General features: G+C 47.5%; 1 protein-coding gene, 1 long non-coding RNA gene and 1 pseudogene across 2 annotated transcripts in view; all 3 read right to left on the bottom strand.

The window, feature by feature from the left end:
- The window catches only part of LOC129381355 (uncharacterized), an 8,347-nt gene extending 7,489 nt beyond the window's left edge, over positions 1-858 (bottom strand). The window contains exon 1 of the long non-coding RNA XR_008609551.2: positions 749-858. This is a non-coding gene — a long non-coding RNA (uncharacterized lncRNA). The remainder of the gene's footprint in view (positions 1-748) is intronic.
- A 29,798-nt stretch (positions 859-30,656) lies between these two features.
- LOC140213983 (chitinase-like protein 3) lies at positions 30,657-47,160 on the bottom strand. Its single transcript, XM_072285189.1, has 6 exons — positions 47,146-47,160; positions 44,478-44,605; positions 40,170-40,281; positions 36,113-36,277; positions 33,320-33,433; positions 30,657-30,824 (listed from the first exon to the last, which is right to left on the bottom strand). The coding sequence occupies exons 1-6, from the start codon at positions 47,158-47,160 to the stop codon at positions 30,657-30,659; spliced, it is 702 nt and encodes a 233-aa protein (XP_072141290.1).
- A 2,706-nt stretch (positions 47,161-49,866) lies between these two features.
- Positions 49,867-50,038, bottom strand: LOC126518441 (U2 spliceosomal RNA; annotated as a pseudogene).
- Positions 50,039-58,811: the final 8,773 nt, after the last annotated feature.

Genomic DNA, 58,811 nt, shown 5'->3' with positions numbered 1-58,811 from the left:
ACTTAGTCAATAAGGGAAAGAATCCGCGCCGTTACAACACTCGGGCACACTTTGTGTCAAACTGAAACAACGAAAAACTATGTTGTTAGCTGCACTGTGATTCTGCTGTCATCGCCCCTTATCACTTATGTTGAGCGCACCTTTCTACTGTTTTCCCGAAACCTTGCAGAGCCGTAGAACTTGAAGCGGGTAAAGGTTCTAAAGCTTGGTTTCTCAGAAAACTTAAGATGGCTTACAGCTTCACGAGAGCAATATGTCCGTTATTTCGACAAGAAATTGCACGTCTGTCAGAACGATAAGCAACCTGGCTCGAAGTCCACCTTATACCATGTGGTGCTCTCGTGTCGCCTTGCCCTGTAATCGATGAATTTTTTTTCCTTCCCCACAAATTTTGGGATCGGCGGAATAGAATATTCAGCTGATAGCGCTGTGTCACGTATTCAGAGAGCTGACCCCTAAAAGCGGTGATGCCTCCGACTCAAAAATAGGTTTTCAGTACAGTCTAATATGAGCTTACGGGGAACGCCGGTAAAAAAAAACCTTACTGGAAATAAGAACAAAGTATTGCACAGATAACGTGGTTACATCGTGATACAGAGTTCTTGAATCTAAATTTTCGCAATAGAAAAGATTTTAAGGAGGCCGAAAACTCCCTATGTACGGTTTTACTATATTTTGACACTTTACAAAAAGAATTCAGAAGGACATGCATTAGGGCACGAAAATTCGGAACTGTGGTGAGACTCACCTACTCGCTACACCGTGTGTATAACAGCATTCAAATGGCTCGATATCTCGGTCGCCGCTGAAGAGTGAATTAATGAATGATACAACAGCTGAAAGCACCTGCTGCAGGTTTCTCCTCCCACCAACAGCTGAATGCAATCCCTTCAAATCTCAAGCGAAAGGACTGTATTGATGACCAGTTGGTGCGGTTTTCGGCGTGGAAAGAGCGCGTGGTCGCTTACAATTAAAGGCATCTGTGGCGTATTCTTTTGACGTGAAACGTGTTTCAGTTCGATCAGCGCAGGGGAAGGGGGGCGGGGGGGGGGGGGGGTTCACCCGTTAAGTCCACGTGTAATGAAAAACGCGTAATACTGTTACAGCATATGTCGTTTTAACCGTACTACACCGACGCACTTGGCTTTGGCATGGTTTTGCGGAGGAAAGCAGCCACTGCTTGGTCAGGCATGGGCCTCGCGCGACCAGATATGACCCCGTTGTCGGCACTTTGTGCGGCGCAATGGGAGCCAAATTCAGCCTCTCGCTCGGCGTTCAGGGAGGCCCATCTCGAATTTGCGTTCGTCGATCCGAACAGGAGTGGACGCGCTTGAGAGGACTATAGCCTATACTATAACCCACCATAATCCACCATAATCCACTATAATCCGCACTATAATCAAACAAATTCGATGTTACGCTCACGAGGCGTTACAAGAAGGGTGCGATTTGCTGCTGAAGTTTCACGGTTGCTCGGTTACGCCGCCCCCGTGCTCGACACGTGGTGTCTGGAAAGGGTGTTGAACGACTCGGCCAGCAAGACAGAAGGAATCGTATTCGCACTCACCGCCTTTGACCACGACGGGACCACTGTACGAATGGGGAGCGAGCACGAGTGCATGATTAGAACGTAGGTGTCCCCGACTAGCTGCGTCATAAGTTAACCGTGTATAGGCTTTGTAACGCGGAAATAAATGTCGTTTGTGGATTTGGTAACGTCCTTTCTGTACCGCAGTGACCACATACACCACCAGCAACGCGCGCAAGATGTGGCCCTCGCAAAAGTCGTCGCCCCAAACACTATTGTCAAGATTTTGCAAGTTTTTCTTCGTGAAATAAATTTGAACAACTTACGCAAACACATATGCAAGATGATGCTGAATTGGCGGAAGTGGGGAGAATGTAAAGAAATGGAACAGAAGAAACAAAGCGCAAAAAGAATCAACGTCTCTTGCCATTTGTCTCCATGCACGAAGAACTTCCAAGAAATTGAAATTGCTTCGCCAACCCTCTCTTGCATAGAGGCACAGAGTTCAGAGAACATATAGAATTATGGCACACAGTTTTCTACAAAAATTACTAATGAGAGTTCTGGCGCTGCAAATTGGTCAGCTAATGCGTGAATTTGTCTAATCTTCGTACGTATGGCTTCAAACGATCTTGTGACGTAATGTGTTACCTTTTATCTTTCAATTAGGTGCTGACATCTTAAATAGCGCAGGGAAAGGCGTGCGTAATAATTGAATACTGTGGATACTGTGGCAGTTGGAATGTAATATGTCGTTGAAGATAATCCTAATTGCAATGTCACCAAGCCGTTTAAAACCAGAAGGATAAAGTTCAGGCAATTCCGTGTTGTACTACTCGTCCTTTTCATGCCTAATGAACCGCTGTTTCCATAGGGCTAGGGTTACTTCTAATGGTATTTGTGAGAAACTCTGTGCATGTGGGACCGTGGCCCTGTGAAGGCGTTAAGGCCCGAATCGTAGCGATTATTGCACCTGAACTAGCCCGAAATATCCGCAAATATCGGCGATGTTCTGGCACTGGGCACACCAGAGCGTTGCAGAAACGTAGTTTGCTGGACCAGGTGGCGTGGAAGCATGTCGAAAACTTGGCATTAAAAGTGAGACGCGGAAAAAAAAGCATCAGCCAAATATTTACTAAAAAGTAAATATTACGGCAGAACTCATCTCACGATGACTCTCGATGGTAATGCGGTAAGCATGCGAGTCACTTAGCGACACACCGTATTCAAGTTGTTCTGGCTACATGCCACATACTCCAGTATCGTCCCGCTTTGCTGCCAAGGTTCCTCTATCAGCACAGCGGAATCACGACGACTGTATGACGCCGGCGCATTGATCACGATGGACTGAAGAAAAAAAAAAAGGAATGACGTTGCCGGAACGACTAAAGGCGGTATGGCGATGAAGGCACGACGACAGTAAGATGACCATTCGTAATTCGAGTTAAGACAGGCACACAATATGAAGGTGAGCACAGACGATTTCTACTGTCTGTCTGTCTGTCTGTCTGTCTGTCTGTCTGTCTGTCTGTCTGTCTGTCTGTCTGTCTGTCTGCCCGTCTGCCCGTCTGTCCGTCTGCCCGTCTGTCCGTCTGTCCGTCTGTCCGTCTGCCCGTCCGTCCGTCCGTCCGTCCGTCCGTCCGTCCGTCCGTCTGTCCGTCCGTCTGTCTGTCTGTCTGTCTGTCTGTCTGTCTGTCTGTCTGTCTGTCTGTCTGTCTGTCTGTCTTAACTACACGGCTGTATTTTATTTTACGCTATTCCAGCTGGCTCCAACGCAAGTCTTAATCGACTGTTCTAAAATGATGACAATGGTATAACAATATACGACAGCGCGACGGCTATAACATGAAAACAGTGGTAATGACGACGAGTGTACGACGACGATGGCATGACGGCGACTGTATCACGAAGCCTGTATGACGACGACGGCTTGACGAGAGGCGGACGACGAAGGGGGAGTGAAGACAACGCAACGTGCTCGACGACCGGTGACGATAACGAGCACTCGCACTGTGGCCCAAGCTTATTAGACACTGGGTCGGCGAAGGGGCGACATGGCGAGGGTCGAATCGCCATTTTTATTTATTTTATTTATTTATTTATTGAATACTGCGAACACGTGGTCCAAGCAGGGAGGGCGACATGTGGTACATACAAAGAAAATCAGATTGACAAAACAAACAGTCTGTCTGTCTTACGTGACAGACAGACTGTTCAGAACTTACGTGACAAGATTGTGAAAAAAGTACACGAGAGACAGGACGATGGTTGCGAAATTCTTCATGTGGGGAACATTCGGTAGCCGAAAACGTACCCTAATGTGAATCATAGCTTCCGGCTGAAATTTTTCCTGTCCGTGAGCAAACAACCAAAATTAAGCCAAATCACCTCTTTTGTTTTCACAATCAGAGTAGACCGGCAGTTCTGGTGTCCGGCAGCAAAGGCAAAGACAAGCATACGGCTACAATGAAAAGTGCTAAGTGCGTGGACGCAAAGACCCTTTTTCGTGTTCGTATTGCTTATTACCGCTGCTAAATTAATGAAGTTACTGTTTACCAGACTTTCTGCCCGCGAAAACGCACGACATTCACTTTACGCCAGGACCATTCATTTTGAGAAGCTAAGGAAACCACAAGGCACACTTCCACCCACAAATGAAATTACGCGAAACGGGTCGTATTTTTTCCGCTATATCACGTCCACTTGCAGTAAAAATCAAAATACTATTTCATGAATTCATAGACCATATGCCTTAAATTCACTGGGAGCATATTGGAAAAGAAGTGGTTTTCTTTCGTACAATTTTTTGAAATTTCCATTTAGCGATAGACATGGTTTATTGGGCACCCATTTTGTACATGCAAAAAAAAAACACGATTGGAAGGAAAAGCTTCAGCAGCAATTAAAGTAACAGTTCGCTTGAGGTGTGCAAAAAATGTCAGCACCCTGGGCTTGCATTTGATGTAAAAGAAAGGGTGCAAACGTGAGCCAAACTGAGGTTTGTGCTATATGTTTGTAATGTTCTTGTTCCACATATGAAGCTCCCAACAAGATTACGTTTATTTTTGCCAGAAGAACTATCGGTTAATATCAGTCAGCAAAAAAAAAAAATATTTCGGTTGCACTGTGAACACTAGCCCCGTAATATTTTGGGACAGCGTCAATAATTCGTTGTTCGCGGATGATGGCCTGAGGCATTAGAAATATTGCAAGGTTTTTTTTCCTGCTGAAACAATCTTTTTTGTCGATAAAGTAAGCTTGGATTCGACTTTGCTGCCACATGAACTATAACATACATTTATTGTCACGTAATCTTAAGCTATCGACCGGAAATGGTTGGTCGATCTTAACTGAAACCAGCCCACTATGAATCTCCTCTGCCGTAAGGAACCGTACACATCAATGTCACCTACACAGTCACGGTGTAGGGCATCTAGTGCTGAAAGCGTGCGGTGAGATCAGCGTTCCCAAGAGTTCCCGGCAAAGAAACGCAAAAGGTATTCGGGAGCTAGTCTATAGGCACCGAGCGGCCGTAGAAAGGCACCATGTATGGATGGATGCTATGAGCGTCCCCTTTGGAACGGGGCGGTGGGTTGGCCACCAAGCTCTTGTTATTATATGGCTAATGTCCTACCTATGTTTAAAAAAAAAGAGATTAGAAGAAAAGGAAAAAAAAACACGAAGAATTTCCATCACCAAACTTTCTGAATCATGATTGGGAAATTCGTTTTTCTTTGCATCCGTTGTTGATCGTTTCCCTACTTTTCTTCTGTCAATCTTTCAATCGCCTCTTTCACTTTTCCCCTGCTCTCGCTGAACCCAAGGGCTTCAAGGAGGCCAGAGGTGCCTAAATCGACCGCTGGGCAGCTATCATCACTTTCTAATAAAACATGCTCCATCGTTTCCTTAGCTTTACCACAGCAAGCACATGCATCTTCTTTCTTGGTGTATATCGCTTTATAGGTGCGTGTTCTAAAGGATCCTGAGCTCGCTTCGGAAAGTAATGAGCTTTCCTTTGAGTTGACACTTGGAAGAACGCCAAGAAGTGCGTAACGAAAGTCCTTGTTCTGTGGTTCTTCAAACTTGTGCGGCTTCTGGATATCAGGAGCTTCCCCGAAGACGTCGTCCTCCGGAATGGGGGACGGAGGACCTCCGCGCCCTCCTGACAAGGCGAGTCCCGCGGCGGTAGCCCTCTCCGTGGGAAACCGCGACATTACAGACTATGGGCTTCCTGATTGATCTGACAGCTCAACAGCGGCAGAGATAAAATCGGACAGGGATTATACGCTACTCCAATCGCGCCACTTGAAGCGCAAGCTTCGCCGGACGTCAGCAGGCAGGGACTCTACTCATAAAAGCAGATGTGACGAACGGGTCTTCTGCGTGGGCTACGCCTCAACTGCGGCAGCTGACCAAACACTTCGCTGACCAAACACTTCGATCGAATAGCCTCAGGACATGTGAGAGAGATCCGCATTAATGCTCGGAAGAACATTCTGGCGGTGGACGTGAGTTCTCAGGCAGTATTGGAGGCTTTGAAAGTCATTCAAGTGGTTGGCAACATCCCAGTTTGCTCATTCCTAGCGTATGGCAACGATACCTGCACTGGTATTGCATCAGATGTGGACATTGACATCAAGGATGAAGACCTCCGATTTCTTCTATCGTCGACAGTGCGAATCCTCGACATCAACCGATTCGGCCGCTCCCGGTGCATCAAGTTGGTGTTCGAGTCAGACCCTTTGCCAGCATCGATCAAAGTAGGTTATGTGAGGCACTCAGTGCGTTCATATGTGCCACGACCGTTACAGTGTTACAAGTGTTTCAAACTGGGCCAATTAACCAGGCGTCGTCACCCGAAAGGGAAACAGCGTCAACAGGGACACCATACCGGACCTGTCGTGCATGGCGGGCTCCCTATAAGTGGCCTGGCGGAACGAAGACGTAGACTTGGGCTCCGACCACAGCATTATAAGTATAACGATCAAGAGACCAAGGTACCGGGCGACCCTCGGCAAAGCCCGGATCACCAACTGGGACCGAATGCGCAAGTACACGGACGAAGAAAACGAGACCTCCGGAGAAAACGCGGAGGACGGCAGACCTCAAACGTACGCAGAATGGGCGCGAGAACAAAAGGTCGCGCTCGACAGATTTACTCAAGAAGAAGTGACAACGATGCTGACGCCCTTCGTCGATGCCAAGCTAGCACACATGTGGGCGGCGCGGCACTCGCTCACGCGAAGATGGAAGCGTCAACGTCGAAACAAGAAGCTCGTCAAACACGTCGCGATACTCAACAAACAGATCGCTGAATATGCAATCAAGCTGTGCCGAGAGAACTGGATGAGTACGTGCGACGGGCTGCAGGGCCAGCTGTCGGCGCGCAAGACCTGGTGCCTGCTAGACACCTGATCGACCCGTTTAGCAGCAAGACCGCAATAAACCGCAGCCTCACCAAAGTTATGAACGCGTACGATGGCAACGGCCGAAGGCTCATTAAAGGCCTCAAGGCAATCTACCTCAAGACGGAGAGAGGGCAATTTCCGATACTGGAAAAATACAGGGGATCGGGAAATCCGGCATTGGATGAACCGTTCACCATCACGGAGTTATTAACAGCCATAGACGAAAGTAATAAGACGAGCGCACCCGGAACGGACGCCATTATATACAAGCTGCTCAACAACATGAACGATGCGGCGGGATGCGGGCTCCTGGGTCACATCAACGGAACCTGGAAAGCTCGAAGTTGCCCGCACAATGGAAAGAGGCCGAGGTACGGTTCATACCGAAACCCGGCAAACCTCAGACGATCGAGAACATGCGCCCGAACTCGCTCACGTCCTGTGTGGGCAAGGTCATGGAACGCATGGATCTCAGAAGACTTCAAGAGCACCTCGACGAGATGAGTCAGATGCCGGCGACCATGTATGGATTCCTCCAGCACCTGAGCACCCAAGACGCCCTGATCTGTTTACACGAACTAGTGATTAAGAGAGCAACGAGGCACGCGTCCCGGGGTATACTGGCTTTGGACATCAAAGGGGCCTCCGACAACGCGTTCCACGCCAGCGTGCTCGAGAACCTGCGCAAGACGGGGTGTGGCCGCAAGACCTACGGCTATATTAAAGATTTCCTAACCAATAGAACGGCAACTATCTGGATAGGAAAAGAACGGTCCGAGCCTGTGGAGCTCGGAGACAGGGTACCCCATAGGGGTCAGTCCTGTCGCCTCTGCTTTTCAACCTGGCCCTCCTGCCCCTGCCCAAACTACTCAATCAGATCGAAGGCGTGGACCACATAACTGTGTGAAGGAACCGCGCGGGGTCCGATGCCTGGGCGGAGGAAGCCCTGCAGAGAGCGAAAACGACCGTCCACGAGTATGCCGCGACCTGCGGCCTGAGCTGCACTCCACAGAAATCGGAGATGCTCATGGTACAGCCCGGACGACCAAAGAAAGAGGCGCCGCCGAACATAATTATCACCATCGACGGCACAGAGATCAAGCCAACGTAGCAGATCCGGATACTGGGCCTGCTGTTGCGCAGCGACGGCAAGGCGCACGCAGCCGTCAACAAAATCAAGACCACATCAGAGGAGGTCCTGAGCATGATCCAGAGAGTCACCAACCGGAACAGAGGGATCAAAGGAGAAGACGCACTGCGCCTGGTGCAGGCATTCGTCGTGTCACGCGTAACGTACTCCGCCCCGTACCTCCAGCTTACGAAGGTGAACCACGAGACGCTGAACACGACGCTAAGGAAAGCAGTCAAGCTCGCCATGGGCACCCCATTCTACTCTTCAACGCAGAAGCTGCTGGACATGGGTGCCCACAACACGGTGGAAGAGCTGATGCAAACACACCTATCCCACCACAGAGTAAGGCTGAGCCGGACAGAGCACGTCCGGGCCGTCCTACACAAGATAGGATGGCAAATTAAACATCAACCAACCACGGAGCCGCTCCCCACAACGTGGAGACATTATTAAGACTAAGCCCCTCCCCCAGAACACGCAGCCGGGGAGGAACGAGGAGAGACGCTCTGCACCGGCCAAGGCACTGGCTCGACAGATGGAAGAGGACCCCGAGGTTCTCTACGCGGATGCCTCACTTCCCAAGCACGGCATCAGAGCAACGGCGGTCATCACCACCATCGATAAACTGGTCACAAGCTCGTTGATACGGACGACGAATACAGCCGAAGCGGAAGTGGCCGTGGCCCTCTCACTCACACAAGCGGGAGTGACGACCGTGGTCACAAACTCCAAGACCGCCTACGCAAGCTACCGCAAGGGGAACATCTCTCCCGCGTGACTAGCGATCCTCACCAAACGCAAATCACCGGGACGGGCCGTTGAGCTCGTGTGGGTCCCGACTCACTCGCAAGTGGAAGGCAAGGCACTCGTTGACCACTATGCCCGATAACTGTCAATCCGGGCCGAGGACGAGCCAGAGCTACCGCACCCCGTGACAAGTTACAAAGAAATCACGCAAATGTACAGAGGCGGCAGATGTAGGCTTTCCCAACGCCCCCCCCCCCCCCCCCCCCCTTCGAGCGATGGGAGACCTTGTTGTCCAGCCCCGACCTACCGACCCAGCTCGCGTTGGCGGCTAGGGGCCAGAAACTGCAGGACGCATATTGGATCTGAGAAGAAGATTCCACCCCGTGTCGTGCCAGCGCGCACCAACCTTTACTAAGGGCTCAATAAGAGTTGATTCTCTCTCTCTCTCTCTATGTCATGCTGAAGATGTGGGGGTGCTCATCAGGTAGACTCCTGTGAGACCGACACCATGAAATGTGCAAGTTAGCTCCGGAACCCGTGAAGCGACATCCAAGGAAAGCCCCAAAATGGCAGAGGAGAGACAAATTCTGAGAAAAATGGTGACAGAGAACTCCACACACAAGGAGGCTGCCGATTCCGTCCGCAAGAAAAGGCGCCGGTTGCGGCAAAGGCGTCGCCGCTCCCAGAGCAAGTCTTTGGAGAAAGAGCCCCTTCCTTTGAGTACTTGGATGCAAAACGTGCCACAGAGAGAGCGAGGCCGGCGCACACAAGATGCGCCTACCCCAGTATCTCCTCGCCCGTCAAGGAATGAAGTGTCATCCAACGTGCGTCCAACTTGTTCGGCTGTAGAGTGGCCTTTGCTACCACAAAGGGCTTCAGGTGTAGATACTCCTTCGGCGCTCCCCAAAAGCCGGGAGGGTAATGAAAAGCTTGGAAATGAAAATTTGATAGACATGCTAAAGAGCTAGTGCCCCTCCTCAGCAAAAACATCCTTTCCGTACTCTAGCACTTCACCAAACTCTGACGGAAGTGCAGGTTGCCGAAGAGAGTCACCCGTACCGATATTTCAACATGTCCAACATTGGATCGACCCGTGCCACCTCTTAAAGATGCTCATCTTGACCTATCTTTCACAATGCCGGAATTGGAAGCTGCACTTGCTGCTTCGAGACGATCTTCTCCACCTGGACCTGATGGTATTTCATGTGCTGCTCTGTGCCACCTTGTTGTGGAAGGTCGGAAAGTCTTGCTGTCGTACTATAACGCCACGTGGTCATCCAGTACAGTCCCGAAGCAGTGGAAAACCAGCCGTTTGGTGGCCCTCCTAAAGCCAGGAAAATCGCCTTACGAAATGTTATCTTACCGGCCAGTAGCTTTAGCTAGCAGTGTCGGTAAGGTTACGGAACAGATGGTGCTCACTAGATTAGAATGGTTCGTGGAAAAGAATCAGCTTCATCCTGAAATGATGACCGGATTTAGACGTGGACGGCCTGCAATGGATGGGGTCATTGATCTCGTGTCCACAATCGAACACGAAAAAAGGCAACACCGACTTGTAGAAGCAGTTCTCTCAGACATAAAAGGAGCCTATGACAATGTACTGCACGAAGCCATTCTTGGTGCGGGCAGTAATTTGGGTATCGGCAGCCGTCTCTACATGTGGATTGAAAATTACCTAGATGGTCGCCCAGTCTTCATGTCCACGAATGATGGCGAAACGAGAAGAAGGCGTTGTGGTCCGTGGAGTGCCTCAATGAGAAGTGCTGAGCCCGACTCTTTTCAATGTTGCCCTTATTGGTCTTGCGAAAATAATTCTTGATACAGTACGCATCAGTACCTACGCAGACGACATATGTATATGGGCGGCCGCTGTCACGCGATCGCAAATTCGTGCAAGATTGCAGCGAGCTGTTTCTTTAACGTCTCAGTACCTGCAGTGCCAAGGATTGCATGCTCGCCCCAGATAAGTGCGATGCGATAGCGTTCACACGGAAGCTTATGTGTTGGTATCCAATTATGATCAATGGCAATGCCATCCCATATGTGACCCGCCACAGATACCTCGGCGTTATCATTGACCGCGGTGTTTCATGGTCGAAGCATGTGGCAATGTTAAAGAAAACATTAACTGGGCTTGCTCAAGTTTTTGGCTTTCTGGCCGGTATAAAGTGGGGTCCATCTGAGCATTCGCTACTCCGGCTGTACCAGGCTCTCTACGCCGGCTACATTCGGTACAGCCTGCCAGTTTTATCAAGTATGAGCCGGTCATGTTTCCGTACGCTGGAAAGTGCCCAGGCACAGATGCTGAAAACATGTCTCGGTGTTCCACGTTGAACCTCAACCTACGGAACAATTGAGGGGGCTCACGTCACCCCTTTACTTGCGATGGGAACCTCTTCGAGTACTCCTGAAACTGATGTGCCGTCATGGACCCCACCCCTTATCGACACTTCCCGACATTTATTTGATTTATTTGATACATACTGCCGGCCTGAGTGTCAGGCCTTGGGCAGGAGTGGGTATATATGAAACAATACAGAATAAAGGAATACATTGGTACAAAAATTGCTTATCAGCACCATGCTAACATTGCGCGTAACAGCACTTGAGACTGCGCATAACAAAGTGAGCATTCGATATCACAGCTCACATATATAAAGCAAGAAAGAATACAAGTGAAACAATACAAAAAAAAAATTCCGCATAAACAGCATCCCAACGTCGCGCATGACAGCACTCGGCACTGCGCATAACAAAGTATACGATGTTACAGCTCAGAACGAACGCACATAAAAAACGTATGAACAAAAGATGCTTGATAAACAATGCAATTACTTATCGCAATTGGTCAAGCGCGCACATGAAAGACGAAATAGTGGGGCTTTCGACCACCTCAGCGGGCAGGTCGTTCCAATAACGGATTGTACGCGGAAAGAACGAGTATTTGAAAGCATTCGTTTTGGCAAAATATTCACAGACTTTCCTGGAGTGAAACGATCGAGTTTGCCGTCGCTGTAATGGTTGAAAGTATAAATTCTTATCTATTCCTAATTTATCATGATACAGTAAATAGAAGAGTTTTAGTCTATCACGATACCGCCTTGCCTCCAAGCTCTCCAAATTGGCTGTCTGTAAGAGGGCTGTAGGGGATGTTGTCCAACTATAAGAGTTATAAATAAATCTGACCGATTTCCTCTGTACTTTCTCGAGTTTGTGAATGTTAGTTTTTGTATGGGGATCCCACACTACTGCGGCGTATTCGAGGATCGGTCTTACATAAGTTTTGTAGGCCAAGAGTTTAATTTCTGTCGTTGATGTACCTAGAGATCTGCGTAAATATCCTAAGCGTTTCATAGCTTTCCTGGTTATGTAAGTAACGTGATTATTCCAACGAAGATCATGATTAATTAATAGTCCTAGGTACTTGTAACTCGATGCTTCAGATAGACTGGTGCCATTGAGGACGTAAGTAAACCTAAAAGATTGAACCTTACGTGTTACCTGCATTGCCACTGTTTTCTTGATGTTAATACTCATTTGCCACGTCAAACACCATGTCTGTACGCAATTTAACGCATTGTTTAACAATTCCTGATCTGCCGGAGTGCGGATTTCTTTATAAATAATGCAGTCATCTGCGAAAAGCCGTGCCACTACAGGAAGATCCCTAATCAAATCATTTATAAAAATCAAGAACAATAAAGGTCCTAGTACAGAGCCCTGAGGGATTCCAGATTGCACAGGGGCGGGTTTAGAAGTTGTGTGGCCAACGGTGACTGCCTGGGACCTGTGGGATAAGTAGGCTGCAAACCATGCAAGTAACGAATCATTCTTGAGTATTGGTCTTAATTTTGAGAGCAGTTTAGAATGAGACACGCGGTCAAAAGCTTTCTCGAAGTCTAAAAATATGATATCAATTTGACTGGACTTGTCGATGGCCAACGTAAGGTCATGAATAGTTTCGAGTAGCTGAGTAGTGGTAGACACACCCCGGCGAAAGCCATGCTGACGGTTGTCAATTATGTAGTTTTGTTCAAGGAATGTCGATAGGTGTTTGGACATGATATGCTCAAGTGTTTTAGCACAAATACAGAGCAAGGAAATGGGCCTATACGATGACACAAGTGACTTGTCGTCTGCCTTTGGAATGGGAGTAATGATGGCTTGTTTCCAATCGTGGGGTAGTTCAGCGCTGTCGAGCGATGTTCTAAATATGAGGCATAGGTATTTCGAGCACCATTCAGCGTATCGGTAGAGAAAAACAGTAGGAATACCATCAATACCAGGTGACTTTTTGATATCCAAGTTAAGCAAGAGCGAAAAGACGCCCTCTTCGCTTATATGAATATCGTCAATAGGTGGTTTGTCGTCGAAACCAGGGAAGCATGGGACGATGTTGTCGTCACTTATAAAAACCGAGCAAAAATAATCATTGAACGCATCAGCGATTCGCGCCTGATCAGTGACAGTTATCCCTTGCAAAAGAAGGCTGATGGGTGTTTTTTTCCTGGGAGATAGGTAACGCCAGAACTTCTGCGGCGAGGAAGCAAGAAACCCTTTTAAGCGAATGGTTTGGTAGTGGTCTTTCGCCTTTTTAATGGCGTCTTTCAAGGTTACGCGCAGCCGAGACAGCATATCAACGGTAGACGATGAAGGGCGTAGCTGATGCTTTTTTCGAGCCTTTTTAACCCTGCGCCTTAGACGAACAACCTCACGCGTCATCCAGGTGTTAGGACGTTTCATGTAGCGTTTTGTCGGAACAAAGTTGTTTATGCACGAAGTAACGAGATTTTTGAAGCGGTTCCACAAAGCGTTTACAGAGGCGTTGTTTTGATACTCAGAAACGAAATTGGAAAAGGAATTGGCCAGGGCATCTAAAATATCTGTATCGCTGGCGCGTGCAAACACAGGAACAAGTCTTTCTTCACGCTTTTCTTTGAAGACAGGATTAAGTTTCATTGTCAGGCACACTGTTTTATGGTCAGATATTCCATCAAAAATGCTGATAATTGGATCGCGAGAGAGAGTTTTTGAATTGGCGAGGAACAAATCTAAAGTTGATGAACATCCGCTCTGAACTCGCGTAGGCAGCTTGACCAATTGTAACAGATCGTGAAGCAGAACGATGTCGACAAGGTGTTCGGCCGTTGGTGAAAGTGCCTCAGGAAATTCATCGGACCAGTTAACATCTGGGACATTAAAGTCGCCGGCCAACAAAATGTAATTCGAACGATTCCTGTGCCCACACAAAAACTCGTTTAGGCCTTCAAAGAAATTGCTTCCAGCGGTTGGAGGGCGATAAAAGGCTCCGATAATTAAACACGAATTGTGCAAGTTGGCCTTCAAGATAACGCATTCAATTCCTGCAATATCAGGCAAGCGAGACACAGTTAATGACTCATCGAAAATTATTGCAACACCACCGCCTCTGGAATCTCGGTCTTTTCTGTAAATGCCGTAGCCAGTAGGTGTAATCTCGAAATCGGCGATGTCTTGATGTAACCATGTCTCGGTGATAACTGTAAAGTGTGGTTTGTGTGCAATAATGAGACTTTCAAGGTCAGCCCTTTTGTTAACTATGCTTCTAGCATTTATATTAAGGCAACAGAATGTTGTGGGATTCGCGGGTCATGGCGTCTGGTCGTGAGTGGGTGCTTCCCTGAAGGCGCGTACTCTTTCCATTTTGGAACAGTCCCATTGAAACATATCATTGCCAATTTTAATTCTGTTGTAGACGAGTTTTACTTTGCCACCCTCTTTCCTAATTTCAGCCGTGCTATCCCAAAGTTTCTTCCTAATTGACCTAGTGGTAGCAGAAAAGTCTTCCGATATGGATATCCTCTTTCCCTTTAGCTTGGAGCAGTTTCTCAACACGTTTACTTTTTCTCGGTAGTCAATTAGTTTCAATATTATTGGTCGTGGTTTGTTCAACCTTTTCCTGCCAAACCTATGTATTCGCTCAACCGAGGATACCTGAACACCGAGCATGTTCATAAATAAGTCAGTAACCACGGTATCTGTCAGGGATGCCGTTGTTTCTTCGGTACACTCAGGGATGCCAAAGAGAATAAGATTATTTCGGCGGCTTCTGTCTTCTACATCCACTAGTTTTCTCTCCAAGTCTTGTATAGCTTTCTCTAGGCAACATACTTTCGCCCCCACTTCCCTCGCTATTGCCACAGACGCCTCGACCTCCTTTAGTTTAGCTTCGATGTTGTCGAATCGTTGATGAATGCTCTGTTGACCATCAATAAGCTGTTTTAGCAACTGTTCCGTAGTGGGGCCTGGGTTGGGTTCGATGTCACCACACAACATGAGCAGTGAAAAAAAATTTTTTTGCACGTACAAACAAAAGCATAAAACACCATGGGGGCACGTCAGCTGGACTAAGCAACGATTACTCGTTTTAGTCGTAGAACAAGTGTTACTGACCTGCGAAAAAAGCAGCAGCGGGTTTAGCATGATCCGGACGGGAGGCCAGCTGACGTGCCCACTGAAGTGATCCCTCAGTGACGATCTTCTTATAAAGGCAGGCGCCGAAGAACATGAAGGCGGTTGCATCCACGTGAGCCGATGTGCGGGCGTATCTGGTGCGCAAGCGCTGTCTATGGCTGCGCGAAGGGCTAGCCATGCAGAATCCTCGTCAATAGCGGTTGCTCCCGTCGTCTGTAGGAGCAAAATCTGCGAAAAAAGCAGCAGCGGGTTTAGCATGATCCGGACGGGAGGCCAGCTGACGTGCCCACTGAAGTGATCCCTCAGTGACGATCTTCTTATAAAGGCAGGCGCCGAAGAACATGAAGGCGGTTGCATCCACGTGAGCCGATGTGCGGGCGTATCTGGTGCGCAAGCGCTGTCTATGGCTGCGCGAAGGGCTAGCCATGCAGAATCCTCGTCAATAGCGGTTGCTCCCGTCGTCTGTAGGAGCAAAATCTGCGAAAAAAAGCAGCAGCGGGTTTAGCATGATCCGGACGGGAGGCCAGCTGACGTGCCCACTGAAGTGATCCCTCAGTGACGATCTTCTTATAAAGGCAGGCGCCGAAGAACATGAAGGCGGTTGCATCCACGTGAGCCGATGTGCGGGCGTATCTGGTGCGCAAGCGCTGTCTATGGCTGCGCGAAGGGCTAGCCATGCAGAATCCTCGTCAATAGCGGTTGCTCCCGTCGTCTGTAGGAGCAAAATCTGCGAAAAAAGCAGCAGCGGGTTTAGCATGATCCGGACGGGAGGCCAGCTGACGTGCCCACAATGCGGCCGGACTCCACTTTTTCAAGAGCCATTAAATGCCAAGACTCTGCCATACCATCATACTTTGCCCCTGCTGACCTTCCACGTATGCCCCCGTGGGTAATGTCCAAAATACGGGTACGTCTATCTATTCCCGGAATTTCAAAAAAAAATCCGAATACCTACCATCGGCCTCACACATTTAACACTTGACTATATGTCGAAAGAATATGACTCCTCGGTGAATGTGTACACAGACGGACTGGTCTCGTCGTATGCGTCTGGTGCGCCTTTCGTCGTGCCTTGCCATCAAGTCATTCGACGGTTTCGTCTGTGTAACAAGACGACTGCAACATCTACGGAACTAGTGGCAATCAGAGAGGCCGCTCAATATATTTCGCGACAGCCTCCACAAGTGTGGGCAGTATTCAGTGACGCAAAATCGGCTCTGCAACTACTTAGAGTGGTGTTGAAAGAAGGCGCTTACAGAGTGTTGGCTCTTCGCTCTTCAAACTGCTGAGAGCGCAAGAAAACGGCCGCCACATCACATTTCGCTGGATTCCCAGTGAATTGTGATGTGAATTCGCCCAACGCAGAGCAGCTGGCTAGAGGAATATACCTCAGGCCGACCTCTCTGCATTTCGTATCATTAAACTTCTCTCTCTCTCTCTCTCTCTCTCTCTCTCTCTCTCTCTCTCTCTCTCTCTCTCTCTCTCTCTATCTATCTATCTATCTATCTATCTATCTATCTATCTATCTATCTCTATCTCTCCTTTCAGTTATCATAAATTGTTTCTTTCCTGATTTCCCTTTTTTTATTCTTTTAGGAAGTTTCTCATAGGCTTCTTTTCCATTACCGCCAACCATGAGAATATCTCAGCCTTTCTCACTCTCCGCTTGACGTTCTTTTTTGCCATGTTGCTCACCATAGCGGTCGCACAGTTGCTGGTAAGCTTCCTAGTTCTTTTCCTCCACTCTGAGTGAGTGTTTTTCTTGTGCAAATACCTGAAGACTCTCCCAGCCCATTTACTTTCTTTAATATTCCTCAGACGTTCTTCATAATCAATTTTACTCAGAGATTCCCTCACTCCAAAACTTGTCCAGCCCATATACCCCTGCGCAGCTTCATTTGAAGTCTTCCCGTGAGCATCCAATGCGAGGCGTACCACTGACCTTTGGCTGCCATCGAGTCCTTATTGAACCCCTGATTTCAAGCAAATAACCGCATTTCCAAATAGAAGTCCTGGAAGCATTACACCTTGCCACATACCTCGGATCATCTCTTACCTTTTATATCCCCATAGCACTCTGTGTTTCATTATGGTTGCATTTCTCTTCCCCTTTGCTGTTATTGCTTCTTCCTGTTTCCATATATCTATTGACTTCGTTTATCCATATACCAAGGTATTTATATTCTTTTACGGCAGGTATGTTCTAGCCCTTTATTGACACTGTCTCTTCACTGTTTTCATTAAATACCATAATGGGTGATTTTTTAAACGCTAAATTTCAGATTTGATTTCTCACATTCCTGTCCACAAGTTCTAGTCAAACATTGCAAATGACTTCGCTTGATAGCTAGCAACACAATGTCGTCCGCATAAAGTAAACCTGGAAACTGCTGATCTACTGCTGTACCCGCCTGTCTGCATGAGAGATTAAACCCGATATTACTTCCCTCTAGCGCCCTCTCCATCCTCGCCATGTACATCATAAACAGCAGTGGGGATAAAGGGCACCCCTGCCTCAGTCCCTTGTTAATATCGACTTTCTGCTCCCTCCTGATCCCTTCCCATTCAACGCAAATTGTATTTTCTAGGTAAATCTCTACCAAAATCTGCATACAGTCATTGCCTAAGCCCTCCCATTCCAGAATATCCCACAATATGTTGCGGATTACGTTGTCACGCGCTCCGGCAACGTCTCAAAATAGCGGGCGCCTTTCTTTTCTAGATATTTCAATACACTGAGTAAACACAAATAAGTTAACATCCAGACGCCTGCCGATTCTAAAGCCATTCTGAAGTTTTCCAAATATGCCATTATTCTCTAACTATGCTTGCAGCTTTAATCTAACCGCCCGCATTTCTAATCTGTATATTACCGATGTAATGGTCAGCGGTCTATATGAGTCAATTGAATCGTTTTCCCCATTAACTTTATAAGTTAAATTCACTCTAATTTGTCGCCAACTGTCTGGTATTCGTCCAAGTTTTAAGCTTTCTTCTATGCTTTCAGCAGAGCTTCCGTACTTTTTGGTTCTATTTCATTAATCAGCCCAACGGGAACCTCGTCTAGCCCTGTGGCTGTGCCCTTAGGAATTTTTTCTTCGGCTTTCTTCCAGTTGAAGTTTGTCAGCACCAGCTCCGTTCCAACTGGCTCTGTTTCATACTCTTTTTTTTTTTTTACGAACACAACCTCGTCATTGCCTTGGATAGATTCGGCTGTTATTTTTTGGGTGTAATTTAACGCCACGTCCCCTTCCAGTTTGTTTCCATCTTTATCAAATATATGTTGTATTGTTCCAGATTTCCTGCCTCAAAAGTTTACGTGGTTCGAAAGTATTCTGTGTGCGGCCTTATTTTTTTCTCACGTATTTCTGACAATCAACGTTCACTTTCAACTTTTATTTTTGCTTCAACCAGTATTTGAACCATATATTTTGTCACACGGTACATTTCCCATTTTCCGGCTACTTCATCCTACGGCAGCAGCGCTTTTTTTTTTTTTTTTTTTTGCTTGCCTGTGCTCTCGGGATGCTTTCTGTCGTTCGGCGATTGTTTCTAGTATCTCCATGTTCCACCAGCTCTTCGGTTTCTTCTTCTCCTTTCCAACGAGCATGTTGCTTCTCTTTCCGTATTTCTGTCGTTATTACACTTATATATGGAAGCTCACTCTATTTCCACTCGTTGCTTGGCTATTTGCTAACTTCTTCCTCGACTCTTGTGGCTATATTTGTTATTTGTTCAGCGTTCAAATTTGAACTGGCCATTTTGCACTCCTTGCTCTCTTTCCCAACTACATATCTCATATTCAAAATGATGCGTTTATGGTCACTCCCTATGCTGCTACACCCTTCCTCGACTATGACCATTTCTCTCAACTTATCATGAATTTCTTCTATCATCAGACAGTAATCAATGGTCGATTGCCGGTTTCCCACTTCCCACGTGATCTACCCTTCACACTTAGGCCCTGAATTCATAATTACGTGGTTATGTTGCTCATAACGGTCTAGCATTGACTTCCCCTTGTTATCGGCATAAGCATATAGATTCTGTATGTGGGCCTTCATGTCACCTAATAGTACAATTTCGGCGCCGTTCACGAATCATCACATAGGTATTGTACTAGCTCTTGATCCTTCTCTCTGCAATTATTTCCATTCCAAAAATGCGTTTCGCCCAGCCAAGTATTTTTTTTTTTTTCACTCATTGTGCATGATAACACAAGCTGCTCTTGAGATTTTTAATTTACTATTTTCCATTTGGCTCTCATGGATGAGGATTACGACTTCCCTTCCTTTCTTTCCGACTTACTTCTGTTGCACCCTTATCAAACAAAATTCTGAATCCCTGGCAGTTCTTCCGTTTCTGTAACCGCATACACCCCTATTTCTTCCGCGTATCTCTAGCCACTTTTCATTTCTTCTGCCACCCTACATGTTTATGCAGCCTATTGCATGGCGACCTCTCTTTCTTGTTTTCCTCATGTTTATGTTATTGACGGCGGTGCTAGTCTGAGGTTCCCCTAAGGGGCCGTCTTCATTACTACCTACCCTGGCTTCCTGAGTGTCCGTGGGCTCCCCAAAAATCAACTGCGCGACCAGGAAATCGCCAGCCCACTTCTCGTCCAAGCATGTGATTGAAGTGGATCCAGTCTCGTTGAAAACCACCATACCTTCTCGCTTCCCTGCTGACTTGTACAACCTCGAAACCTTTCACTCGGCTCACTGCTAATATAACCTCATTTGCAGCCACAACTCTTTGTGTGTTACTGTCCCGTAAAGGCACCTCCTGCACCGCGCACACCACAATCTGCACCTGGGGGCACATATTGCGCAAGTCGTCTACCCCCTTCGCCAGACACTGTGCTAGTCCTACCCTATTTCTGTTTAACACGTCACTTAGCCCATCTGCTACAACAAGGTTGAGTCAGCGGGCATGTTACGCGAGCTTTTCTTTTGCTCACTCCATGACAGCGCCCAAATGTCCGCCCAGGAAATGTCCCTACTGCCACTCTCTCATCGCCTTTCACCCTCTCCACAATGGCCGCTTGTCAGCGGCGTGTTAGCAAACAACGCCGCGAATGGCAGAAGCCATGGCATTGGCATGTGAAGCAGACGACGGGACGACAGCGCATCATGGTGCTTTCAGTGGTTTCTCACGGTGGGTTCGGGGCCCTTACGCACCGCAAAACGCATTTTCGTGCGCCTGTTCTTGAAAAAGGTCGCCACTTGTACGAAGCAGGCAACATTCGTGGCACCAGGTAATACATATAATGGAAAACTAACGCAAATTGCGATGCAAATGCGCCCCGCCAGCAGAGCTCACCGCGGTAACCTAAGACATGGAGCTCCAGCATTTATGTTCCATATATGTTATTTTTCTGTGCAAGTTAACCTTGTCACGCAGTTAATCATGTAAATAGTGGAAGATCACAAAAAAAACTCAGCGACGTTGATTGAGAAATGTATAAAATACATACCATCGGGTATGCACTCCGATCATAATCCCGGTAGAAGGAGAGCAAAGGCGGCCAACCTCCTTAGGCAAATACACAGTGATCAGGGACTGGTAAGCTTTGTGGATGCCGCCTCTTGTAAGAGACGTCGGGCTTTCACTTTCGTCACTGTCCATGGTCGGCAAAGAATGGCCAATGCTTCCTCAATTTGGACCAGGGGCTCGGAAATTGCTGAATAAATGGCTATCGCACTTGCCCTGCTGCATAGCTCACGGGATGTTATATATAGCGATTCAAGGTCTGTAGTTAGAGCATTTGAAGAAGTTCACCGTTTCCAAACAGGCCGTCAGACTTATTTGGGGAAAGGAAATCAAGCACCACTTCATTTATTGGTTTCCCGCACATCAAGGTCAGATAGAGGGTGCTCCTCCCAACCTCAACCAGTTGGCTCACGGAGCTGCGTGTGAACTTGCCCACCGCACTGTCCCCGACCAATCGGAAGACGACTCCCAAAAGAACAAGGACAAGCCCTTCACCTACGACGAGACTACTAGGAACTGCTATCTGAGCCGTAGAGCCTACATCGTTTCTCATCCGCGGATCAATAGAGGTCAAGCAATAACACTCTGTCTGCTGCAAACGCGTACGTATCCCAATACGTCGCTCTCACGCACAATCTATCGGGATACTTACACCGATGGTGCTTGCCGTGATGGCGAATAAATAGCCACGTTAGATAGAACACATGATCTGGCGGTGTGTCCGGTCATGCTCTATCATCGATAACAGCTCGGCCAGATGGGAGGCAGTTCTCCGCAGCCCTCTTCTGGATGATCAACTCTGGGCTGTCCAGCAGGCCCACAATGCGGCCGAGAGGCTTGGCCTTCCCGTTGCCACGTGGGGGCGATCTCCTTCTTGATGACATACAATTTGCAAGACCTCAATAAAGTTTTACCATAACATCTGGTTTGTATCACGCGGCCGCTGCTTGGGTGTGATGTGCCCCAGGAGCCAACGGGCATCTGCCGCTCATCAATGAACCTTTTCTTGACGTCAACTTGGGTCACTGCAAGTATGACACCTACACGGTGACGTTCACGTAATGAGATTTTTCTTGCAAATTAGGGTCGGCGGCGATGTCGTTGTTTTTTTTTTTTCGGTTCTCAATACGCGCCTTCCTGGCAAATATGACCTTCAACATCGCGTTTGTTCTCTTTAAGGGCTTAGCATGGCAGATGTTCAGCTAAAAGTATTTCGCTGCTACCGAAGCGGTGCGCGAAAACTGTTGATTTTGTCGTACAAGTAAAAAAATTACGAAGTATTTGTGTGAAAGTACAAAGATTGCCAGAGTGACTGCCGTAGTTATCAGCGGTAACACCTAAGCTTGTGAGCGCATTATTTGGCTCCAACGGCAGAATGATGTACCATTGGTACGCTACACAGGCGAAGGCGACCTTCCAGTAATAGACATGTCAGCACGATGTTGAAGCCGTACGCATGCATCTCTCACGCCGAAGCCAACTACAGTCGCGCACCAGTCTATAGAACGGAATTATGCGTTCTTGTATGAGCTTTGCGACCTTTGCGATGAAGTACTCCAAGCACTTCGTTATACAGAGGATCGACAGTATTACACTTTTACACGACTGGCACGTATACGTCACGTCCCACATACCACGAGCTAAAGCACTTGTGTGCGCTGTAGCTTCCTTTCGGCCACCAGAATTGACTTCTTTCCTTGCGTCACGACAGGGGGCTTGCCAGTCTGTCCCATTCTCGTCTCGTGGCAGCTAACGCTTTAGGACACTGCGTAAAAATGCACACTCGCCTTCGGGGTCGGCTCTCTTTCCCCAGTACTTTCCTCCTAGCTGAACGCTACGAAGGTGCTGCGAGACATTGTACCGCCTGCGGGTGCGGCCCAGGTTGTACCGTTTCTTCTTGGAGTAAAAAAATCAACTACAATTACGACACTTCCTAATGCGAAACCTATACGTGTTTTGTTTCGTGATATATTGGCTGCCGCCGATAATCTCTCTCGTGCGGTATATTCGAAACGGAACGAAGTGCGTGCGACAATTTCGCTAATCAGGAGATCGCCTGAAGCAGAACCGGATATGGTGCACTGTCTCCAAAAAGAATTCGTCAGGACGCCTATGTTTAGAATCATCATTGAAAAAACAATCGCAAAGCATGACAATCGAAACGAACGCGAACGAGACTAAACCAAGCCAACCAAACAAGCGCGAGCAAAAGCTGACGCGAGCCGACCATAGTACGAAACGAGCGGTCCGGCTAAGATCAGATATGAGTACGCATCGAGCGGTAAGGCGGGTCCGCATGACACCAGTTTCCCGCGCGCACGTCACTAAAGCGGCCGCTCTCATTGGTCTCCGCCGTTCGCGGCTCGCGTCTTTCATCTCCCGCTCCGCGTTCGATCTTGCATCTTTCGCTGTGCTCGTTGGCTCGGTTACGCCGACGCTCAACGCAGGAACAGGCGCCTGGAGGCTGTTTCACATGGCGCGATTTTCAGTCAGCGACACGGCGAATTTCGTCGCTCAGCGACCGCCGCGACGTCGTGGGCCCTCCGCGACTGGATTCCAACAAATTGGTCGCGCCGTCGCTGAGTCGCAGCGATCGGCGCGATGTGGGAGGAGCAATATGTGATGGAGCAAAGCGCAGTCAAAATAGGCGCTTTCCTGTTTTACCGCGCGTTGGTAGCTCTGCGAAGCAATGTCGCGCACCAATTTTCATCATCATCGTCGTCAGCCTGGTTACGCCCACTGCAGGGCAAAGGCCTCACCCATACTTCTGCAACTATCCCGTTCCTGTACTAATATTGCCCATGTTGTCCCTGCAAACTTCTTAATCTCATCCGCCCACCTAACTTTCTGCCTCCCCCTGCTACGCTTCCCTTCCTTTGGAATCCATTCCCTAACCCCTAATTACCATCGGTTATCTTCCCTCCTAGCTCATTCCATGTCCTACCCATGCCCATTTCTTTTTCTTGATTTCAACTAAAACGTGATTAACTCGCGTTTGCTCCCTCACCCAATCAGCTCGTTTCTTATCCCTTAGCGTTACACCCATCATTCTTCTTTCCATAGCTCGTTGCGTCGTCCTCAATTTAATAGAACCTTTTCGTAAGCCTCCAGGTTTCTACCCCGTACGTCAGTACTGGTAAGACACAGCTGTTATACACTTTTCTCTTGAGGGATAATGGCAACCTGCTGTTCATGATCTGAGAATGCCTGCCAAACACACCCCAACCCGTTCTTATTATTCTGATTATTTCAGTCTCATGATCCGGATCCGTGGTCACTACCTGCCCTAAGTAGATGTATTTATTCCCTTACCATGTCCAGTGCCTCGCTACCTATCGTAAACTGCTGTTCTCTTCCAAGACTGTTAAACATTAATTTAGTTTTCTGCAGATTAATTTTTAGGCCCACCCTTCTGCTTTGCCTCTCCAGGTCGGTGAGCATGCATTGCAATTGGTCCCCTGAGTTACTAAGCAAGGCAATATCATCAGCGAAGCGCAAGTTACTAAGGTATTCTCCATTGACTCTTATCCCCAATTCTTCCCAATCCAGGTCTCCGAATACCTCCTGTAAACACGCTGTGAATAGCATTGGAGACATCGTATCTCCCTGCCTAACACCTTTCTTTATTGGGATTTTGTTGCTTTCTTTATGGAGGACTACGGTGGCTGTGGAGCCGCTACGGATATCTTTCAGTATTTTTACATACGGCTCGTCTACACCCTGATTTCGCAATGCCTCCATGACTGCTGAGGCTTCGACTGAATCAAACACTTTCTCGTAATCAATGAAAGCTATATATAATTGTTGGTTATATTCCGCACATTTCTCTATCACCTGATTGATAGTGTGAATATGGTCTATTGTTGAGTAGCCTTTACGGAATCCTGCCTGGTCTTTTGGTTGACAGAAGTCTAAGGTGTTCCGGAGTCTATTTGCGATTACCTTAGTAAATACTTTGTAGGCAACCGACAGTAAGCTGATCGGTCTATAATTTTTCAAGTCATTGGCGTCCCCTTTCTTATGGATTAGGATTATGTAAGCGTTCTTCCAAGATTCCGGTACGCTCGAGGTCATGAGACAATGCGTACACATGGTGGCCAGTTTTTCTAGAACAATCTGCTGACCATCCTTCAACAAATCTGCTGTAACTTGATCCCCCAGCTGCCTTCCCCCTTTGCATAGTTCCCAAGGCTTTCTTTACTTCTTCCATCGTTACATGTGCGATTTCAATTTCCTCTAGAATATTCTCGCATCCATTATCGCCGTGGGTGCCACTGGTACTGTATAAATATCTATAGAACACTTCAGCCAGTTGAACTATCTCAACCATATTAGTAATGATATTACCAGCTTTATCTCTTAATGCGTACATCTTATTCTTGCCTATTCCTAGTTTCTTCTTCACTACTTCTAGGCTTCTAGTTCCTGAGAGCATGTTCAATTCTATCCATATTATACTTCCTTATGTCAGCTGTCTTACGCTTGTTGATTAACTTCGAAAGTTCTGCCAGTTCTATTCTAGCTGTAGGGTTGGAGGCTTTCATACATTGGCGTTTCTTGATCAGATCTTTCGTCTCCTGCGATAGCTTACTGGTATCCTGTCTAACGGAGTTATCACTGAATTCTATTGCACACTCCTTAATGATGCCCATAAGATTGCCGTTCATTACTTCAACACTAGGGTCCTCTTCCTGAGTTAAAGCCGAATACCTGTTCTGTAGCTTGATCCGGAATTCTTCTATTTTCCCTCTTACCGCTAACTCATTGGTCGGCTTGTTATGTACCAGGTTCTTCCGTTCCCTCCTCAAGTCTAGGCTAATTCAAGTTTTTACCATACTATGGTTACTGCAGCGCACCTTGCCGAGCACGTCAGCATCTTGTATGGTACCAGGGTTAGCGCAGAGTATAAAGTCTATTTCATTTCTAGTCTCGCCATTCGGGCTCCTCCACGTCCACTTTCGGCTATACCGCTTGCGGAAGAAGGTATTCATTACCCGCATATTATTCTGTTCTGCAACCTCTGCTAACAACTCTCCCCTGCTATTCCTAGAGTATATGCCATATTCCCCCACGGACTTTTAGTTATGTTTTAATAGGGCGTACCCACCAGCGCCTGCGGCTTAGGAGCTTCATAAACATTCTTCATAAACATTCATAAACAACAAGCGTTATAACGTCAGGTGCGTCACAGGTACCGGAGCTTCTGGTATGGAGACGGGTAGAGGAGAGGGGGCAGGAGTGCGGCGACAGCGCTGCACCAATGGAGGCGGGTAGGAGGAAAGAGAGTGGCTACGGCGCCTGCGCACGTGGTCAGCGCGTGTGATTATAACGTCACGTGCGACGGAGGTGCGGGCGCGGCTGCAGCAGCAGTTGCGGCAGATGCATAGGTGGCGCGGGGATCGCAGCGGCGCTAAGGTCCCTCTATAATTTCCAAGGTAGCGCCATCTGCCGCGCGCGCCACCTAGGAAGTTCCTGTAGCAGACGGCGCCCACGCTAAACCGCGGCGCCGCGGCATTCGTTAGGTGAAAAAATATCTGCATACGCGCGGAAATAAAACCTTCTGGTGCCTGACTGTGGCGAAAAACGAAAGAAGGACCCGAACTGCTAAATTTAGTCCTTTAATTTCAAAAAGTGCTCCAAGAAAATAGCTCAAGAGAGCGTAATGAGGGCTTGATCGCCTCGATTCCGCGTGTTTACATTTCGTTCGTTTGCGCTCAATCGCCGCGCGAGCCTTGGTGATTGCTTGCGCTTAATCCCGTATGCTCTGTGAAATATTTTGCATGTAAGTGTGCTGCGTACACATAGCGGTTGCATTGAACGAAGAAGTCGTGTAAAAATGAAGGCTGACAGTCGCTTGGACCGGAAAACTTTCGACATAACGTCGCTCAAACGTGCGATTCTCAAAGCGCGCGACCCTCACGGCAACTAAACAACATCCTGTGTGTTTGTGGAAACGAGTGCGCCAACAGTCTTCTTGTCGCTGAGTGTGTCTGTCGTGTAGCGATTACACGACGACTGCTGTGTCTTGTGGTTCAATGCTACGAGCCAGTGCAACTGTCGTGACATGATGAAGAGGTGGTATGGATCGTGTCAGCGTGTCTCCTCGATCGTGTTCGGGCTGCCAGCGCGATATGATCTCGCGGCACACCAACATCGAGCGTAGTGTGTGCGCGTGTGTGAATGTGGTTGACTGTTCTCGTGAACCGTGCGACGTCGCCGCGTAAACTCGAATCATGACGCGCATTGTTGTGTTTATCCCTTTTCGCCTCCGTGCACCGCTAAATCCCCGTAAGAATTAGAGGGCCCTTATACGAAACGCAAGCGGATTGACCCAGCTATTACTGCACTGTGTTTTGCTGGCAATCCGCGCATCGCTTGTGGCGTTTTTCTTATGTTCATTTGCAGTTGTGTGTTTTTCATCAGTAAAATGGCATTGCCGATTACTGAAACATCTTCGAGTGTAAGGGAAACTTGGAAGGAACGAGCTCGCAGCTGTATGTAATGTACTTTGACATACTGTATTACGCTTTATTATTTGAAGGCCAGTAGCTGTGGCCATGCAGTATTCGTTTTTAAAAACAGAGTAATGCAGGCACTTAGCAATATATTTATTCACATATGCAATGCACAAAATACGATTAGGATATTGGAAATTACATCTTGGACATGTTGTAAAGCGCAGTTAACAACGCGCGCAAAAACACGGGAAAGTGTAAAAGTAGAATTCGCTGCTGAATTTTATTTTTTATCGCACGTAACGCAATGCGGATATTTGTCAGCGAGTTAATGCGTTTCTGCCCCACTATTTACTTGCATGCTAGGTCATACTGCACTTGCTAAGTCAACGGGCTCGTAATGCACTAAAATCACATTCAATCAAGTCAACATTCAATCTAAGTCAACATTCAATCTCCACAAACTTCGGCCGTCAACATTCATGCGCGCGAATGAAATAATACTGCAGCTCTGCAGACGCAGGTGTATACTTTCTCTCGCACCTTCGTATCGCTCTACGTTACTTTCCTCGCATAGTCGTGCAGTTACCGACGGTTCAGTCTTTCCGTCCATTTCTATGCAACCAGAATTACCTTCTGGTTAGGTTTTGTTTGCTGCGCGGGATGCAAAATAACTTCTTGTCGTCCTCCGTCTGATCTCGGCACCCATCCGCACAGCAACAAGGCATTTCGGTCCTTCGCATCCTAGGTCATGCCGTTCTATTCAGCGGGCTCACAGCGAACTAAAATAAATAATCTCCACAAACTCCGGCCCTTAACATTCATGCACGCGAGTGAAATACTATCACCGCTCGACACACGCACGTGTATACTTTCTATGGCACCTTTGTATCGTTGTATGTTACTTGCCTCGCATAGTCGTGCTGTTACCGACGGTTCAAAGTCCGTCCGTGCAATTCTGTGTAACCATACTTTTCGTCTGGTTAGGTTCTGGTTGCCGCGCGCGATGCAAAGTAACTTCTTGCCATCCTTCGTCCGCTTTCGGCACCCAACCGCACAGCAACAAGGCATTTCGGCCCTCCCGGAACGAAATTATCGCAGCGATGTGCAAAGCACAACAGGCGAAACGCGCGCTCTTAGCCCGGCGCGCAGGGACTTTCATGGCGGCAAAGGGGCGGAGCAAGGTCACATGTCACCGATCAGCCTATCGCAGGCGCTGTCGGCTGGATCAAAGCCTGGCGGTACTTTTAAATGATTGAGGGATTTTAAGCGGCGCTTGTGTTGGCGTAGTGTGGGGCGTTAGGAAAAAAATGGGCGGCTGCCACGCACTGTGGGAATCGATGCAAGCGAAGCTTTGTATGCTGTTTGCTTTGACTGACGATAATTACCGGCGATGTTGGCGGCGAATGCGCAATTTCTTCAGCGTTTGAATCCAATACGCGAATGGCGAGTCGATGTTACACGTTACCTTGGGTGTACCACTGCTGTTTGTCTGCGAGGTTCACATAACACACAGGGAGACGTGTTTGCTTGAGCCGTTGTTGGGCATCATTGTTCATAATGCCCGAGAGCTTTGAGCATCGTCATTGCCGCCCATGGCACATCGCATCGTGGCAGAAGTGTTAAATTTCAATTGAAATGTGGGGCTGTACGTAAATTAAATGAATTCTTATAATTGTAGGCATACATCCACGGTCTGCACCACGTCTCGCTGCGTAGCAAAGACGCTCCTGTTCCGCGCGACGGTTCTTGCGGGCTTTGGTGTCCTCGACGCGGAGTGCACGCTTTGGAGCGATTTTGCTAGCGCGTGTTCACGTACTCCTGTTGCATACAAGGCCAGCACGCTGTTGAGACAGAAAAGTAAGCACAATTGCTTTAAAATAATTACAACGGACATGGAACCGGAACTTACCGACACATGTGCGATCGGCGAAGCAGCTCAGGAAACAAAAATTCGTGGGGACGCAACATTCATATGGGGACGGATTACCAGCGAAGCTGTTGAGGCTGCATACATGGGCTGCGTACGTTACTGTACAGCATTCCTTCCACGTTTTGATATTTTGACTTTAGTCGATATTGTGGCGATTCGTGTGAATACATACCTGTGAAACTCACTATTCTAGCTTCCACCTTGTTATATATTGTGTGATGTATGTTTTTTTCTGTGCTATGTATTATCATGTTTAGTTTGCTCCCTGAAAACTACGTCAGTAACTTGTCAAAATAAACTTGTAGTGGATCCTATTGAATGAACTGAGCAAAACGTCTTAAAATCTAACAGAAAATGAATATTCTCACATCAATAAAAAAGCCATTCGGTTTATTCTCATACTCTCTCGTCTTAATTTTGGTTGTATAAAATGATGATTGTCAGGTCGGGTACATTCGAGGCCTGCTATATTTGTCTAATTGTTGCGCTGTTGATGGCAGGCAGGGACACGGAAAGGTCCATGTTCTCTGGTGATCTTGCACGGAATACGAAGCACGATACAACTGAGGTGTTCGGGCCAGGTGAGGATACCGTAAAGGAGTTTGAAGAGAACAGAACGTCACCGCGATTGATTCGGAAGCGAAGTACGCAATCTGTTGGGTCCAGGAATAGTTTCTACCATACTTAGAAACCTTTTCTGGACCCGATCTATATAATGTCACTAATAATAATAATAATAATAATAATAAGAAGAAGAAGAAGAAGAAGAAGAAAAACCCCCAGACTTCTTGTGACGTCGCAATAAAGCGGCTCCGCCTCCATCGAAGTAGCATTATCCGGGACTTAGAGAACCGCAGCTGCCGCACGCTATTTACCCTTTAGGCTAATAGCGGCCCGGTATAGTGCTGTTCCACGAAAGGTGGAACAGTACTTGAACAGTATATGAACAGTACAGGGTTGCCTCCTCACGGCGCAAAGTCGACGAGAAGATTCCTGCACGAATTACCATAGAGGGCTCTAGCGCTGGTGTACGAGAACTGCAGATGCATTGGTTCAGCCAGTGTGCACGAAAGCGTCGGGCTGTTGCAATTTGTCCAAGTTTCGTTCTTCCGACGTCGCGAACGGATTCGCCACACTTCAAATTGACCACTTCCAGACAACATATGTTGCGCCATAAGTGCAACGTCATTGGTGCTGAGTCGTGCTGCTTTCATGCGTTTAGGGAATTGCGATTTCTTGTGAATTTAGCAAATGAAAACGTAACGAGCAACTCCGCAACAATACTCCGAAGTCGCAAGCCCCTAGAAGACTATAGATAAATCCCTATTCTAACCGCGATTCCTTACGGTAGCTGAGCGACCGCGGTGAGCAGCAGCGCCTCTAGTGACATTTGTACGAAACTGCGTGGTGAAAACGGACGCCACTCCCTCCACTCCCCCTCCTCTAAACGTCCGCGCTTTATTGCCGGCTTGCGCCTGAACCGTCCGCACTGCACTCAGTCCCGTGCTTAGGATGTTTCGGGACCGCGCATCTTGCGGTCGTAGAGGCGCATGGCATGCCTGACGCTCTGTGCGAGAGGGAAGTGCTTCTCGGAGCAGATTCCGCGCAAGTCGTCCTTGTCCACCTGCACCAGCATCACGCAGAATTTCGGGTGTCTGCGCAGTGCCCGCTGCACCTGCGTGTTGGAGAAATAGCAGGGCGAGCAAATTGGAGTCAAATCGAGTCGAGTTTCGTTTAAAAAAAAAAAGGCATGGCGAGGTTGTCATGTCAATACCCGTTAGAAACATATTACAGCGGGAGGTCCCAGAAATTTCTTTCTGTTTAATATTATGCAGTAGGAAGATAAGTTTCATCAGAGCCGGCTGTCTTGACATTCGAAATCGCTAGGTTTAGGGAAAAAAAGCTGACAGGGGAACCACCTGTGAATATAGGGTGATTCCTTTCTTTCTTTCTTTCTTTCTTTCTTTCTTTCTTTCTTTCTTTCTTTCTTTCTTTCTTTCTATTTTCTTTAAGCGGCAGCAAAATTTTTAAGAATTGTCTGTGGCAAATAGCGCAATTTTAACCCTGGATCTAAATTACTTCCATTACTTCTAGGAGAAATAAAAAATGATTCGTTGAATAATTACCATAATTACTCTAATTGCCTTTCTAAATAATTAAATTACAGCACATATGTTAAGCTACGAATAGCAGCTAGTAATGCTCGTCAGAGGTCCCAAAGTCCAGGAACAGTACGGGGCAGACCGTGGACCTAAATCTAAGTTCAAAAAGCGTTTCCTACTGCCAGCTCCAAATCGGAATGCGACCACCGCGGCGGCAATCGAACCCGCGGCCACTCGAGCTCAACAGCGCATGCGCCGGGGTCACTGAGCTACAGTGGAGGATCCCGAAACAGACACGGGACGCCTGCTGCGGGTGCACATTTGTGTCCGCGTGTGTCATTTCTTCGTAACGCCACAAAGCACGGCAAAACTGAAGACAACTGAGTAAGTCAGGGGGGGGTGGGGGCGGGGGGAGCAGAGGGGAGGAGGATTTCCTTTCCTCACTTGTGATGAGTGACATTTGAAACCACAAAGGTTCGTCTTGCCGCTCACCATTGGAAGAAGCAGCAGCCGCCATAACTTTCAAAATAACGTAAAATGCCGAAACGCTCAATCACAGAAACAAACGACCAATAAATCACTCCCTTCAATCAATCAATGCCACAACACTTGTCCCCGATTGTCTGAGAAGTGGCGAGGAGATCGTGCATAGCCACGAGAACATGGAAATATCGCCTCGAATTACTGGCAAGGATGACTCGTCACTGTGACAGACAGACAGACAGACAGACAGACAGACAGACAGACAGACAGACAGACAGACAGACAGACAGACAGACAGACAGACGGACGGACGGACGGACGGACAGACAGACAGAACGACAGACAGACAGACAGACAGACAGACAGACAGACAGACAGACAGACAGACGGACAGACCGACAGACGGACAGAGACAGACAGAAAGACGGACGGACAGACAGACAGACAGACAGACAGACAAACGGACAGACAGAAGAACGGACAGAGAGACAGACAGACGGACAGAGACAGACAGAAAGACGGACGGACAGACAGAGACAGACAGACAAATGGACAGACAGACAGACAGACGGATGGACAGACAGACAGACAGACAGACAGACAGACAGACAGACAGATGGGCGGACAGACAGACAGACAGACAGACAGACCGACAGACAGACAGACAGACAGACAGACAGACAGACAGACAGATGGACGGACAGACAGACAGACAGATGGACGGACAGACCGACAGACAGACAAACCGACGGACAGACGGGCAGAGACAGACAGAAAGACGGACGGACAGACAGACAGACAGAAAGACGGACAGACAGACAGACAGACAGACAGACAGACAGACAGACAGACAGACAGACAGACAGACAGACAGACAGACAGACAGACAGATGGACGGACAGACCGACAGACAGACATACAGACAGAAAGACGGACGGACAGACAGACAGACAGATGGACGGACAGACCGACAGACAGACAAACAGACGGACAGACGGGCAGAGACAGACAGAAAGACGGACGGACAGACAGACAGACAGAAAGACGGACAGACAGACAGACAGACAGACAGACAGACAGACAGACAGACAGACAGACAGACAGACAGACAGATGGACGGACAGACCGACAGACAGACATACAGACGGACGGACAGACAGACAGACAGATGGACGGACAGACCGACAGACAGACGGACAGACGGGCAGAGACAGACAGAAAGACGGACGGACAGACAGACAGAAAGACGGACAGACAGACAGACAGACAGACAGACAGACAGACAGACAGACAGACAGACAGACAGACAGACAGACAGACAGACAGATGGACGGACAGACCGACAGACAGACATACAGACAGAAAGACGGACGGACAGACAGACAGACAGATGGACGGACAGACCGACAGACAGACGGACAGACGGGCAGAGACAGACAGAAAGACGGACGGACAGACAGACAGAAAGACGGACAGACAGACAGACAGACAGACAGACAGACAGACAGACAGACAGACAGACAGACAGACAGACAGACAGACAGACAGACAGACAGACAGACAGACCACATCGTGTTTATCTAACCTTTCCGGCGACAGTCTTCTCGGTGTCGTAACCGATCCACGTCCTGCCGCTGCGTGCGTAGAAGCTCATGGCCGACTCGACATACCTGACCTCGGTCCACTTCCGCCTACAGACCTGCACGCAAGCGCGTTGGAAGTTTGAAAGATGTGAATCCGGAGTTGCCATCTCCGCGAGCACACTGAAACTGCAACAAACTCCGAAGGCGGTGACCATGCACTGGAAGTCAACGCCCAAGTTGCAGTGTGTGTCTGCGATTCATGCACCTAATTCCATGCATTTCTTTCGCTTCCTCGTGGCAACAGTAATGGCACTGGGTAAATACGAATTTTCATAGATCCAGACCACCTCTCGTACCTTTTATTTCTTTGGTCTTAAGGTCGGCGACCTTGGCTTCTACCTTTTATTTGTTGAGATGAACACGGTCACGGGGAGACTTTGCAGAAATGTTTGCATATTCGGGTGGGCCCGGCAAGTGCACGCGCTATCGGCCAGCGGGATAGGTCATTTGGAGGTGGTGGCGAGCGTCGCCGAGCCGATGATCGTTGACCACACGTGTAGGATATTTCGAACCGGCAAACGCGACAAACGGGTGCCGACAAACGCTTCACTCGCCGGTCCTCACCGTTGTCGCCTCCACGGTGTCGGGGTAGCTGGACGAAGGATAAAGGAGCGCGAGCCAGCAGCGAAGCTCGCCACCACCTCCAGATGACCTATCCCGCTGGCCGATAGCGCGTACACTTCCCGAGCCCACCCGAATATGCAAACATTTCTGCAAAGACTCCCTGTGACCGTGTTCATCTAAACAAATAAAAAGTAGAAGCCAAGGTCGCCGACCTTAAGACCAAAGAGACAAAGGATACGAGCGAAGCTCGGCGAACTTAACAATGCGCAAGAGGTAGTCTGGATCTATGAAAATTCGCAGATTGGGTCGCGTGTCCGAGGCGGTCTTCGTTTCTGTTTACCTTAAGGTGAGACCGCAATTTAAGAGTGGCTAGAGGAAAACGGGAGAGAGCGAAGGGAAGAAATAGGAGAGGCCGAAAGAAAGCTTTTGGGCTGATTTGAGCTGACCATCGGTTCGTGACAGTTGTGTGCTTGTAAAACCGCTTGCGATTGGTGCAGTTCTCCAGTCGCACGTTGCCGAGGGGCGCAGAAGTGGAATTCTTGTGGGAAGCGAATTGCTTAGAACGGGGAATTTGGTCCCTTTCGGGGGGAGAGCTATGAGAGAGCTGAAGTCGATGACTCCGCAAGCTGTTGGCGAAATGTACATACGTAAATATACATGTACGTACGGAGGAGTTGCTGCGAGCCTTGTTTGCAACGTGTGGGGAAACACGGAAACACGTGCAACAGGCGGAAACAGGCAAACAGCGCGCCACCAAAGCATGCTACAGTAGGAAGTGAAATTGTTTATTTGCCGGAACTAGGATCTATCGATATACTGGAGAGCTCCGGTTGTGGCACACTGCGAGTGCTATGGTTATCATAATTAAATTTCTCCCGTGAGTTAAATAAAAACTGTGTTAAACGCCGCGTATGCAGCGGTGTATAACTCGTTACTTGACAGACGACGATGCGACAGTTTAAAGCCATGCAATGCTATATACAACGTATACAATAATTACCCACGAGCCGGTGCCGCTGATACGAAATATGTCTCTAACAATTATCATTTGTGCTGACAACTATTTACACTGGCGGCTAATACTGTCGGTCATTTCAAGACTTGCCGTGTACTCTGGTTAAACTTAGCGCCACAAGACGCCATCACCAACACAGCTTCACATGCTTTAGTCGCCTGTGAGCAGGGTTTCCGCAAATGATAATAAAGAATTTTAGCTTATTCCTAAACGTACTGCGTTTACAGAATGCTAGATTACCTCTCTCTCTCTCTCTCTCTCTCTCTCTCTCTCTCTCTCTCTCCCTCCCTCCCACCCCTTGCCGCGGCCGCAGGAATATTCAGGTGTCTGCCCATTCAGTTGCGATGTCCGCGGCCTTTTCCTTGTAATACTTTTCGAATTGTTTTCGAATGATGGGCAGCCATTCGCACTATTAACATCAAACAATGTTCACATTCCAGTAATCTTTAAAGTAGCAAGTTTCTGTCATTGCATAATACGTTATGAAGCGTTATTTATTACAATCACAAATGGAGCATTAGGAGCAAGCAAGTAGTTTCTTCCCATGCACAGACTCTTCAGAGAGTGCTAATGATCGCTTCCAGTAAACTATGGCTACCTAAGTGACGTAGGCTGTTCCACTACGCACGTTCTATGTTTTGTGTCTATACTATGCCCGTAGGGGTGAAAAATTACCTTAACTTTGCTCCAACTGTGTGCTTCATTGGGCGCAGTGACGTTCTAAAATATTCTAAAAGTGCTCGAAAAACATTCGCGCTTACGAATAGTGGCTATTAAATTGGTTATTCAAAAGATTTGAATATTCGCACACCCGTAGTTGCTAGCTGTCCTCTAATTCATGTATACCAGTAAGGACCTCGACAACCTCACAGGCGAAATTGTCGACGCCCATCTGCTTTTAAGATCTTATTCTGATTGTGTGAGTACCCCTCGTGTGTTATCTTGAGCGATAAAGGGAGTCAAATTTCTTCATAGGTGGCGCAAGCGTTCGCTTCCCGTGTTGTCATTGAATTCTATACCTTCACTGTTTCCAGGAGTAAAAATGCTGTTTGCGACGTTAACGCCCTGTCTAGCGTATTCTTTCTTCTTTGCGCGCGCACTCGCGCCCAACTAACTTTCTTTTTTTTTCTCAGTATTGGCCACGGCATGCACGTGCCTCGGCATAGGAAGCGTCCCTGATGTGCTTCGCCGGGGCTCCGAGTCCGTGATGTTCGGGGTCCCGAAGCAGGAACTGGTTGCCACCCAGGTCGAGGGTGAAGCAGAGGCGGGACTTTGGCGTCGTCCGCGCCGCCAGCTTGGCCAGTTTGTCCACTTCCTTGCCCTGCGCACACGACGAAAGTAAGGGAAGAAAAAAAACGGAAGCGAAAGAATTGCCGGTCTTACACGCGACGTGGACGCGATGAATGCGCGACATGCCTTTATAGCAGCGTCTTCATCATAATTTGGGGTTTGTGTCCAGCGCGATGCGAGGGCCTCTCCCGGACCGAACCTTGTGTATAGCGTCAAGTGACAGGTCCTATGCCTGCGAATTTTTCTCCTTTCTTCACAACCACTGAATCCTCGGCCGTCCTTCATCGCGTTTCCCTTCCCCTTGGTGCACATTATTTTACTATGCGGTGTGTTTGTTTAAGACCTTTCCGGTGTTCTTAAAGATTGCCTCTAACAGATGGCATAATGCTTGTCCTCGAGCTGGGTTATATTAAGAAGCGGACATTACTAGCACAATAAACCGAAACAAGTATTCAATTAAGAAAACTCAATAAATACGTTTTTTAATTATTTAATGTACTGAACATACTGCAATTTACGAATTGTAGACGGTGAATCTGCGAGACCTATCCACTTGAAGAGAATCTCAAGGACGGCACCAGTTTCGAGATATTGTTTTCGAAAGTGTGGGACGAAATACGTGGGCGCTCCAGTTACGTTTCTGCTTCAATGCATAAAACAGCGTATTGCTGAAAAAAAGTAAGTGGAACAACAGTCAAATTTTACCGCAAGCTTGATGGCGCGTATTTGGAAACTTGTGTCATCCTGGAAATTCATTCCAAGTGGACACGCCTTGCATACTCACCGGCTATAATTCGCAAATTACAGTACTTACCTTAAAATAATTATTTCAGAAGTTAATTAGTTCAGTATGTATTTCGATTTCTCATGCAAGTAATGTCCGCCTCTCTATATAATCCAGCTCAAGCACTAGAATTATGTTATCTGCAACTGTTATCTGCAATTTCTTTTTAATTCCGGAAAACCTAAAAATGGTCATCTTGTAGAATAGACCGCCGGTGAACTTATCCAGGCTTTTAATGCTTTAGCATTCTTAGGGTACTTCGAACACAGTCCGGGGACTGTCTCTCTATGTTTGTACCCGACAGTTTTTCCGCCTCTCTGGGCCACCGAGTAGTCCGCGTTCGATTGGCTAGCCCGTCACGCTGCTGGGCTCAGGGAACCAGGATCGAAACCAACCATCGGACCAACTTCGGTCACTTTGAGTACCTGCCAGTGTTTACGTACGTGCCACTCTGCAACGAACCTCTTTCACGCCCACATGGGTCACTGTATCGACGCGGGAGTGGGTAGGAACCGCTGCTCGATGACGCTCTTTGTGCCAAATTGGGCGACTGGGTGTGCGCCAGCAGATGTGTTCCGCTCCTCAGTGAACGTCTCTGGCGCCAACATTGGGTAAGTATAGGTTTGTACCACCGGGAACGTGCCACTCTAGAGTGACGAAAGAGATCCCTCACATTTCTCCTATGCTGAGCGGAATCGAGCCCACGTCACAAGGGTTCCTCGAGGGCGGCAACCGGACACAGTAGCAAGGGTGCGCCGCAAATGCATTGGGCGTGTGCCGCTCTTCGACGAACCTCTCGCCACCGTGGGTCCGCTGAGTATGTGCCACTCAGCGTGCGGTGAGCAGGGGGAACAACTCTGCAGCGTGCGCGTGGCTCCGGCGCATCACTCCTCTCGTCTCGGAGGCCACGCGCGGACTTATCGGCAGTGCCGCCAGGTTGCGCAGCGCGTCCAAAAAGAAGCGCGAAAGAGGGAGGAGCCCGGTTGTAGCATGACGCGTTTGTCGGCGTTCGCACGCAGTGGCGCCCCGTGCATTGTGGAGGCCACGTGCAGGCTTCGGGGCGGCGTCGGCTCTTGATCGCGCCGAGTGTTCTTAGGAACGCGCGAAAGAGAAGTCAAGCTACAGTGCACGCCTCACACATAACTCGTTTTGACGGTGTCAATACGTTGAGTCGCTGTATTGATTCATGCTAACGCATTGCCGTCGACGCTCATTGTGAGATGGGTTCTGCCGCAAGATTTTAAAGGTACAAAGAGGACACACATTTGTGGAATACGCGTTAATTTTGTTTGCATGTGATAATATAGCTGCGCTGCCCAACGATCTGCGCGAGAAATATAATGCAAAAATAAGCGTTTACACGTTGCACGCATGCGTGTGAACAGTGTGCAAACTTGATTCTGTAAATTTCTTGGTAATTATCTCATGTCTATTTCTAAAATTTACTATGCAGAGAGCAGATGAGTTTGAATGTTCCTTTAATTGATGCCAGCAGCATATCCAGTGATGGCATGACTGGCATGAGATGCGAAGGCCACAATGGGAAGAAAGTTTCCGGTACCGCAGGTGTAAGCCGTGTTCTCATTGGGAGCATCATAATTGCTTGCCGGGGGAGTGATACGTGAAATGGTATGGCGTATTTCTGTCAGCCGCTTTTATTTTTAATTTCTAAGTTCGATAAGTTTTCTTTGACTGCGTAAAGTTTGGTAATGCATTTCCCTCGGGATAACACAAGCTAGGCGTTGGTATATGCAGAACTTAGCGGGTATAAAATGGTCCCAGGACCCCTTTAATTTGTTTAGCTTCGACTGTCCCCCAACCGCATTGATGTGAGTCGAATATTCATCTTCAAGGCGATTATAGCATTTAATAAACATGGGGTCGTATAACGTAAAACTATTCCAATATGTTTTTATTCCAATCTCCTGACGTCAAATTTGCGTAACCACCGACGCAAGCATCGGGCGGTCATCCGCAGGGTTGTCTGAACAAACCAATAAAATGCTCCCCTCGTTCATTGGAGGTCACTTTTGTTTGCTCGAAAAACGAATAACATTGCCTGCACTGAGCGGCTTGTCTTATCTAATTGGCTCACAAGAGGCGAAGGGCATGCTCAAGTGGAGAGGGATTCGATGGGGCCGAGCCGGTGCACTGAAGATAGATAACCGAATGAAGAGGGTGGTGCCGGCGTCTGCGATTGGTCCGCTTTTTCTTACTTAGCCTAAGTGGCTCATCGACAATCGTGGCAGAATGCAAAGTAAGCTTAAGAATGACGCTAAAACTGACCCTCAGCAAAGAAGAGTTTGCAGAACGAGATCGTAAACGTGCCCAAAGTTCACGAAAACGTTACATGGCCACGCAAAATGTTTTATTAGAAGCAAATAAAACCATGCTCTCCGGCAGGGGCGAGTAGCCAGTGCCGGAGCGATCAGCGGCAGCCATCTTTTATTCCTTTCGGAACGGGGCAGCCTGCCTCTATTCAGAAGCAAATTCAGTTTTGTTCGGCATATTAATGCACCTTTAACGCGTACGCGTCACTTTGACGCGGTAAGTTTTTGCGGTTTTGTGACGGCGCCCGAGAGGCAGGTGAAGTGGGCGCAGCCCGAAAACTTTTGGCCCAATAGCCGAGGGCTAATAGCAAAAAAGGCGTCGAATCAGAAATAACTACTTTTATTTTGTTCGGTCAAATTATGCATAATCAATGTGTACACGTCATATCATATGGAGAGCTATCGCGGTTTTCGTGACGTCGCGTGGCAGACAGGGGAAGTGGAGGTGGTCCAAAAAAGTTTTTGACCAATCGCGATGGCCTGATTGCAAAATTGGAATAAAAATGTTTGGAATAGTTTTACGTTATAGCGCCCATGGTTGCAAAATGATTCCTTATCGTCTGTCTCATTGCTTACAGCCTATTCCTATTACGCATTGTTTACCGCTGCTACTACTGCATATATATATATATATATATATATATATATAAATTTACGCAGGCTTCCTCCAATTGCCCTAAGATGTTTATGCAAGCTAGTTTTGTGGCGTAATCATCGGATTGTACACGAAAGCGTCCAGAGCTGTATGAAAGCAGCTGTAGTAAAGAACACAAAGAGATTAAAAAAGAACAGTCGAATAGGAGGCGTACCAAGAACTCGCCGGTGGTGCTGTTGTCGTACTTGCTGTACGGATTGGTCAGTGTGGTGTAGTCGTCCGTGTGGCGAAGGTGGCAGGTTTTAAAGCTCGCAAAGTCTACCATCCTGCGCCAGGGTAAAATTTGAAGGCCTTACGTGGTCTGTAGGAGTCATTTATTTACTCGTAATCAGATCCCGTACGGCATTAATGAGAGTAGTCAGCGTACAGCCATGCATGACTACTTCAATACAGTACTCCCTAGCACATCTTTTATTAACTTTGCAATTTGGTGGCGCGTTAAAAAGATCCAATATTAACAGTAAGAGTTGATGGTGAGTCATGTCGAAAGCTTAGCGCTGTCACAGACAAATACGAAAGGAAAACAACACAACACTAGCACTATATGCAAAACGTTTATTTCTAAAACATAGCTTAACATGCAGAAAAAAATGTTCATGTGCACTCGCATGTGAATAAATATAATCGGAAAAAGATGAAACCTCGACATTCAGGTCTTGGCATTTTGTGTCAGTTCGTTCTGGCCCTCTTCAGAGATACGTTTTATCTTTTGTTCGCAACCTTTTTTTTTTTTACATATGTACAGTCTACAGCAAAAGTTTGCGGGATGCGCGAGCGCGTGGCAAAGCGACCCTCCTCCCCTTCCAGCGGTGAACCCCTGGTGTCGAGACCGACGCCTGTACGCATGCGCGTCCCTCCCACACTGCAAGCGTGCACGTTTCCGCGCTTCCTCCTTACGCGCCGGCGATATTCGAATGTAGCCGCGAGGTGGCCCTCTTGCGATATGCGCTGTGGCGTCTTCGACGGGCGAAACTGTGTGAAACGTGTTTAGAAGCGTGAACTTGCGGGCGCTACTGCGGCTGCTTTTTGTCGAGAAGCGAGCGCAGACGCATAGGGCCATCCCGGTGGCGAACACAACGAGTCATATTTTTTTCTGGGCTGCACCTGCTCGTGGCCAATCTTCGTTGTTTCTTTTTACGAACGGTGCGTTCTACCGCAGAAGAGCGTGGCGGAAAACGCGCTCTGTAGAAGGAGACCGGCAAGACGAAAATGGACAATTGATATCCGTTGTATAAACGAAGTTCTGCCCGTGAAAGCCGCCACGCCGCATATCGCAAGAGGGCTACCTCGCGGCTACATTTGGATACCGCCGTCACGCAAAGGGTAAGCGCGGAAACATGCACCCTTGCAGTCTCGGGGGGACGCGCATGCGTGCAGGCGTCGGTCTCGACACCAGGGGTTCACCGCTAGAAGGGGAGGAGGGTCGCTTTGCCACGCGCTCGCGCATCCCGCAAACTTTTGCTGTTGACTGCACATATATAAAAGTGGATCTTTATTTATATCGACCAATGTTCCGGAAATAAACTGCAAGTTGATAGCGTTTCTGGTGCGTTCTCTATATGCGCTACGTTTTCGTCTGTTGCTACGCCGAATTCTCCACTTGGATGCAAATTGCTTCGCGAGTCTGTGTCAGTTCTGTAACTGAGTCCGGAGTGTTTATTAGACAGAGCGAGTGTACACACATGGCTATTGTAGGAGCAAGAAGATCAATAATGGCGGGGACAAGAAAGGTGACAGGATCTATTTTGCTCCCGTGTTTTTTCGCGCTCTGCGTTACTTATGAATGTAATCCAACTAACACAAGTTGCTGTGGTATACTCCAAGGAATCCTTAAAAACTTGCTGTTAGCTTAAGTTTGCATATACATACTTTTGGTTGTTAATTTCACTGTATTTTTTTCTTTATAAGTTGCTAAATGTTGCGGAGGCGTACGCAATTTTCTTAGCAATGCTTGTTTGAAGTTCGAAGGACATGTCAGCGTCATCAAACCGGTGAATGACCAAGGGATGCCTACCAGGAGTATCTTGCTAACTAGTTTCTCTCTAGGTTTAAGTTGCTACCCCTAGCCAAGCGAAATTTCATCTCATCTCGTCGAGACGAACGTGGTGCGAGCACGAACGGGCCGATATGGCCCATGTGCTTTGGGGAATGCCAACACCATGAGGAAGAAGGACAAGGAGGAAGGGGGAAGACAACAGCAGGACCCTCTGAAGCGGGGCGCCTCGCTGAGAGATGGCCAGCCGCCCTCCTCAGCGAGGCACCCGAAGACCAGGAGTGGGCCGTCCAGCGGGCCAGGGCCGTTGCCGAGGATCTTGCAAGATTTTCCTCGGGCGATGGACCCCTGGCAGCCTAGCACCGGCCACCAACATCAATAAACGTTGGACAAATAAAATTTATTCCTATCCTATCGTCGAGACGAGATGAGATGAGAAACGAGACGACGACGAGATGAACGCACGTGAGCACTTGTCCTCGTTCTCGTTCATACTCTCGTATTCTGTATTGTTTGAAATTGCATCAAGCTTCAGTAGCTTAGTCTTGTTTTCTACACTGTAGGCCTATTAAGGTGCCGGTTAAAGGGTCGCAAATATAACCGGTACCTCAGTGCTTTTGTACACCTTAGGGGGACGTAAGCCTCTCATTCCTCTACATTCTCTCATTCGTAAGGTATGCATTTATCAGGCTTTCGCGTCACGGATGAGTGTTACAAATGTTTACGAAAGGCGAATTTTCGAGCATTTATTTCTTCACCGTGCGTCTTGAGGTGACATAATTTGCGCTGCGCGAAAAATTCTCGGGAGATTTTGTTCTCGAAGTACACTTTGTCCTTATTAAAATTCGAGTTCGAGCTATGCACCTCTGCACCGTAAAAAAAAATTTTAAAAAATTGCTAAATGAAGGCACGTTCTTCCTCCTGTGTAAACTGAAAAAATAGTACGAATTTCGGCTTTCGGAAGTTCTACTACATCTTCTTTCAATCCTTTTCAAACTTCCGACCTGTGACAAATCGAGCAATACAATAAAGAAAGATTATTGTAACACAACCTTTTTTTACGTTAAACACTCAATTTCGCTTGCGTGATGATCAAGGTGCCGCTAAGAATGAGTGGCAATAATATTTCATCAGCCGTCCGTGTTCAGTAGCTCTACCTCTCGCAACTCCTCGTGTTTGGCTCGTACACTTACGCGACAAAGCATAGAATTAAGAACAGCGCAAACAAATTAACGTGCTCTAATAACGTCAGCAGCACTGGGCAAACACAGAACCAAACTCTACCTAACGGCTTGCTCAGGGCTCCCCCCTTCCCACCACCTCCCTTCCATCTCAAACCACGTGAAACTAAACACGCGAATTGGTTTCAAGAGGTCATAGTGGCTTAAAAGCACACGTCGCGCATAAAATTATTCAATGAGAATAAATAAATGTTCAGCGGTGACGCTACTTGTTACGTGTTAACTTGTCCAGGTTCGATTTCGCAAGTCACGAGTAACGGCTATATATTGAAAAACAAAGTGGGTGTTGATTACGTTCATCGCGTGGTGGTCAAGTAGATTTGTCCTGCTGCTGACACGAGGTCGAGTGTTCGATCCCCGGCCGTGGCGGTTGCATTTTTGTGGGGTGCAGGTGCAGCGCAAAAAAATTTTTGAGTACTTCGAATCGCGCGCACGTTAACGCGACACTAAACACAAAAGCCAAGTCAGTTTAGACTGATGAAGTATTCGCTCGAAACCCTACTTTGAGCGAATACGTGAATTTGGCGGCAAGACACTGATTACTAGAAGAGAAAACAGAGTCAAACTTTCCATTCCTTGAATATTGTGCCTAATCGCCCTGCGCCACTGTGTCAGTGCGACGTAGGTTATTTAAAACTGTTTCGCACTATTTGAGCCATTGCGGCATAGTAAAATTTATCAGAACCTACAAAGTTCAGTATTTGGTTCCTTTAGAACGCAATGTAGTCCTTTTTTTTCATATAGAAAAACCATGTAACTGTCCTCTACCGGGCGTGGCTACTATCTATGACGTCGCTGTGGGCTGGTGTGGGAGCTTGAACTAAAGCACCGTTTGGTACACACCAAACTTTCGTTCCCGCGTCTTTTGTGGCCTTATAAATCCTCCTATCGCGATGGCTTCTTTTCGCATTACAGAACGGTAATTTACCAATACAGCTCGACTTATTGAGTCTTTGGGGTCCCCTTAAACAGCCCCAAGACGTCAACATTAATGAAAGGCCTTCCGCGATGGGGTCTCCCATAAACCACAGCGCAGTTTGAGTACCTAGCTCGCACCCCGCAATCTGCAGTCCCTTGCGTCAGCGTTCTTCTGCACTCTTCTATACGGCCGGACATAGTAGCTTCCGCGAAATTCTTGTCCCCCATTTTTAAATATGCGTGGTGCTGGCAACAAACGCACGCAAACAAAGAAGAAAATGCGAAATCGTCTTTTGCCAGCAGAGGGCACCGGTTGGCGACGACGCCATTAGTGAAACCGTACTTGAGGATCTTGAGCAGGCCTTTCTCCACCGCCCTCTGCGTGCGGTCGATGCCGATGGAAAGCAGGTACTGCCTCTTGAACGATTTACGCAGAGCCTGTTGGGTGGAAGAGTTGGGTTTGTTGAGTTTAATGGCGCATAAGCAACTAAGGCCGTCATGCGCCAACCACAAGGTATAGTTGAGTAGAAGAAAGTGCACCAGACGCTATAGCAACTTGCTGGTCCCCTTGACACACTTACGCTATAAATAGCCATCTTGCTCAGCCGCCATTTTATTTGGACAGTAAAAGTAGCGTGAATCTTGTTTTGACTTGCCAAGCTTCGTCAGAACTGGAACGACACATAGGATGATCATAACGGCGGTACTGCGTACGCTGTGAAAATGTTTACACCCTAAAGAGTGTTTCTTGTCGGACTGGTAACACCCTTGCCTTTAGGGCCTTAAAAAATTATAGACTAGACGTGTCATGAAAAAACACGTAGTTGAAAACTACATAATCATTCTGGCAGCCTTGGGCGCACAGAAATGTCCGACAAGACAGTTTCACAGGGATAGATATGAAACTCTCCTGTCGGATATCTCTGCGCGCCCAACGCTCTCAGAATGATTATATAGTTTTCAATTACGCCTTTTGTCATCGCACGTCTAGCTAGAGCTCCGCTGTGGTCGTCCATAAATTTTTATAAGGCCCTAACGGCGATAAGAAGCACCCTTAGCGGGTGCAAAATTTTTTACAGTGCGCGAGTGTAAGAAAAAGGACAGGGAAGAGTAAAGAGAGCGCTTTCTCTGTCCTTTTTTCCTACATTCGCGTGCTATGCCATACTGCCGTTATGAACTGCGACCACCTCCGCCAAGCTTCTACACTAATCAGATAGCCTCTTAGATATCTATTTTGCATGCTACGACGAGTATTAGAACACAGCCAATGTTGCATCGAATTAGATCACACATACTTAAGTCTTCCTTTCCCATGTGACGCACCATTCTTTCGGTTCAGAATGCGATCCGTAACAGAAGTCTCTAACTATGTATGTATGTATGAAACTGAGTGTACAGTGACCTGCGTCTTTTACTTCATAACATTTTAAATATAAGTTGCACTTATCGCTCCTTTGTTGTTGCCCCAATTTCGCGTCAAGGTAGTATATTATTGTTCAGATTCTTCAATGTAACACTTGATTGTGATACCTGCATAGTTTGTGATGAAAAATAAATGCGAATCCACGATCGTCTACAACACTCTTTGCATCCACATCTCATACCACACCCGCCGTGGTTGCTTAGTGGCTATGGTGTTGGGCTGCTAAGCACGAGGTCGGGGAGTCGAATCCCGGCCACGGCGGCCGCATTTCGATGGGGGCGAAATGCTAAAACGCCAGCGTACTTAGATATAGGTGCAAGTTAAAGAACTCCAGCTCGTCCAAATTTTCGGAGTCGGCCACTGCGACATGCCTTATAATCAGATCGTGGTTTTGGCAGGCAAAACCTGATATTGTTTTTTTAATCGCAACCCACGGCATTGCATTGAATATAAGCTTAGAGGTTATGCTTGTTGTGCTGTAGTCGCAAGGAGTGACAAGACAATGTCATAGCTGCCCTCACTACAAGGGGTGCGGGTAAAGGCAACTTCGCTTTTTCTGTTTCTTTTCTAAAACCCAACAAGCAACAGCGACATGTGTTATACAGAACGATCCGGATCATGAATTGCGATCTTGCTGTTAAAATTGAGCAAGTACAGAATAAAAATGAGCGCAAGGTTACATATCTTAAATTGTTAAGGTGAAGATTTAAACTTTGTGCATAGGATAGGATAGGAAAAACTTATTTTTAGATGCCGGCAACCGATGGTTTAGCGCGTCGTGACGCTGGTGAAGCGTCGACCCGGGGTTATGCCGTACTCTGCACTACCCTAGTTCGGCCCACTTGTGGTGGGTCGTGAGGCTTGTGCTTTTCGAGCGCACACCGGACCTGCTGGACGGCCCATAGTTGAGTGTCCTCGTCTATAGAATGCACTGCCCTTTGAAGTTCGGGCGGGTACGTCCTGTTTGCCAATCCGAACAAATTATCAATCCAGGACAGTGAAGCTATTTAAGCGACTTTACTGCCCGAAAGCTATTCAGGAATTGCCAAACGCTTCACTATAACCGCTACATCTGTTACATCCGACACATGACACCGGCTTTACCGATGCCAACGCCTGCCTGCACATGCCGATGGTCTGGTATCCGCCTTTGTTGCAAGCTTTTTTAGTGATAGCCCGTCACCGACGCTGGCGTACGGCTACACGTTCTCTTTTCCTAGTCCGTCACTACTACGCAACATTTATTCAAATCAATACAGTAAAGCAAAGTTAAATGTTAAATGTTAAATGTCAAATGTTAAATGCAAAGAACCATCAAATGTATTAAATATCATTCGGGCATGACCCAAGAAGCACAGAAGAAAGTAAACACTCCTGAGCCATGGGAGGCCATGTTGCTCAGCTAAGACACTGTTGTACAAAAAGGGGTCATTGCACGAGCTGAAGAAGCCGCCAAGGTCCGAAGCATCACGGCTGCTTAACAACGCCGCCTCGAAATTCCCTCTGTCAATTAAAGTTTCTACGAACTCACCCACTCACTCACTCACTCACTCACCCACCGATGCCGCATTGTCGCGACCGCATCAGGGTTCCGACGCAAGCGGCGTTGAAGGGTCTTTGATTGACATTTCATACCAACCACGTCACCGAATGCCTTTGTCACCGCCGCAAAGCCGTAAGAATGGTAATTGTATGAATTTAATATCAGGGTAGCCCGCGAAACACACCTGAGCAGACGACGCGCCCACCTCGTGGTTATCGTACCCTCCGAGAATTTTTTCCTACCTTGAGGTTCACGCCCAGGTATCGTGTCACTTCCGGCGAGCAGCAATAGCGCTTGCCGGAAGGCGCTCTCTAGTTTCGGTATCCAAAAACGGCTATTCTTGCTGGCTTTTCGCAACCCTCCTTAATCAAAAAAATAAAAAATAAAAACAAAAAAGTTTGCACGGAAGCTTTTGTATTGCATTTCTTTTCGCCATCGAAAATTTTGTTGTTGCAACTAGTTCGTCTACTAACAGCTTCTGCGTAAAACTCAGGACCGCTGCACCAACAGCACATCACGAGCATCACGACGAGCATCACGCCAACATCACCGTGACGATGCCGGTGATGTTCGGCATGTTCCTAGGCAGAAGGTCGAGTCCGGCCAGGTGTAGTCCGTCGACGCCGCTGCGGCCGAGCCAGACGCGGGCTTTGGAGGCGAGCCGCTGCGCGGGCCAACCAGTGTCCAACATGGCCGCCAACTCCACCGAGAACAAGAGTCGGGCCTCGGGGGCCAGCTCACGCACGTGCAGGAACTTCTTGAACGCGTCTGCACCGGCGACAAGCGCGGGGACACAAGAATTGTTGGCTCTGAGTGCTTTCTTTACTCTTGAAGACCCGCAGCTGATACACAAAAGACCGCTAAGAAACAAAGAAAGAAAGAAAGACGACAGGATAGAGTGGTTTCTTAACGCTTTCTGCGTGTGTCCAATTTGGCGCCTTAAACAAGTTACTCGCAATGAACATCGACCAACTAGCGCATCTCGCCACCTTGTTGCTAGTTATTTTTCCCTCCGACTGCATCGTGCGGCTTACACAGAGTTGTGGGTTTTAACAACCGCAGTCATTCATAAACCGTAAACTCTGGCGCCAGCGTCTACGGGAGCTTCAATTAAGTGTGGCGGTTCAGTCAGAAAAGTACTCTGGACGTCGTCGAATCCCGCCATATCGTCGAATACGGTAATGGCGACGTTTCGAGGCAATCAGTGAGGCCGTAGCAGACCTCCGGGCCAATCAGAGCTGACAAGATGGCGAAGTCGACAGTATGGCGGAATTCGATGATGTCTGGGGTAGCGCCCAAGCATAGTACCCCTCGGCGACAGTAGCGGGCAGTACAAGGCTCTGCCCAAACTTTGTCCAAGTGGCTTTAAACGTCTCTATGTCGTTTTCTAAATTGGTCATCTTCAACCACATTGTGCGATATCAGTCTCGCAATTTGCAAGCATGCGTGCCCAGAATACTTGCCTTGCTGCGTTTATAAAGCTATCAGTGCTTGAAAATTTACCACGATAAAGCGCAATATAATCAACGTCAAGGATCTATGTATTGAGAATCCTTCCCATCCTGGCTCAACTATCGCAGTGCCAGAGTCCTCTCTAGCAAATTTTATACCAAAAGACAGTATTTCCGAATTTAATTTTAGGCACATAAGCTGCATACAATAGAAAGAGAAAGTACCAACAACTTCAAACAATTCAAGATCACCAATCCGTGAGAGATATGCGCGACGCAGTTTCACTAGTGTTAGCTGCATGTGCGCCACGCGTTCAAGCAAATAATTAAGTGCAACGTGAAGGACAAATCGAACTGTTTGCTCGTCACTCTTAGTTATACAAGGATGTACTTTTAAAATCATCCTATATCTAAAGCTGTCACTGTTTCCTTAGAATTGGTGCAGCGAGGGGAAAAAAATAACGCGCGTTTCTCGAGTGTTTTACCCTTGTCGTAGCTGTAGAGCACATCCTCGTCATCTAGCCTTGCTCTGTTGGGTACGCTGGCATAGATGAAATGCGTACACACGCCGTACGGGTAGATGCCCAGGCGGTACCGCACGGAGAACCGGCACAGTAAGTTGACGCTGGACGACGCTGCATATGCCGCATCGCAAAAAAAAAACAAAAACAAAGAAAGGAAAATTAGTAGGTCACTTTAATTGTGTAGAAGATTGGTGGTCTATAAGGGACACCAAAAAGGGCTGTAAAGGGGCCCGTCGTCACCAGGTGCCACCGCAAAGTTTGATTACACATTGAACATTATATGGCCCCGTTCGAGGAGCGATTTTCGGGAAAACTTTTGCAGATTGGTTCATTATTAGATGAGATACGAGAAATTTACGGGCACATTTATGTGCTGTCAGGAGGTGAGTTTCAATGCCAACGTTGACACTCTTTCAGTCCCGACTAACGTCCGCAAGCGACACCTTATCCAATACCGGAGCCGAGGGGCCGCGTCACGTTTACGTCAGCTTAAGTTATGGAGTTTTACGTGCCAAAACCACTTTCTGATTATGAGGCACGCCGTAGTGGAGGACTCCGGAAATTTCGACCACCTGGGGTTCTTCAACGTGCACCTAAATCTAAGTACACGGGTGTTTTCGCATTTCGCCCCCATCGAAATGCGGCCGCCGTACGTTTACGTCAGGTGTTCTGCTTTTTAACAGTGAAGCTGTATATGACTAGGTTCTGGACAAAAAATGTGTGCATCTATCGAGCGGTGTAGATCGAGAATTTAGCTCCATACGTGGGCCGAACACGTAGAGAATGCAATACCGAGCCATCCTGAGGCGGAGGTAAAGCAGGCTTTAAGCCAACTTGCAAAATAGCTTTAATATCTGCGGTCCAAATACAACCGGCATCAGATATTAAGCTGATAAGAACAGATATTGCGCTTTGACACGCGTCGGCCATGTCTACGTTCTTTCATTCGTTCGTTGAGCTTGCAGGTCTTTACACTGGGAGTGGTTTGTGCCGTCGTTGGAGCGCATGGATGGATGGATGGATGGATGGATGGATGGATGGATGGATGGATGGATGGATGGATGGATGGATGGATGGATGGATGGACGGACGGACGGACGGACGGACGGACGGACGGACGGACGGACGGACGGACGGACGGACGGGATGAAATGGAATGGATGGATGGATGGATGGATGGATGGATGGATGGATGGATGGATGGATGGATGGATGGATGGATGGATGGATGGATGGATGGATGGATTATTCTGCCCATATCACCCTGCACAGCTTCATTAGTAGTCTTCCCGTGAGCGCCCAACCCACTGATCTTTGGTTCCCGACGAGTCCTGATTGTACCCCTGATTTAAAGCAAACAACCGCATTTCCAAAAGTAAGTCCTGGAACCAGTACACCTTTCCACATACCTCGGAGGACCTCGTACCTGTTGTATCCCCATAGCGCTCTGTGCTTCATTATGGCTGCATTTCTCTTCCCCTTCACTGTTATTGTTTTTTCCAGTGTTTCCATATATTGATTGCCTTCGTTCATCCATATACCAAGACGGTTGTATTCTGTTACCCGAGGTATTTCCTGGCCCTGTATCGCCACTGTCTGTTCAGTGTTTTCATTGAATACCATAACACCTGATTTTCTAACACTAAATTTCAAACTATAAATTGTTGCTTTCCTGTACACAGATATTAGCCAGACGTTGCAAATCACTTTGCTTGTTAGCTAGCAACACAATGTGGTGCGCACAAAATAAACCTGGGAGCTGCTCCTCTACTACTGTACCTGCCTGTTTGCATGAGAGATTAAACCAGATGTTACTTCCTTCTAGCGCCCTCTCCATCCTCACTATGTACATCATAAACAGCAGCGGGGATAAAGGGCACCCCTGCCTTAGTCCCTTGTTGATATGAACTTTCTCCTCGCTCCTCATCCCTTCCCATTCAACGCAAACGGTATTTTCTATGTAAATCTCACTCAAAAGCTGTAGACAATCGTGACCCAAGCCTTCCCATTCCAGAATATCCCACAAAATGTTGCGGTCTACGTTGTCATAGGCTCCAGTAATGTCTAAAAAGGCCACATATAACGGTCTGCTTTCTACTTTTGGTATTTCAATACACTGAATAAGAACAAATAAGTTATCATCTAAACGCCTACCTATTCTGAACTGATCCTGAAGTTCTCCCAAAATGCCATTATTCTCTGCCCATGCTTCAAGCTTTAATTCGATTGCCTGCATTGCTACCCTGTATATTACCGATGTAATGGTCAACGGTCTATACGAGTGTATTCTATCTTTCTCCCCCTTACCTTTATAAATTAAATTCAGTCTACTTTGTCGCCAACTGTCTGGTATTTGTCTATCTTTTAAAGTTTCCACTGCTTTCGCCAATGCTTCCTTACTTTTTGGTCCTAGTTCATTAATTAGAATCACGGGAACCTCGTCTAACCCCGTGGCTGTGCGCTTAGGAATTTTCACTTCCGCTTTCTTCCAGTTGAAATTTGTCAGCACCAGCTCCTTTTCCACTTGGGCCTCTTTCATGGTGCAGAGTCATCGCTCCTCCTGGTGTCAGGGTTTGCTTGTGCCCACAGGGTTCGGCGGGATTTGCATGGCGCGCGCTCCTTTTCCCGGGCGATTCACCCCTGAAGAAGGCCGAGTGTCAGGCCGGAGGTCATCTGTGCCCATTTGAATAATTAGTGGGTACCCGGCGGCAGCGTGGTTTTGAACCCACGGTCCCCAGCAGCGGAAGCAGATACTCAACAACGAGGCCATGGCTGCGGTCTTTGTCGGCCTGCTCTTTTCGTCGGCGTTCCAAACGCTCGCGTACCTCCTTTCCTTTGCTTCTGCTCTCCCGTAGTGGTAGTCCCGTAAGCGTGCAGCCAGCCAGGACCGCGAGGAGGAAAGAAATGCGAACCGTCCATGCGGCCCCGATCCTGCAGACTTACAACGTCTCACCGGAGTAACGGCCAGCTTTCAGAGGGAGTTTGTGGGGAACCAATTTTGCATGGCCTGGGTTGCGTGTGACCGCTCGTGGTTTTCGAGTGACCTCACAGCCATTACTGCACTGCGGGACGTCGACCAACGCACGATCGCCTTGGCTACAGTGAAGCAATGCGTGCTCTCGGAGTGTGGCGAGGTCCGTGTCTGCTCTACGTGCCTGGATTCGTTAATTAGTAAAAGGTGTCGTGCCGCGTTTTGCAACAATACATGAGTATGCATAACCCCTAGTGCTTCATCATCTCGCGAGGCTCAACGTCGTGAAGGAGCGACTAGTCGCGCCTCGCCTTCCATTTATGTGCATACGGCGTTTGACGCACGGCGATGGACAGTTCGCCACCAAGGGGCCCACATACACAGCCTCGCTGGTTATCCACCTTCTTAGAGTGGAATGGCAGGGAACGTTTTATTCATTACTTTCTTCTTTTTATTCTACCTCTTCCTGCGGCGCGGCACGTTCCCTGTGACGATATTGCGCGTTCTCCATTGAACGATTCATCGTAGTCACGTGCCGAAAACGGTGATGCTGCAAACAGCGCGTTTACGTAGATGCATTCTTGCATGTGACCTTGACTCTCTGGTTGTAACCAAGGCTGCCAGGCTCCGCAAGGATTTATGTCTGAAATTTCTGCTGTTTAGTCGCCATAAGACTGATACTTTGCAGATACGATTGTCATCGCGGTTTCTACCCGTTGCGTGTGTCTGTTTGCAATGTCCAAACTTGATGACGTTACATAGCCATATGCCATATTTTCCAAGATTTCTGGAGCGAAAAGTGGCGCTAGTGTCTACGGGAGCCGCAACTACCACGAAGAAGCCGGCATGGAAAGAATTGTTAGTACGTGGATTTTGCTTCGCTTCGTCCGCTTTGTTGGCTTCCAACGAATTCGTGATTCTACTGAGTTAATGACTCGCAACATATTGCGTTGAAATTGCAACAATTTGCAAACACTCTTTTTTTTTTTTCGTGTAGTCAGAGGCCTATCGCCTTCGTGCGCATCGAATTATTCGATTTTTTGAAAATTTACACAGTTACAACGCCACAAGAGCATCTGTAGCCGCAACCACGACGACTGGACAAATCCATGCACTGTACTTGTTATTCCCCGTGACATCTGAACCATCGCGGCGCCAGCATTTATTCTAATAATTTTAATAGGAAACTCTATGGCAGTGCTACAGCAATGCCATCTACGAGCAAAAGAAGTCTTATCACCATTTTGCAATTTTTTTTACATGGGAAGATACAAAGCAATAACCAAAATTCAGCAAAATAGTAAGGAAAAGGCGTCGCATTACGACGTGTACTTGCCCGAGGGCTTCATCGGTGCATCTTCTAGAAAGAGAATCGCACAAGTTTACAATGAGGTTGAGTAAAACGTTGAAAACACTAACACGTGGTCACTGTAAATTCTGTAGTCCGCGTTTTCGAACAAGCGAATTCGTGTGTACCTGGATCCAATGTGAGAATATAAGCATGCAGACGCTTACGTACTCGAGCGCGGAATTCCGCAGGTATACAAGGAGAACAAGTATTCAATTAAGCCAGAATAGGCATGGCTAACGCAAACGGCAGAAGATTACAGTCTGATTTCTAAGACAATGACTTAACTTGGCGAGTTAACTCCACTTTTCCGTATGACATATACCTGTTTCTAACGTCTGTTCTTGCGGCTTTCGTGGGCCGATCCTGAATATTGTGCGACATAAATATGTGACAGAACTGATAATGATGTCTGATGATAGTGATGATGACGAATATAAATCTAAGAATTTATTCTGAGAGCCGCGCTGAATGACAAAAATGATGACGATGATGACAATGTTTATAATGTTTGCGACGAGGAAGACAATTTGGGATTCAGAGCTCGACGGCGATTCAACCTCAGTTGAGGTCGATCCAACTTTGTCGCTTCCGCGTGGCACTAAATAAATTATATGAATCATACACCCCAATCAAGCCCCCTGTTCGTCCAGGAACGCATTGTCTGTCGTTGGATTCAACAAGAGGTTCAATCGCCTTCCAACTTTTAATGCGATGCATACTTTGCCTCATTCTTGGCACTTTGCGACAGGTAGGCAAGTGGGTAGCTAGGTAGGTTCCTGTCTCGCATTACCAAAAAGAAAATATTGTGTCAATGACGGTAGAATCAAACATCTGCCGTCGAGCACAGCAGCTCGGTGCTTTAATCATTCGGCCACGATTGCTTTTTTTTTATTATTGTCTGCTTGTCATCGCATACTGGAATGCAATACGAATACGTATTTCTCCCGTTCCAAAGTCAGCCAGCTTTTTGAAACACTCGACGCCTGCGCCCCGTGCCACTTCCTCGTGTTCTTTTCTTGTGACAGCTCGCGCGCTCTGAGGCGCCGTGTCACAGTGCACCATCTCCGGGACCGTCCCACTTTCCTCAGTACTTTCCTCGAGGCACGCTACGTAGAAATTGTGCGCTGCTGCACCAGCTTCGTGACCACCCAAGTTAATAATACTTTAAGATTTCTTCACCACAGTACAAATGCCGTCGTCACGACTGCACAACACGTGGTCGTTGATGACGTCAGTATATGCGTTTTCCCTCGCTTAAGCTCATCCACTACCTTTGTAGAAACCAACGACTGACATGTTGCAAGCTCGCGTCGAACAACCGGTGGAGAAATAATGCCATTGCCGCCATACGATCGTCTTCAACGTGGTGGTCACCGTGCTGCTGTCGTTACGGGCACGTACGCTCTCGACCCACCGCACACAACTACTCGATTTACACGAAAACGTTGGTTCACCTGGTGTTGCTTTGCGGAAGACGAAAAAAATGCTAGATATTTAGGTACCTGCAAAATGCTTCTCATGAGGTCGATTCCCACAGTTCGTGGTATTTGCACATTTATTTTCTCATGAAAATCTCAAAGAATGCTAGGATTTACGCGTTACCGTCGCCTTTACACTGTAGCTAGCCACCGACTTCGTCGGCTATACACAAATGTCCACTGCGTGCCATCCACTAAGTTGCACAGGTGTGAGCTTACGTTGGTCCATGGAGCTCTCTTCGAAGGCCTTTCTTATGACTGCCATGCTCTCGTCCTGTCCTTCTGCGCAGTCAAATTTAAGCAGAGAGAAAACTAAGACAATTTGTTTGTTTGTTTTCAAAGCCAGACACGTTTCCAATTACTGGTCACTCACTGTTCTTCAGGTTACCTTGTTACACAGTGCAAAGCACAGGCAAACGTTTCATTTCATTCGGCTCTGCCTTTCGGCATCTCAAACTGCATTTGCAGATTATGAAGCATTGCAGTATTATTAGCACGAAAATCACCTATAACAAGTGTTTAAGCTGACTAGAAGTATTAAGCGATGGCAGTTTCATGCTCAAGCAAACACATCAAAATTATTTGGCTGGCTCAACTTAGGTCCTACTCTTGCAGATGTTTCCTACAGCACTCTTTACCGTCATTCATAGCGCCTGTTTCTGTCAGGGTAGAGGTTTGTGACGTCACTTTAATGTGAAGCTCGGTTTGCGGACCCTCCTGTGGGACTTCGCTGACCGAGTGTTGCGGAATCACTCTGCACATGGCAGCATGATGTGACATCGACTTATGTCGCAATTTGTACTACCTCTACAGTTGTGGTGGTGGCCGGCTCTGTTCTATGCATCATTCTAGAGAACTGACAGAGGCCGGTGTGCTCCAATCCCTCCCACTCCTTCTGCATACGTCCCTAAAACTCGCATTACTTCGTTCATACCAGTTTTGAACACTCTAATCACACACGTACAACGAACGAATAAAAGTGGCGCACCTGAGCACGCCTTCCACGTGTCAAGAACTATGTTTCAAGCATGAGGCGTCGTGAGAAAATTGCCTTAGCTTTTGTGAAAGTAGTCTAAGACACTAGTTTTTTTTTTTTTTTCGAGAACATTGAATCATCGCCGGACAACTAACAACGCCGGTGAAGTAAATATTCCAAGTGCGGCCAGCTGGCGTCGCACTCAAGGATTCACCACACGCATGCCGCGTGATGTTACAGGTTCGCAGGTGTGTTTCAATGAGCGAAAAGTGCTTCCTAGTCTTTTTTGAATGCTTTGTATATTTCGTCGGACAAGGTGCTGTGCATGGCTAACGAGTCGGCATTTCAAGACAAAATATTATTTTAGTTCGCGAGACACCGGACTGCAATATGTACTGGCCTCGCAAAATGTGCATTACTATTTTTTTTTTTCGTCTGAGAAAGCTAAGCTACCTTTTTCTTCCTTTTCCTAACGAAGCCTTACTTAAGTCAACGGGCTTCTGAGAAAATGCACTTCGGTGGATGTGTAATAAACATTTAGATCAAAGATCGAGATACTGGTTCGCTGGTGTCATTGGCTTATTTATCATAAGCTTATTTATGATTTATCTTGCGCAAGAAACAATCAAATTTATATTGTGGATAATGATGGATGCAGCTACATCCCTCATGAACTAAATCACTTGGATCTGCGGGCCCAGTTTTGCAGCAAGCTAACATAGAACTGTTTCCAGGCACTACAATATAAAAAAAGCAATTACAGCTTTAAGGAATAAATTGATCCCTTCTGCCAGCCATCACTGTCGACTCGATTGTATTTATTTATTTATTTATTTATTCGTAGGACTAAGAAGAAAAAGACACTTCATCTCACTTTACACTATCGTCACAGTAGCTTCTCTGTGGTGAAGTCATCCCAGCCAGACAGGAAATGTCGGGAGGAGTAAGGTAACTAGTGCATTTTGGCGTGGTCCACGCGGTGTGCTTTCAGAGCAGATGAAGGATACCTAAGTATAACGGTGCGCAGAAGAAATAATTTCATAACACGCAAAAATTGTGAGTGTCAACTGCAAGTACACGGCTGCGGGCACTACACTAAACCAACGTTTACACCGAGATCTGTACACAAGTCACTGTTGAACCTGCGGCTCCTACTTGCCTTCTCCGACGCCTTTACCTCCTTCATTGTCGAATCCGTGTAGCTGAGCTGCGATTTCAAAAAAAGATGGGTGTTAGTCCTTCGACAGCTTCCACTTCTGCAGGACCTTTAATTACACGAACTGTAGCACGTGCCCATAATAAATACCATAGGCGCCCGTGAACGTAGCCTTACTGAGCCTCTTTTCTCGGTTTTCAATAAATGAATTAGATAAGCAACAGTAAGTTGAAGTTATGGCCCCACCAGCCGTTGTTCCCTACTTAAAATATTCCGGCAACCCCCTCCAGGGGGTTATTACCAAAAGGGTAAAAAATAGTTGCAACGCTGCATACAGATGATGCGCATCTAAACCCGCGGACAACTTTCTATGCCAATGAAGGGAAAGCTACGGAGGCAACTCGCGTTCAAGAGAGAGCGCTTCTAAAGAGAGTCCCATGTTTTTATCCACGTTAGTTTAAGCTCGGGACGAGAAAACATAAACACTGCATTCGAAGCAGTTAAATAGGACAAAACGCACCACTGAATGTAAGCGTTTACTTATTTTGCAGCTTTTTCCCTTCCGCGTCTGAGCAAGCGCGAAACCGTCGTACGTGGAAGCTGCGTCGATTCAGCGCCTGTTCCGAGCAACCAAAAGCATCGTCGAACGATGGCCGACTATTTAGCGCGGTAACACAGGTGCAGAAGCTCCGCCCCCGTAGTTTTCCCTTCACTGCCACAGAAAGTTGTCCGCGAGTGTAAACATATATTTACAGAAGAAACCAAATGCGTCAGCCAATCCAAAAGAAATGCACCTACAAATATGCTTACATTTTTATTGGCTTTTCCACAACCGGCCGGTCAGCATTCGCGGCCACACCAAGACAACCAGCTCAATTTGACTGCAGGACGAAGGACTGTTCACGGATCTCGCCTATCCCTTCCGCAAGTCACCCAAATTCTGCGTATGCCTACGAACTTTGCAGTCTTATCACTTCGTCTAATCATGGGCCTCGCTCTACTGTTTTCCTTTCCTAAGTGCTCATTCTGTTGCTCTTAAAGGTTAACAGTTATCACTAAAGTAATAACCGTTAAGCCATTTCTTCCTCGTAAACTCACCGAGATTATCACCTGTACATGCTTACCCTCGACTCGCACTTCCTTCTCCATATCATTTAACACACGCACATCATTTCTTAATATTGCTCCACTATTTTATGTGTCCTTACACACTAAGCATTTTAGCACACTTATGGGTGTACGACGGCTGTTCGGCTTCTCCTGCATGGCTATCAGCCGCAAACATAAGTGGTAAAATCAAATCGTTCATCGACACAAATGAAGCTTTATTCTTTGGGGCCTTTTTTTTTTGTAGTAAGGAAACCTCACAACTGCCGCGACAGACGACTGGAAAACTGCGTGAAATAGCCATCCCCGTCAAACTTTCGTGATCAATGTTTCGGTGAGCACCAGGTGGTAAGAACTATCACACGGCCTTTAACGACGGCTTCTCTGATCGCGGGTGTAGCTCGGGCTGAGCTGGTTCTCGCGGTTTCTCGGCCAGCCGCTGCGACTGCGCTACAAGGTGTGCATTTGAAGGAAGAATCGCGGAGAACTTGCCAATTGTTGTGTGCAGCTGTAGGTAGCTTTTGCGGTGCTTTGTAGTTACTGTATCGAAAGCGACGAAGAGTTCTATAAGGACAACAAGCACAATTTGTGCTTCAAGGGTAGCTTTAGCCCTTGGGATATCCAAACTCGTGAGAAAGAAGAAATCCGATTTCCCGGTAACCAC

The sequence above is a fragment of the Dermacentor andersoni genome, chromosome 11, assembly GCF_023375885.2.
Source record: "Dermacentor andersoni chromosome 11, qqDerAnde1_hic_scaffold, whole genome shotgun sequence".
Lineage (NCBI taxonomy): Eukaryota > Metazoa > Arthropoda > Arachnida > Ixodida > Ixodidae > Dermacentor > Dermacentor andersoni.
Note: the sequence above shows the minus strand (reverse complement) of the source record. Positions and strands in the feature narration are given on the sequence as shown.

What these genes read in the sequence shown, in the direction of transcription:
- LOC140213983 (XM_072285189.1), bottom strand. An exon ending in AATGGCGTCGTCGCCAACCG is followed by an intron (nt 40,282 to 44,477) that starts GTGCCCTCTGCT and finishes ACCCTGGCGCAG; the next exon opens with GATGGTAGACTTTGCGAGCT. An exon ending in GCACCACCGGCGAGTTCTTG is followed by an intron (nt 36,278 to 40,169) that starts GTACGCCTCCTA and finishes TCGTGTGCGCAG; the next exon opens with GGCAAGGAAGTGGACAAACT.